Source organism: Chaetodon auriga, chromosome 1 (assembly GCF_051107435.1).
Source record: "Chaetodon auriga isolate fChaAug3 chromosome 1, fChaAug3.hap1, whole genome shotgun sequence".
Classification (NCBI taxonomy): Eukaryota; Metazoa; Chordata; class Actinopteri; order Chaetodontiformes; family Chaetodontidae; genus Chaetodon; species Chaetodon auriga.
In genome coordinates, this window is record NC_135074.1 from 4,495,104 (window position 1) to 4,557,480 (window position 62,377).

General features: G+C 41.3%; 2 protein-coding genes across 3 annotated transcripts; both read right to left on the reverse strand.

The window, feature by feature from the left end:
* Nucleotides 1-10,093: 10,093 nt before the first annotated feature.
* Nucleotides 10,094-37,748, reverse strand: LOC143322104 (CD81 protein-like). Of its 2 annotated transcripts, XR_013077277.1 has the most exons (9): nucleotides 37,481-37,678; nucleotides 27,901-28,015; nucleotides 19,653-19,750; nucleotides 19,127-19,201; nucleotides 18,582-18,701; nucleotides 17,900-17,998; nucleotides 13,929-14,012; nucleotides 10,865-13,117; nucleotides 10,094-10,824 (listed from the first exon to the last, which is right to left on the reverse strand). XR_013077277.1 is itself a non-coding variant. In XM_076733064.1 (8 exons), the coding sequence occupies exons 1-8, from the start codon at nucleotides 37,544-37,546 to the stop codon at nucleotides 13,055-13,057; spliced, it is 720 nt and encodes a 239-aa protein (XP_076589179.1). In that variant the 5' UTR covers nucleotides 37,547-37,748; the 3' UTR covers nucleotides 10,094-13,054. The 2 variants fall into 2 exon arrangements, 1 of the variants encoding a protein (XP_076589179.1); XM_076733064.1 differs by having other exon boundaries at nucleotides 10,094-13,117; nucleotides 37,481-37,748.
* A 6,753-nt stretch (nucleotides 37,749-44,501) lies between these two features.
* On the reverse strand, nucleotides 44,502-53,464 carry LOC143322036 (tryptophan 5-hydroxylase 1-like). The gene is made up of 11 exons (XM_076732939.1): nucleotides 53,212-53,464; nucleotides 50,213-50,359; nucleotides 49,867-50,050; nucleotides 49,563-49,663; nucleotides 49,362-49,429; nucleotides 47,904-48,100; nucleotides 47,461-47,596; nucleotides 47,121-47,247; nucleotides 46,018-46,113; nucleotides 45,231-45,364; nucleotides 44,502-44,770 (listed from the first exon to the last, which is right to left on the reverse strand). Exons 1-11 carry the CDS (start codon nucleotides 53,305-53,307, stop codon nucleotides 44,608-44,610), a joined length of 1,449 nt encoding a protein of 482 aa, XP_076589054.1. The 5' UTR covers nucleotides 53,308-53,464; the 3' UTR covers nucleotides 44,502-44,607.
* Nucleotides 53,465-62,377: the final 8,913 nt, after the last annotated feature.

Consider the following 62,377-nt stretch of genomic DNA (forward strand, 5'->3'; position numbering starts at 1 on the left):
CTGGGTTAAGTTTAGGGGTATCATAGTCTGGTTTCTGACTGAGACCACCATCTTAACCTAAGTGCCTTTGTCATAGTCCTGCGTCCTGTGTGTGTGTGTGTGTGTGTGTGTGTGTGTGTAACTTCAGTGTTACCGCACAAGATATTATTATTATTATTATTATTATTATTATTATTATTATTATTATTATTATTATTATTAACATGTCTGACTGAAAACATTATTACAAGTGTTCATGCTTTGTAACTTGTGTGTCTGCAGGCCATGGATGGAAAGTCAAGGTGTGTGTACTGTCAGAAAAACACACACCTCAAGCTACATATAAAGTTACTGGTCAAGTGACTTCCTTTCTGCTGGATGGTTCATTGTCTGACACACACTTACACTGTGACAAAGGCTGCTGCAGAACAGCACATAGCCAAGAGGCAGGGCTGGTGAATTGTACTGGTTGTCTTCACCTGTGTGGGGACTCGTTATCATCTGTGATCACTGACATGTCCCGATGCTGTGATGTTGACCTTAGGCTGCACCTTAAAGTACTGTACTGAAGCCCCCATGTGTGGGATGTATGACTTTAATGATCAGCAAATACACTGTGGCAGACAGTGCACAATGAGGATGTTGTCATTAGCTGGTACCTGTGTTGACAGCTTAGCTGTCATACAATAATGATCTGATCACTATCATTCACTTTTCACTTTCTGCTTGTAAAGTTGTCCAACAACAGAAACAAAAATATGTCAGTGAGAGTAACTGGATCGTGAAATCAACTATATTACAAGACAATAAAGGTTTACCAGATGACACTTAGCAGCGTAACCTGGTCAGTACCTGTTACTAACCGAGTCTGTCCAACTCTTGAGCAGACAGGCTGTGATGACACAGTTTGTTTGGCGACTGAAGAGGCTTTAGTGGCTTGTTGTTCAGGTGTTTCAGTGTGTTCAGAAATATTTATGGAAACAGCCTAAGACACTTGTGCTGATACACAAAATATTCATATGTACGCAGAGTTTTAGGTCCTTGACCTGATGATGAAGGTAGATGAAACATCATATGACCACCAAAGTCATTAGGAGTCATCCTGTGTGCACCATGGATATCTGAATGTCATGGTAATTATCTAAAGGCTGGCAGACATTTCAATCATAGCAAACATTGGACCGACTGACCAACACTCGCCCACATAAAAACTAGCCAGCTGAGTGTGGACATTTTGGCCTGATGGTGGTGCAAGAGGAAACCTCAAGCCAAAAATGGGGAGAGCTGTGTCTGCTGAGTAAATTGCACCTAAGTCTGTCCAAATCTTTAATGACACAGGCAAACATGACTGAAAATTCTTTTTACAAAATATATATGTCATCAACACGAGTAAACCTTGATCTCATGTTACTGTTGCAAGATCTTGAAAATAATCAGTCTTATGCAAACCTAAATGATGACTGGAGCCAACAGGAGGGGTTGGGAGGGAAGGAGGGTGGAGGCAGGGTCAGATGGTTAACATGTTTAGCTGACACGCTCAGCTGAAACAGATTTCAGAAAAACAGCTTCAACGTCATCTCAAAGCTCTCCCAAAGTTCAGAGAGGTGAAGCAGGACTGGTCAACGGTTTGATGCCTTGGCCTTCACAGTCACCACATCTCAACCCAGCTCAACACTTGCAGGAGATTTTGCAGCAACATGTTAGACAGCACTCTCCTCCCCCACAATCTAAACACCATGAGGGAATCTACTTTGGGAAAATGCTCTTCATCCCCCCAGTATACTCAAATACTACCAGTGAAGTTAAGTAGTTATTCCTCCAATCCAACTTACTGTTCTTTTATCATAAAGAAGAGTAATGAGAGCATTGCTAAATAAGCACACTTTTCCTGTTGATGGGTTGGTTGTTTAAGGGCTCAGGAATGTGGAAATAATCTCATCACCTAAAACTAACATGAGAAATACTTGGGGGAGGTCTGGGAAACTAAGTCTGGGAGAAGTAATATGTCAGGAGCCGAGAGGCTCAGGGGAGGATTTCTGCAGCCTGTCTCAGAGACAGTCCTGCCAGTACTCAGACCATGAGGACTCCACACAGACCTACAGGGAAAGCACTGACTGTCAGTGTGGGTGTGGATGTAATGAGGAATGTGTCATTTTAAGTACCAGCATGCACGCATGCACACACACACACACACACACACACACACACACACACACACACACACACACGGAGGTCATGACCTCCTATGTTTGCCCCATGAGCCCAGAAATGATACCAAAGTGCTTAAATGTGTGGTGTGAAACTGACATCATATTCTTCTCATTTAGTTAACCTGCTGTGAGATTATTTCTACTCTTTGGTTTCATTACACTTAATTCTTTTTCTACTTTGAAAGTCTGTGGCTTCCAATATAGAAATAAAATCATTTAGTCAAATTCAGTTTAAATGAATTTTGTAATGAAAATTCCACTGACAAATTATTTTCAGTGCATCATATCCCAACTGATAATAATAATGGCACTGAACGTGTAATGGACTTGAAAATGAAATCGCAAACTGCTCTTTTGCATTTGAATTGTTCTGACTGGGGCTCATTTTTACGAAAATGAAATGGAAATGGCCTTTTTCATAGTCAGTTTCACAATAGCTTTGACTGGTTTCTAGAGAGGAGGCCTGGGAGAATCCTGCCATTCTGAAAACTGAAAATGAAAAGTCAAATTTGTATTCAATTTAGTATTCATTCAGGCATTGTTATGCTCAGTGGCAGTGAAAAATCTTTGTCATTTGAGTTTCTCGTCTATTAACCAGAACCAAGAGGAGAGAGCACATTAGTCCAGTTTCAGCTGCTCTGCACTGGCTTCCTGTAACATTCAGGATTGATCTGAAGGTCCTCCTCCTCGTATACAAAGCCCTTAATGGACGAGGACCAAGATACATTACTATTTGCCTTCAAGAACACTGTGATCATCTGCTGCTGGTCTACTGGAGGTTTCCAGCAACAGACAAAAGAAAACTGGTGATGCAGCCTTTGTTCATTACGCCCCAAAGCTGTGGAACACACAACCTACAGATATCAGGGAAGCCAGCTCACTGAAACTTTTGTGCTTTGTGTCGGGCTTATACACTTCTTTATGCTACACTTCTTTTAAATGCTGTATTTTACTAGTCTATGCTTCATTTTTTACCTCGATTTTAACGTTTTATTGTGTGGTTTCATGCATTGTCTTTATTTGTGATTTCATCCTTACTATCATTGCCAAGTGGGTTTTATTCTCCATTTTATTTTACATTCATTTGAATCTATTTTTATGTCCATTCTGTCTTTTCTTCGTGAAGCACTCACCATGAGATTTATTCTTGTAAAGCACTTTTTAGCTGCAGTTCCTGCATGAACCAACACTGACTCCAGAGAGCACCATCTGTGTTTTTTCCATTTTTATTGACTGTCATAGTTGAGGGATGCGGCAAGGCGTATTCAGCTGGATACAGTCTGCAACCTCACCACTAGATGCCACTAAATCCTGCACACTGCACACCAGGGCCCCATTTCCACAAAGCATCTGAAGGCTAAGATTATGTTTGCTCCATTGAAAGTCAATAGGCTGAGATCATCTTAGCCTTAATTGGAAAACAAATCCCAGGTCTGACAAATTAAAGGGAAAGTTCACTTTTGTTATATACAGTGTTATGACAGAGTTTTTCAGTGACAGTGATCTGTGGCTCTTAGCTGATGCAGTCCTGTAAATGAGATCCCCTGTCAGCCACAGGGATCTATGAAATGGAATCATATTTGTTTTAAAGCTTGCTGACTAGCTTCCACTGCTGAAGACACAGAGATGGTTTTCATTAGGATGGAGAGTGAGTGTTCAGAGCATCGAGGACTAACGCTGACAGCTATTAATTACACAAACTGGCAGTGAGAAATGATGTGTCGAGATAAACTAGATGCATACAGAGGGTGGGGGAGAGGTAGTGAAACTTGGCTTAAGCAGGCCTGTTGAAGGACAACCAATCACACCAACCAGTGAGAGTGAACATAGCTAAAACAATGACGTGAAAGATGCTAAAAGTCTTCTTGAACTGAGGGGAACTGCAGATCTACGTGATAAGTTTTGTCACTTTCAGTCATTTGATCCATCATTAACATCAACATATTGATTAGTGCAGCTTTAATGAGATGCCAAAGTAGAAGAAGTTTATCTATTAAGAACTAAGAATGGGAACGTAACATAGTTTCATTCACAGTATATTTTGAAAAAAAAACTACATTCTGTATCATAATTCCAACTCATGAAATATAATCAGATAATTAACAAACTCACCTGTTGGGGGAAAAAAGAAGATACATATATATATCGAAATTAAGTGTGAGGAGCAGTGCATGTATAACCTTAGTGCGTTCTCAGTCTTCTCCTGTGTCACTTTCAAATTAACATTGTGCTGGTTCTGATTCCCATCTCATGCCACATGTCTATAAATACAACTTCATTTGACAGAGAACAATACATTGTTGGTCACATCAACTTGTGTTTTTGCATGTAGAAAGACTTAAACGAGGGCAGAATGAAAAGTCCTAACTCTGATTTTCTTATATAAGTCACTCAGCATGTATTTGCATTGTCAGTGCATCCAGCAGAGGGTGGATTCTTGGGTGTGTAACTTCAAAAGCATTCCTACAGCAACGCCAGATGCACCATATGAGCTCATCTGGATCCAATTATCCATGGTTAAAAAAAATCCATGGTTGGTCATGAGAGCCAGACAGGACCATCTGTCTGTCAAAAAAAATTGGATGGTCAACCATATGGACATGTGTTGGGCAGGGTGTGCGTTCAGAAACCTTTTTTGTTTGGTTTTGTATTGTTTGCTAGGACTCACTTTCTGAGCAATTTGGGATGTGTGAATGTGGGGAAGAGGTGCTGAGTAGGGTGTCTAGATACAAGATGCTGATGCAAAACCTAACAACTCTCCCACTGTTTTTACAAACATCATAGCATAATTTATGCTCCTTGTAGTGTCTCATAAGCATTTTAATGACAGATGTCACTGTCACAACCTTTGCTGTGCTTCAGAACAGAAATTTATAATATGTTTATCTTAAAACTCCAAAAACTCCATAACTTCACACCCTGCCAACTCCAAATGGTAGCTGCAAAGGACGACAGTTTCAAAACATCTGTGTGGTGAAGTCAATGAAAAAGTCTTCAGAGGTAATAATCATTGACTGCTGACTGTTTGGGCTGTCAAGGACTTTGTGGAGTTCATGAGATTCCTGATGTAGAGAGGACATTTAAATTATATTTCTATCACACCTGTCCATATCAAAAGGAAAAATTGATTGTTTCAAATCCCTAAATCCACGTTTGTCACCCCAGTTGTAGGAAACTCATGCAGCTTCACTTGAAATGTAATTTTCTGTAACTTTTCTATTTGATTGATGTTTTTCATGAAGGCCTACACCGTTCTAAGCTCACTGTATGGAAACTCAGTATTTATCTGAATCTGTGGAATCATTATTCACATATTCAACTGTTTACCCAACACAGATTAACATGACAAGTTTACAGCTCTGGTGGGGTGGCAAGAACTTTGTTTCTACAAGAGGATAGAAAATGACAAATGAATGGGAAAGCTGAATAAATCAGAGGAAAACCAAAACAAAACGTGTCCAAACAGGCCATGAGAGGTCAATGGTTTGGTGAAAATGATGTGGGGCCTATGGTTTGGCCCTCAAAGTCACCAGATCTCAACCGACTGAGCACTTACAGGACATTTTGGAACACTCTCTTTCACCACCATCCAAGCACCAGAAGCAGTCTGTTATGGGAAAATGCCTGCCTTGTTTTAATTTATCACGTTCTGTGTTAAGACTTATCATTTATCACTTTAACTTTGAGTGAACAGGATGAATCTATAGCAGCTTTATTATTTACAGTTCTGTTAAGACCCCACTTAGTCCAAATCTGATATGGTGCTGCTTTAAATCGTAAGTCAAGCAATGTAACCAGACCCAAGATAAGGACAGGTCATCATCAGGCACTCCATTGTTCTTCTATTTTATGGCTCGGTGATGTTGTGTCAGACATTAAAAGATAAAGATTGTGTTGTAGTAGTTGTTCCACAGGTGTTTCCTTCTCCATGTTTCCTCTGTGCTATTTGTAGGCATGCTAATAGATGCACTGCCATCTGCTAAACTCCTTTCAAACATGCTGCCCATTACAGTTTAACATGCTGGTTTCATGTGTGAATAATAGCCTGGTCCCTTTACATTGAAGTCACAACAGCAGGGTCAGAGCTGGTGACATTCCTTTCTAAAAACAATGTTCCCCTCATGGTGTCACTGCAGCAACATAGGTTAAAAATCCCTGTTCAATAATCATCTGACCCGCAGTATCTCCATGTACTCTCTCTCTGCTCCCTCTTGTGTATCAGGTGCCAAATATCGCACAAGCATGCAGCTCATAGGTCTGTCCTCAGTGTGTGCTGACAACACAAGATTTGAGAGACAAAGTGAGAGAGTTTGACTGGATGTTTTTCCAAAACATACCAATAAAGGTTTTTGAATTTTTAGTCCCTCACCACCACAAAAGCTCCAGTCCAGGTCATCCTCACCTTCATCAGTGGGAGAGGGAAAGATGCATGGGTGTAACCATGCACTCTGTGGGGGGTCCTTCCTCCCAACACTGAGAAAATGCCAGTGATGCCATGTATTACTCACCTTGCGGGGACATGAATATGTTTACATAGTCACAATGTGGGGACTCACTGTACTTGTGGGGACAAAATGCACACAACAGAGGCAAGAGAGACACAGAAAGTAGACTGATGAGATGTGAGTTCGAGGTGAGCACATTGTATTACTCAAACAATACTTGTAATAACAATACTGTTGGCAGCTTGTTCCATCTTGTATTCAAGTCCATTGTTCCAGAGTTTGTCCAGGGTGAGAAAAAGGTTTCTAGATCTTGGCCAGCAGCCATCCTTCATACTGCTTATCCAAGGTTTCTGTCTCTCTTTGGGTTAGTTGCTTCATCAGAGCTGACACTGGAGATCCTGGATAGCTGGTATGATGAAGCTGGTTGTCAGCTGTTTCTGTTAACACTCAGGTTTCCAGCTACAAACAGAAGAGGTGGCTCATTCACTGCTGTGTTACAAACCCATAGAATGTATAAATAAAGGATGGAGCTTCTGGGTCTGAAAATGCTGAAATGCCTTAAACCTGCACTTTTTCCTAATGGCCATCAGGCGACTCCACTGGTTGCAAAAAAGTCTGGTAAATTGAAAGCTTATGAGAAAATGACTCTACTTCTCACCTGATTTATTACTGCAGTGGACAGTTTATGGTCTCAGTCACCAGCTTCAAGTCTCCTTCAACACAGCATGATGTTCATTTAGTAAGTTATGGTCCCGTTTAGAGTAAAATAGACGTTAACAATTTATGCTTTGGGTTTGCGGCTAGCTTGTGACTGACAGGTTACTATTATGGCATGTCCTCAGGTTGTCAGTCTGATCCTATCAGGATAGAGGCATCCCAGTGTGTATCCTCCCCAGCTCCACCTTCTTGTCCAAATATGGTTCACAAACAAGTGAGATGGAGATGGCCATAATACCAAACTCAGAGCTTCAGAATGGTGACGTCATGGTAGATTTACACTTGTACGTAATCCGAACCATGAGGTGAAATGGTCAGGTGAGAGTACACATGGGAAAAAATCAGTCACTGCACCTATTAAAAGGGATATTTAACAAAGTAAAATGTAAACAATATAACCACATAATTACAACATGATAAGCTTTAGAAAGTAATTCATACTATAATAAAATAACAATAATCTGGAAATAATTTAGAACTTTTAAAAGTTAGGCTAAAGTTCAAAATAAGTGTGGATAACTGAGCAGACTGTATGTCCCCCGATGTCTGACTGACGACTCCCCCCACTGGACAGAAGCAAATATCAGAGTTATTACATGGGCTGCAGGCCGCATTGCAACATTAGTGAACCTGTAGGAAAGATGTCTGTCATAACAGTAAATTTCCACGGAAATCATTAAAAAATCCAAATCTTTCTTCAAATTTCACGGATGTGGGATTAATAACAAAGGATGAAAGAATTCTCTTTCTGATGCCTCCATCAAAGAAAACGAAATTTTTGTTTGCCAGTGCAATGAGCCTCATTCCTGAATGCTTCTCTTATCATGCTTCTAATAATTTTCTGTGTTAGAAGAAGTCATAAAATGGAAAAGACAATATAAGAACATCTGCTAACACAAAGTTAACATGGCCTATATGGTACACAGCTGGAAACAACCTTTAAATTTAGCTCAGTTTCACTCAGATGAGCTCAGAAAGTGGGAGCTGAGGATAAAAAGACACCAAAAACTGGTGTTTGTCTCCACCTGGCGGTCAGCAGCGGCACTGCCCCAGCTGTTTGGAGGCAGGGCTTGTATTTTGAAGGCAGGAGGAAGGGTCCAGCAGGATGACCCTTCACTTCCAGGTCAGACTGAAGCGCTGACGCTGCAGAGCTCAGCAGAGGCTCACTGCAGGCAGTGCTCACCAGCAGCGGTGATCGGTCAGCTCCACAGGAGCCCTGATGCTCATCACATGTGCACGCCTCCTCTTATTTCTGCTGTCATCTGTCAACCATTCTTTGCAGACTGAGGAGTGTATTGTGCTTTGTTTTGTGCTCTTCTCATGTCTGATGAATCACTTTCTACCAATGCATCCCTCCAGTGTCTCTAATACCCTCAACATGTGAAAGCCCTGCCAACAGTGAAGACCGCACACCCACTTGAAGTGTGTTTAAGAGGAGGGGCTTCAGTAAGAGAAAAACAGGAAGTCCTGATGTACCATGAAACATCAGAATGGTAAAGATGGTGCTGTGTGGGTTTCTGGACTCAGACTGTCTCCACATCAGAATAAAGTCACTCTGTTCAAGTCATGATGGAAGCACAACTAAAACAGAGCACAAAGGGTGAAAGAAGCCAGCAAATGTAAGACTGTGAGCTAAAGCCTGAATGAAGCCATTTATCTCTTGTATACTAATCTGTTGACTCATTTGAGAACTACATTTCCCAGATTCCATCTATCATTTGTGTTGTGCCATTCATACTTACCACACAGATGACAGGGCTGTACAACAAATTATGTTAAAAAAGATTTAGACAAGCAAATCAAATGGTGGCACACAGCAAGATTGAAACAGAGTAGAATCATAAAAAATAAAGTCAAATCTGAGAGAGAAAAAAGGGAGGAAGGAATTTAGAGATGCAGCTGTTGGATATTTATGTAGCTCCTACTCCAGTTTCAGTTCGTATTTACAAGAAGTTGCCTCACTGTGCTTCTGTCTTATCTGTCGGTACACGCAATGCGCTGGCGTTCAGTTAGCTGAGACAGGAAGTGAATGCAGAGGTGCTAAAATGGGTGATTTGCTTTCTTTAACTTGTTTTGATTTAAACTCTGGCAGCTGCATTTTACACCAGCGGAAGTCTGACTTTTTGGGGAAGGATACTCAAATTAAGAGTCACTAGAATAGAGAAGACATAAGAAAACCAAAGCGTGAATCAGTCTTTGAAGAAAGAGCTGACATTTGCCAACCTTTTAACACATGAGCTTAAAAAGCTTTCTCAAGTTTCAACCTTTGTCTGTGACGACATCCCAACTGTTTGCCTCAGACTGAGCTTGTTTTGACAGACCACTTTGAATTTAGTCTCATTTATCAGCACCAATTAAGAGCATTTCAGCTCCGTCAGCTTTCTGGTTCCATTTCAAATAACTGTCGCACATCCAAACTGTAATTGTGTATCGTCCAGCTTTGAAGGGCCATGGCCGCATAAGCAGGCTGAGTACCTTAACCCTGACAATTCCACTGATAGTTTTAGGGTGCATGCCATTTATCAACAAACAGGAGACATTTTAAAATGAGCTAAACCTCCATAATCATTTCGGACTCAGACTCTCCTATTCTGGTCGTCACCCTGATGTACAAGAACAGTTGTGGTCAGCAGATTGGATGGAAAAATGAAGGGGTTAAAGGTCATCCTGTAGGTTTCTATTTCATATCGTCCCACTCTTCCTATTGGGGTTCTCAAAGAAAAACACAAGACCACCTGACTGTCTTATTTGTAAAATACATTTAATCCCTTTATATTTGGGCAAACCAAAACCAGAGAGGGGTTGAGATTTAAGTGGCAGTGGGTCCTGAGATTCAGTTACCAAATTCAAAAGGCAGCATCATGGACAGCACTGTGAGAGGATCACAGCTCGTGATCATCGGGAACACTGGACTGATGGGTGTTGTCATATTTTTTCAATGATTCTGGGAGGAAACTAGCATTTGTGTTGAAGGTTTGACTTCCTCTCAGTCAGCACTGCCACAAAATCCTCCACCCTTTCTGTCCAGACTCCTTTGACGACGTACCAGACAAAGATATCACAATACAAGCAGAAAAAGGCATACAATTTGTTTCTACAGCCTTCATGATTTTCATTAGTACAATACGTCAGAGCTGTAAATATTACAAGACACTTTTACTGTTTCTCAGTTTGAGTATGAGATGTTAACAAGACAAGGTTTTAGTTTCATGACAAAAGCTGTGATAAAATGTTAGGTTACACAAAATGATATGATTTAATGTGAGGGTGTTTACGACAGTGCTGTGCACTTCTGTGTTAGTGTGAGAGGCAGCTGGATCGAGGAGGAACAGACCTCAGGACTTAACACATGTCAAGACTAAGGTGGAGTAAAAACCCCACTGGACTAAATCAAGGACATGTTCACTTGTCAGGTGGGAGCTTTCTGATTGGCTGAACTTCAGCAGGCAGTTAAGACTGATCTGTGGTCAACACTGTTGTGACTGCGCTGCCCTACGCTAAGACAAATATTACTACCAGCAATCAGCCGGAGACTTTTGAAAAAGGACTTCAAGGGAACAGACACAAAATCATGAGCACAAACCCAAAACCAACAGTCCTGGAAAACATCAGAGATGTGTGAAACTGACAAATGTAACATGTGGGAGCTGAATACGACACAGTTAGGTGTTAATTACGAGATACGACACGTTGTGGTTTTCGGGGGAGCTACATGCTGGAACTATTCCATGGCCAGGTGTACTGACTCATGGCGTCTCCGCTGGTTGTCTGGCTCCAGATGTCACTGCAAAACAGTTCCAGATCAAACTCGGTTTGACTCAACAGCACTGGAGTTCATGATATTGTGTCTGCCTCTGCTCTGCATGTGCACATGAGTACACAAGCTCAAACTGTTTCTGGAGTGCATGCAGGGCCAAATCAACAGCTAAGCAACATGAACAAGAGGGCAAAGAGCTTAGTGCAAACCAGTGGGAGAGCTGCTGTTGTCCTGTTCCTGCCCTGCACTGCGTACAGTTACTACATGGATGGTGACAATGAGGAAGGTTAGTAGGCTGTGAGGCTGGAGGGACAGTACAATGACACGACCAAGGCTGACGAGACGGGACTAGACTCAACCAGATAAGGCACCCCAGATTCACAACACCAAAACCAAGGCTCTTTGTGCTGTTGCACTGGCTGCAGGCTGGAGTTTCACCATGTTTTTCCTCTACCAGCAAGAAAAAGTTAATCATTTCCTACAGAGCTGAGCAGCCAGGGACAGTTGGCTGATGTGTGGACGGTCAACAAGTTTGCTGGAAAGAGCCATCGACCACTACACAGATGCAACAGGAGCGTCTGTCACAGCTGGTGTCGGCCAACTTGCTCTAAGTGTAAATGTTTTGGGTCATATTTCAATTCAATTCCCTGATTAGGGAAAAGATGATGATAGTGTTGAGCAAGTTGCCTCCACAAATGAGTGCACAGTTGTATAAAACATTTTCCAGTTTTTTTCTTTTAGATTTATCTTCATCTTTTTCTCCCATACAATAAAAAGGGGTTTCCAGAAACTTTTCAAACAGACTGAGGTGAAAAAATGACTTCTCAGTGCAGCAAACGCATGATAACTGTCTGGAGAAAACCATACAAAAACATATACAGACTTCCTCCATATGAGAATGAAGGGCATTTCTTCCCCACACCATTCAAACCTTTAGAAAAAAATGAAACTGTAGGGGGTGATACAAAAGGCTGGAACTCGGCCAAACTAGCCAAAAATGAGACTTTATTTGTAGATAAATACGCCAAAATAGGATTTGGAAGCACAACACTTCATACATCTTTGTGTAACTTAAATCCATCAAGGGAAATCTAGTGGCAGCTGCTGAGGAAAACACTGTTCTAAAATGTTTTATGCAACTGAGCACTCAGACAGTTTTGGACAAGTGATGAACAACAGACAGCCACAGACAATTTAACAAATAACCTCGTAGAGCCAAAATGACAGACATCAGGTCACTCTGACTTTGGTTCCAGCTTCCAGCATTAACTGTGATTCCTTCTTTAGTCAGTCCCTGCAGACGTCACACAGCGCTGAGGATGTGAGGACAGGGAAGTGTGTTTGCGTGTGTTCACCGTGATGTGGTGCAGTGAGGCCGGCACTAGTGCTTCACTTGTGCCAGTCAAACACACCATCATCTGGTTCAGTCTAGGACAAGACAAACAAGCAGAGAGAGTGCAGGAAGAATACAGGAGAAGGATCTACTGTAGTACAATATCCATGCTCAGGCAGTCATAAGACACTGTTAATATATATATTTATATACAGTTTATACATAAAACAGTGGAAAAACATCCATTAAACCAAGAATATCATAGCATGTTCATAGGCAAGGAAGCAGTAAACAACGAATGAATCACTAAAGGATTAGAGCACCAGGACTGGTGAGTGTGACTCATGTGTGACAGTGTGATATAATATCTACATATCAGGTTAGGATAGCACTGGTTAAATATGCATAACAGCATCTGTGACTAACAAAAATTCATTGACAGTGTCATTAAAACGCTCAATGGAGGATGATTTACATTGTCTTCTCAAAGAGCTGACTAAATCCAGCAAGCAATATATGTGACGTTTCCTGCTTATAAAAGGAAAGACAAAGAATGAGACAGAGACTGCGAGGTCGCCCTCCTTCATGGCGCGTCGGCTGGAAGCCCGCCGCTTTAGTACACCGGGCTGTTGCGGATCCCGCAGCACAGCACCATGCTGAAGATCATCTCAAAGATCTGGGAGGATGGACACAAACAGCAGTGTTGATTTGATGATACTCACACCTCTACTGGAAACACTCACTAAAGCACAAGCGTGTATCAATGTGCCGCTGAGAACAGTCCCACCCAGTGCACAACCTGCCCCTGTTAAGAGCGACGCTTGCTGAAAGCCACAGAGACCAGCTGTTTGAGGATAATACTGAGCTTTCTGAGAAAGGAAGCTCAATATTTTTGACCCCTCGCAGGAAACACGGGCTGAGTGCCACTGACAGCATAGATGTCAGGAAGTACTGAGACACAGACGAACACATTTGATCTTTTTGTGGGATTAGTATGAATAAAGAATTAGAATGAAAAAAGTCTCATCCTCTAATCTTTGGGGAATATTAACATGTGAATTGTTGTCCAAACACAACCAAACTGCCAAAGCGATGATTGAAATCAAACCCGTTCGGACCAAAAGAATAGAGGAGGTGTGAATATGAGCGAGCGCTCACGGCCATGTGCTCTGGACACGTTCCAGCTGTGAGGGCTGCAGCTCATACAGCCGCAGTGATTCAATAAATACATTTCTATAGAAGCTGTCTATTCCTGTTTAAAAAGCCAAGCACATGCCAGGCACAATTAAAATATCTTCTTTTTCTGCCATGTTTCTTGATGGAAAATGCAATGGAGGATTACACACTGACGACTGCAAGGAAGATTCATTAACTATACTTTTAACACATTATCCCCTTGTCATGGTCTGCATATGATCTTCTGTGGACTTGAAATACCACGTTATTGAAAGCTTTGATATTTGTGATGTGTAATTTCATGTTCTCACCATGATGACTGCAACCACCAGAGCGGCGATACCAATCAGGTAAATCTTATCTGAAAACAATTCCTGGATCCTTTGTTGGCAACTCTGCAGAGGAAAACAATCAACACATAGAATTTATACATGATTCAGGGCACCAATGACATCTCGACCCCCCTGTGAAATGATTGAGAGGTCAAGGGGAAAAAAGTTCCACATTTCACTTTGGCTTATCAGTGTTTAAGTACTATTCCACAGTGACCAGGTTGGCTTCTTCTTCATTCAGGCCTGTATTCAGACTATTGGATAAGCACATGTAAGGAGGAGTTAATGCCAAACTTGTAAACATTTCCAGTATGGCAATATGTGTGTGTGTGTGTGGGCATCATTTATGCAGCAGACATTATGACGCCTGCGACGCACAGTGTGTGTGCAGAACCTCTTGCTTTTCATTTTGGCTGCCACGTTAACAGGTTAAGAGCAGAAAAGAAGTGTTGAGTGTGGGACTCTTCTTCGCTGCTCTCAGGTTTACTTCCAGTGATCAGCACCTCACTAAAAACCCTTGGTGTGCGTTACTTGCCCTGCCGCTCACACGTGGCTGCCTCGGCACGTCATCTAGAGATTCAGAGTCTCACCTATTCCTCCTGTGTGCGCGTCACGCGGTTCACAGCAAAAATAGACTGTGAAAATGATCTGTTGATGGTCAGATCGGTATTATCGAAATCACACCAGCCTTTCACTGCATGTTGCTCCATGTTTCCTGGCATCTGTTGTCAGTTGTCCCAGCGTGTGGTTCCACCTCCTCTTTTTAGTCAAAATTCTACAAACAAGTGCATCTAACAGCACGACTGTGACTGCCGTTGTACAGTAAGATCCCAGAATTAGCTTAGCCTGTTGAGAAAGCAACCTCTGGCTGAATTTAAAATGTCTGGAGCTGACTCATTTCTAAATATGCACTTGATGACTACATACATGGTATTGTGTCAGCATCCTCATCACGATGCTCCACGCAGAGGACATGGAAATGAAGAAATGTTGTTGCATTACAGTGTAAAATGGAAGAATAGACGGAAACTTGACTCATAACTAACATAACATAACTGTGTTTATCTTTCCGTTCTGTTATTCATTCCATCCTTTTTGGTTTTGGAAAGTGTTTCTGTTACAGTTTCAACTATCCTAGGGCTCAATACTATCTAATGCTTGTAGTTTAGTCAGTCTTCAGACAGTAAAGGTTATCAATTAAATTCATCTCATCAAGTTGTTTCAGAACTGACATTAATACAAGAATAATGGTTAATTTTCTACAGAGCCAGCACATTCATTTCTCTGGCTCCAGCAGTACCTGCAGTAATGCTACAATAGTTTAACAGTATTCAGCAAAATATCCTGTTTTGAGATATGGACTATTCATAGGCCTCAATCTAAATATGTTCCAGGCTACTACAGTGGCTGTGTTAGCATCTCGTCTTATTGTCAGGCTTGTGAGTGGTGTGGCTTTTGGGATGATTTGTCACCAAACAAATTCTTACAAAAAATATAAAAAATATTAATATTATCTTGAGCTTCAGCTGTACTGTGTATTCAGTGTTAATTAGCAAGTGTTAACATATGAATATGCTAAGTCAGCATGGTGATTATGAAGCATTACCTGCAAAACACCAATGTGCCAGCACTGTCACTGTGGCCATGCTCGTGTTTTCAGTTCAAAGACTGACTGTGCCTTTGTACCATGTGCAGTCTCAATATTATTATCTTATCAACCTTACTTTACTACTTATTTCAAACCCACTTCTTCTATCACCTGATTTCTTTGGAGTGAAGGACAGTGCTTCTTTTAACCTCCTAAGACCCGAACTCTTGCATGGCATGCATTTTTAATTAATTATCAGTATATTATTATCATTATTATTATTATTATTATTTTCTATCTATCTATCTATCTATCTATCTATCTATCTATCTATCTATATTTAGATTTTAAATATATATTATTATCATTAGCAGTTTAATGTCGTCATATGTGGACGCCAGGTCTAGGAGGTTAAAGGCACTGGTTGGATACACTGGAAAACACCAGTTCTAGAAAACTGAACACAAGACAATCCTGGCAATGCTGGAGGCTCAGATTGGACTGAGGTCATTTCAGTAATGTGAATGTGCTGCCAAGAAATCAAGTTCAGGCCCCTGTGCAGCACACATCTGAACGCAGATAACTTGCTCTGCATATCTTTCGACTGAGATTTTGCACTTAAGCAGCTGCCTTATGTATCAAACCCTGAAAACAGCCCAGAGACTCTCTACATGCCAAATTTTTCTAGAATTAAATACTACATTCATTTTCACAACAGTGTTTCTCAACCTCTTCCAGCACCTGATCCTTAAGACCTTTGTCACAGCAGACATTTTGACTTTGATCAGAAGGTGTAACTGATTAAACATTAAAGGAACAGTCTGACTTCATGAGAAAAACTAAAATATTGACTTTCTTGCTGAGAGTTAGACGAGAAGATTGATATCACTCTCACACCAAAAGTCAGTGGACACCTGGCCATCACACTTATCTGAGCCTGTTGGACATCCCATTCACTGACGAGGACGCCTGACATTCTAATTCCTCCCAAAGGTGTTCAGTGGGTTTGAGGTCAGGGGTCTGTGCAGGCCAATTGCTGCGCACACCAAACTTGTCTAACCATGCCTTTATAGATGTCACTTTGTGCGTAAGGGTGCACTCATGATGCACCAAGGTTCACCACAAGGTTGGAAGTGCCTAACAGCACATGAAGTGAGGCGTGCATGCAGCTGCTCGACCATGAAAACCCATTCTATGAAGCTCCCAAAACACAGTGGGTGTGCTGATGTTGCTTCCAGAGGCAGTTGAGAACTCATAGTGAGTGATGCAATGTGTGGCTGAAACACCTGGAATTACTTCTCAATATGGTTGTCCACTGACTTTTGGCCATATAGTCTATCTGTGCTTTAATTCAGTATGTAGCTGGAGCCAGAAGGTGATAATCTTTGCTTAGCATAAAGACTGGAAGCAAAGGGAAGGAGCTTGGCTCTGTCCAAAGTCCAAAATACATCCAACAGCACATCGAATGCTCACTAATTAACCCTGTATATGTTGTTTGTTTACTCTGTACACAAACTAATGTAAAAACAACAACTTGTGGTTTTACAAAGACTTATGTGCTGTAGCTATTTGTTGGGGATACTAGCCAGGAACATGGAGCTGCAGTCTTGCAGTATGTAACTCCCCATAAAACCACAAATTGCCTTTGTTACATTTCTGTTTGTGTATGGTTTAAACATGAGATACAATGAAATACATGTGAATTAACGAGGAGTGTTGGTAGACATATTTTTGGAGTTCAAACTGAGCCTGTGCCTAAATAATCTACTTCACGCTAAGCTAGGCTAACGGCTTCATGGCTCCAGCTCTGTACCTGACACACACACACAACAGTGGTACCAATCTCCTCATCTAAATGAGCATTTCCAAATTGAGCTGTTGCTTCAAAAATCACTAAATTCCATTCAGCAGACTGACATAACTAATTGGTACAACAAAATGGAACAGAGCCATCATTAACGTTATTTGCTCCAGCTGTGCTTTGAGAAAACAGGATATTTGTCATGTGCAAGGTTTGTTCCTATCAATAACCCTTGAGAGCATTCAAGGTGTCATGTGCATATGGGCATGGTGTACATTGCTGTGCAGTGCTGGTTCCAAAAGTGTAATATAAAGATTTATCTGTATTTCAAGTCAATTTATGTCTTATTAAAATATGTCAGAGAAAGTGTCAAGTTTCTCCCATCTGAATATCAAGTCACTCCAAGGGAGTCACTCCCAATGAAAGGGTTCAGAAACATTACACTGTCCTGATGTGGTATAGTACAACCATCTAACTAATGACAAACGTTAACATAGTTTGCTCTAACTTGAATATTTGCCGTTTATGCATGAAGCTGTTTTGATGAATGATTGCACTTACAATTGTAGTCCCAGAGCTGGGGCAGAGGTCGGTCAGGCCGAGTGTGTCTGTAAAGTGTGTCAGAAAAGTGGTCCCCTGGCCTTTACCACAGCAGCTCAGCTGAAACACAAAAAACACAGTGATTGTCTGTGTCCTCTACTCTGCACTTTAGTAACTTTCAAATGTTCAATGCTGAGCACAAACAGTTTCACTGACAGGTTTGAAAGGATTCATGTTAAATAAGAGGATACTGGATTTAGATGGGATAAAATGCCACTAACCAAAGAATGAGTAGACTCTTTGCTGTTAAGTGATGCATTCATGACACACTATGCCTCCCTGTTCTTTGTTAGGTCCCAAGAACATTTTGTAAACACAGTTAAACACAGTTTAAAAAATGTTTTCATAATCCCTTATTTAAGTCAGTTTACCACTGCACTGTATGCATGCTATATGCTTAATATTAAATGTTTAATGTTTAAAGAGTTATTTAAAAATAGTAATGCCACTACATAGTCCAATTTAAAAATAAACAGAACAGATAGAAATACCTTCCATCTGTTTTCTCTCCACTTTGTGAAGGATAAATGGCCCTTGATAAAGCTACTTTAAAGCTAACACTTGATAAAGCTAACTCCCCTGATTAAAGCTAACACTTCACTTTTCTAACCTCATATCAACATGTACATTTACATGTACATACCGTCTCATGGAAGACCTTGAGCACTGAGGCGGCAGCCCTTGTCTTGTCCTGGTCAGTGAGGCTTTGTGTCATGGCCTTGTCGTACACAGAGTCGTAGTAGTTAATCATCTCCTTCGAAACCTAAAACAGGAACAAAGAGGGTTTGATGGGTTCAGCCTCAAACTTGAAACTTACTGTTGTTACCTGCATTTGAGTGTATTGGCCAGTTTTAAGTGTTAGTAAGAGAACAAATAACTCAGAGTTATATGAACAACAGAGCTCAATTCACCTATAAATCAAAAGCACCCTCTTTAAAAAAGTAAAAGAAAGACATTGGACACCTGATGAGGGAACCTGTAAGTCTAAAGAGGCAATTCAGGCATAATAAATCAGAAGGTATGAAAACAGCATTAACAAATGTGAGTCCTGTCTTTTGTGGCTGGAGATTTATTTCAAATTTCCTTTAAGGACCTTTAAGGACCAAGGACCTGTAGAGGTGTCCACTGTGCTTTCAGACTCAATGCTGCATGGCTGTTTTAACCTGTAGTGTATGTTTGCAGTCTTACAGTGTCTCTGTGCATGAAGCCCCAGATTCCAGCGGCAACCTCGCAGGCAAACAAGATGACCAGGCAAGCGAAGAACTGCAGGACAGAAGAGAAATATCAGATAAGTGGATAAGAGGATTTAGCTCACTGAGACAAAATACATTTTAATAAAATTAAAGGTGCCTTGTGGAGTTTTCTTGTAAACAAACAGAAGTTATGTTGTGCCACCAAATGCTCTGTATATATCGTTAAGTGTCCAGAGTCCATTTCCTTCCTCACAAAACATTTGCAAAGACGATTTTCAAAGTATAGTAAATCAGGCATTGTTTATATCCATGTTGACTACCATGCAGTCTTCTTCTTCCCTGCCTTTGCAGGCACACGCTGCAGCATACCTTGGCGTGTTACTGCCATCTGTTGATCAGCAGCATAGTGTAACACCATTGGTGGTGCTATATCATAGGACACACTCACGGAAGAACAGCTGCTTAGTGCTACTAGATGTCAAAAACTCCACAGGGAACCATTAGATGCAACTGTGACTCACAGTTCCCAAAAGACACTGGGACTCCTGGATGGCGCCATAGCATCCAAGGAAACCAACCACCATCATCACTGCGCCGACTGCAATCAGGATGTGGACACCTGGACAGACAGACAGACAGACAGTATAGACTGAGTCATTTCATATCCATGGCAACACATGTACATTGAAAGGTAAAAAAAATAAGACGACTGACAGAAACGCTGAAGGGACATCTAGCATACTTGACGGCGTACTCATCATGTTTTCAAAGTCAATATGCTTCAGAGAGATAAACAATTAATGTAAACAGTTCCAAGAATTATTACAAGAATGGAAACCACTAAAAGTCTTTAAAACCACTGCGGTCTTGAAGCTTTGCAAGCATCCCCCACCCCATCCCTCCACGCATGCAATAACATCTGCTGGACAGCAGAAGGCACAATCCTGCTTTTATGCCAGCAGAATAAAGTGAGTCATGTTCAAGTTATGTTCACAGGAAGTTGTTTGGTGTTTTCTTATACAAAGTGCCTGCTTCATAATTCAACACATTCATTTTCCTCCACGACATGAAACAGGCTGCTTTCTCTCGCCTCAGACACAGTTTCAGTAGAGACTTCCACGTGTTTCCTGTGTTATGCTGTCATGCTTGCAGGTTAATATTTGACTTAATGGAGGATGGAGGGGGTGCAGCATGGAAAGAAAGACGTGTGTGTGTGTGCTCCACTGTCTTTTCAGAAATGGCCATTTCTTGCTCTTAGTTCTATTAATCTCAGGAGGTGTGTGGATTTAAAGCCAAGCGGTGTGTTGGCCTTTTTAGTCTAACAACTGAGCAAAGGAAGTGAAAAATAGGCTAATAAAAGTTCAGGTCAAAGGTCTGATGCAGGGTGAGCCAAGCAGGCTAACAGCTGGGTGGAAAAATGAGACTTGAGAGGAGGAACATGATTACACTGCAGCAGTTCTGTGGTTTTAAATAGAAACTCAGCAAAGCAGAAGTAGAGAATTTTCTATAAATAATTATTATTTCTGAAATTGTTCAGTATTGATTGTATTGGGAAGCCTGTGAGAAAAGCTTTAAGTTAATCCACAGAATATCACTTCTTGTTTTCCCTTTAAAGACTAATCTGCTCTTTCTGCACATTTTAGTCCGATAAATATAAATTACTGTGCAAGACTTTACAGTGTTTGGGCTGTTAAATGTCTTTCCTGAGAGCAGTTTCGTTTCCATTAAGTGAGGAACATGAAAAAATGTCCTTACAGAGATTTGAATGAGGTGAAAGGAGATAAAAGATTTAGAAATATGAGTTACTAGTATTCTTTTAGCAGGCGATCCATGAACAATATCCCAGCGACAGCTAAAAAACTATGAAGGCCCAAAGTGTTCCATATTTAAGAAACAAGTAATTATGAAATAGTCACAAGAATAAAGTACTTAAAATACAGAAATCAAATAATAATGATATAAGCTTATAGTGTTATCTCACCATTCTTTTATTATTGCAATGGGTTTTTTTGTTTGTTTGTTTCATTTTATGGCTTTTTTCAAAAGTCAAATTTTGTTTCATGTCATAATTTCTCTACCAACAAAATCATTTTTAGGCATACATCATGAGTACAAACATTTAAACACTGAAGTACAGATGGATGGCAGTGGGCAGTGGGCTGGGAGTGCAGCTCTCTGTGTTCAGCCCCAGCATCATTACTCCTGCTTGTCAGCTCAGACATAATTTGATTCTGGACCACTAACGATTCTGGTCCCATACCTCGTACATCCCATCCCCCACATCTTTTCTACCCACAGAGCCTCAGCCACTCTCAAACACTAAGGCTAATTTATAAATCGATATCTTGGAGACTGCCCAAGTGCTCCCTCCATCTCTTGCATTGTGGTTCTCCACTCTGACACGTCTTTTCCTGTCTGTCTTGATTTAATCTACTCATGGATCTTCTTTCATTATGCTCTATGCCTGCTTCATCTCACCAGGCCTTCTGCATCTCCCTTGTACAGTCTGAAGAGAATCTCATGGATTACATGACTCTCAACATTGCAGCATTGCCATGACGTGTCAAGATCATCTCATTTCAAGGCTACAAATTAACAGGCTGCCCAATGTGCTATAAGGTGGTAATAAGAAACCAAACCTAGACTTCAATTTCTTTAAATTCTTCTTCAAATTTCAAAAATCTAGTATTAAACTTGGTCCTTAAGGCATATGCTTCTACTAAAAGTGTTTGTCAGAAATCAACAATCCAACATTTACAAGCACTTTGTGCAGAGACTGGCCAAGTGTGTGGAAGTGAGTAAATAGGTAGGGTATGTGAGGCAAGTGGGCGCAGCACCATCAACGCCTCAGAGGAAGGACTGTGCAAAGGTGCATAGCATTATCCCCTAATATTGCATCTAGTTGTTCAGAACAGCAATGCAGCTAACACTTTGCCGTCAGACCTAATCGGATGCACATCATACAACTTAATTTGTTTGGAGCTTACCCTGACCTGCATGGACATTTTCTGAGGGAAGTTTACAGCTATGCTAGCAACGAGTGACAATGCAAACATGCTGTTGTTTTGTAAGTAAAATTTTAAATGTCCACCATCTTAGTTTAGTGTGTCAACATTTGCTAAATAGCACTAAAGACAAAGCACAGCTAAGGCTGACAGGAATGTCAATGGTTTTGCAGGTATTTGGTCATAAATCCAAGTGACAAATGGAAAATTTACCTGATGGTGGCACTAAAACGAGTCAGGGCATCAACTAACTATCTATGCAATGAATAATATATAATGTGTAACGAGGCAAAACTTAATTGCATCGTCTTGTGAAAAATGCTCTTTGTAGAGCTTTTAACACCATTTCAGAGTGTTCAAACGGGGATGGAGTTTGATCACTTGTCATGGATATGACATGGTTTTCACCGCTGACTGAAGTATAGCACAAACATAAAGTAACTGCTTTCACCTATGTTTCTGAAATTCAGCCTATTGTGTTGGTTCATCCGCTCACTGCTGCAAATAACATATAGCGCAGGTGATATTTCCCTAAGATAATCAAGCTAATCCAACAGCGCACCTCCAAACATTTTATCCAGATGCGTTATGATGCTTTGATGAAGTCATCCGACTATTGTTTATTATACAATGAAAGCCTTCCTTTCTGCTGCTTCCTGTTCCCTGTTATATTTTGGTAGTTTATTATTAATACTCCAGTCCAGCCATGGAAGGACATCAGTAATTCCAACCTCAGACTGGGACAGATGTGGTGGAAAGACCTTTAAGATGGAATTTCATGAAGAACCTCTCAACCCGCACACAGTGTGCCAACACTGTAGAAAAACTAAAAATGCTACAAGGAATAACTTCATGTTAATGCCCACATAGGCCGCTTTAATTATCTTTATTTTTCAGCCCCAGCAGGCAGCTGTTCGCAGATAAAAAGCTGTGATAAACTCACTGCACGCTACCTGCCTGGCACCAAATGACTGACAGCATAGATAGTAACTCATGGTTATCTAGTAGCTAAAGCTAGTTTCTAGAGATGAAACTATAAGACAGAGGCCAACATAAGAATCAATTCAAAGTGAACACTAATATTGCTGTATGTCTACTTGAACAGGCAACTGTTTGCTAACATGTCTGCCATAAAGCCTTTACAAGGTGATGAAGTTTTCTGCTGCCCTAGTGGACAAAAAAACATTCACACGTGTGTCACTGTATTTCATGTTCTGCTATGTAATGCTCTATCAGGAAACACGATCCAGCAGCTGTCTGACAATGTCTGTCAAATGCTACACTATAACTCTTCACTACAGCTTAGAGATCAATATCATATATAGGCGCATGAGTGTCTTCTTCTTCCATTAAAACCTTTGGTTTTGACTCATCAATAATTCCAGCTGTGGTTTGTTATGTTCTCCATCAATACCTTACACCATAACAAGACCACTACAGACAGTTCTAACAGGCCTAGCTGCAGTCCCACAAAAGTGAATCTGTGATTTCATGTTGGAAGCTCTAGTCCAGTTTGAAGAGTGGTATTAGACAATGTATGTGGATCAAGGGCAGAATTGAATTTGTACATGTAAATTTTCAATCTCTTTCTGGACAAGTCCATTAGATTCCAAACTATTCAAGAACTCTGAGAGGGAATACTGGTCTGACTCTAATTCTTTTTTGTGAGCTGCTACTGTACACCACTGGATGTGTATAAAACCCCTGTCGGTCTGGTGCAGCTATGAGACTGACAAATAGTACAGTGTGTCATGTTGGTTTCACTCTTCTGGGAGTCACCTTCGTTGTCCCAGTATCGTGGCAACAGCCTTCTTAGTAAGTGCATGAATATGTGAGTGAGTCAAGTAGTTTAAGTAATAACTTCCTGAAGCTCCAACAGCCTTCGTCATTTACTGTGTGTGAAAGATAGCGCTATGAAAATGGGTGCCAGGAGTATTTTAAATTTGCCCTGCTTGGATTACCCTTTCTCTGCCTAAACATTAACACGTCCATGTTCTCTGTAGTTGCATGTTTGGCCGGAGTAACTGTTGAAGCATTTGGTGTCGTCTGCAATATGAAGAATCACACCCATTTCATAGCTTTAATTCTAAAGCACTGCAATACAGACAGGTTTTCATTGATCATCTATCATTGACTCTATAAGCATTTGTTAGCTTTAATTCAAATGATCTTTAAATTTGTAGTTACCACAGTTGTAACCATGTTAGAATTTACAATCACAAGTTCCAGTCTTGTGACTTATTTAAATTAGGGAATTAGATTACTTGATTTGTTGAATCAATGTCCTATTGATAGGACACTAGCACAACTAAGGCGAGTATCACAGGCTGAAGCTGAACTAAGGAGTCATCTGTCTACTGTAAGACTTCCACTTCCGCAAAAAAAAAAAAAAGTATTTCAACTAAGAATTTGTTTTAAAAAAAAATGTGACCCATGTGCCTAATCTAAAATATGTTGTGAAATGTTGCAGTTTGGAGAACATTTCTTTAGTTAACAATTAAGTTTACAATGAAACATGAGCACACTTTGAACTGATTATTCAGCTGCAGTTGAATCAACTGTTGTTTGAATGTTTGAAGTAGTTCAGAGAACAGACTTCAGATATAACCAGCGTAGTAAAAAGTGATCTTGAATGATTAACCGAATAACTCACTGTGTCTAATTCTATAGATTGTAATTCTGTAGAAAGGCGAGAGGCAGGTCGCCATTGGGTAATTGTGTCTGTGAGCGAGTAGGGTGAGAAAAAGGAGAGAAGCAGATGTAGGACTCCATACTGAAAAGTTCCTGGCAGCAGGGGATGAAGACAGAAGGGGAGGGGAGGAAAAAAAAGGGCAGACAGAGATAGAGGGAGGGAGGGCAGGACTAGGGGAAAAATAAGGGTAAGTGAGACAGTGAACACTAACCACAACCAGATGGGGAAGTAAAGGGGAGCGACAGTGGAAAGAAACCGACGGGAGTGAAGAAGAGGAAAACTTTCACGGAGGAGGGAGGAAGAGGGGTGGGGCCGGTGAGGAGGAGGAGAGGGGAGGGCCAGTGAGGAATTTTTTCCTGTACCGACGAGGCTTTTTCTCCCCTCCTCGGAATGAGAGGGAGGCTTTATGTAATGGGTAGGATGCAATCACTGAGGCTGTTCAAGAGAAAGCCCCTGAGTAGTTCCTCCTAGACTAGTGAGGCTTTTTCGTTGAACAACCACAGCTATGTTGCCTCAGAGGATGGCAAAAACAATGATCCAAACACCCCCAACATTTTTTTCGGTAGCTGTAGTGTAGAGACAGGAGAGCTTCTCACATTTACTTTGTAGCAATTCTGCATTTGCCTGTCATCTTCCCTTTCATCTGTCTGACGAGGCAGATGACGCAAGTTGTTCGCTCAAACAGGAAGAACTGACAAGACTAATGTGAACTTTATTGCTGGTTGCAGAGTTGGAGAGATGACAGTGACTAACTTCATGTGGGAGTGCAAACTTTTGACCGAGTCATATGATGAGCTGTGCGTCCTCTTTTAGTCCCGGTCACAAGTTGCTGTTGATCTGGGAGATGCTGGGCTGCACCACTTCATCGTAGCGTATTTCACACCAGTTTGATATTCTCACGTCCAGGTTACTGAGGGTCAGCTCTGTACGACCTGTCCTGTGCTGTACTTGCAAGTGTGTGAAACGATGCTATGACTGACTGGATACTGTAAAGCAGAGTTTGAGTGAAGCAAAGACACCAAGTGGTCTGACTTCTCGGGTCCTGTACCAGAGATCTGGGAGTTTGAGGGTTCTACACAGTCTCTTAGCTGATCGTAGGACTGAGCTCTCCTGGACAGAGACCTCAGATGTTGTACCTGGAATCTGCTGGAATCTGCTTCCAGTCTGGGGGTCACAGCCTCTCACGCTCCTGTTTCCACTGGGACCACTTTGGACTTCACCTTCCACATCTGTCCCAGCTGTTCCTTCAGCCCCTGGTGCTTCTCAATCTTCTCATGCTCCTTCTCTCTGATGTTACTGTCAGCTGCCACATCCATCACAACAGCCCTCTTCTGTTCCTTCTAAACCACTACAATGTTTGGTTAGTCAGACAGCAGCAGCTAGACAGTCTGGAACTTGAAGTCCCACTGGACTCTACCATGTTCAATGATGGGACCATTGGGACTTGGGGACTTCTAATCCATACTTGGCACAGATGTTCTTGTACACTATCTCAGCCACTTGGATATGTCTCTCAGTGTATTCTGTGCCAGCTTGTATCTTACATCCTCCTTTTATGTGCTGAACTGTCTCAGGGGCATCTTTGCACAGCCTGCACCTTGGGTCCTGTCTGCTGTGGATCTGGTGCTTAGGTCTTCTTCCTGTGCTTGGTGTCAGCCACTCTCTCTATCTGCCAATGGTACATCCCATGGAGGCGCTACTGTGTCTTCCACAGCATTTTCTCTTCCTCCTCATCACTCTTCTTCTGCTGCCTGAGGCTCTCTCTTAGTTCATCTTCCTGATGTATTCATCGATGCTCCTTGTTTCATCCTAGATTGTGGCTCTGACAATCACTACCCTCCCCCCCCCCCCCGCCCATTTCAGTGCTCACAGAGTCTCAGAATGCTGACTTTGGGTGGAACTCTCCATGCATTGTGAGGACTTTTTGTGTCTTGCCATCAGTGACATCTATCTCCTGCTGTGGCCAGCTTACTATTCCAGCTGTGTATTTGGTGACTGGCAGGGCATACATGTTGATGGCTTGGCTCTCACTCCTACTGGCTTCTCAGCAACTGCCTTACCCTCTAGAGGTATCTGGCTGTGGCTGAAGTCTGGCTTTAAGGGAAGTTGGGATCCTACTACCAATCTCATCTTAACAATATAATACAATTGGTGTTTCACTTTGGCCCATGACCCACCATTAAGTTTCAGTTTTGGCCCTCCAAGGGCCATTATATATGTCATATTACAATCTGAATATTGACCAAAATAAGTGTGATTATGATTTTTGATGTAATCAAGCAGTCCTAGGCTGTACTGATTTTTGCCCAAATCACTTAAATGATCTTCCTTAAGAGGCTGTAAGAGTGTGGAAACAGAACCACATCACATGCTTTCAGCTGAGCAGACACAGTTCCATTAGTGGTTACGATTCTATGTTGCTATCATATAGCCCATTACTTGATGATGTGAGTGTACTGTATGAAGTGTATTTAATTAATCCCTAAAAGATGTCTACCAAAATACATTTATACCAAAAAATAAGAAAAAAAATAAAAACAACCCCTATAAAACTCTTTAGGTACAGATGGTTTATAACTATTAATTAGGTTTTATAAAAGTCACCTTTTCGTTTTAACTTATTAATAATAAATACCACATTCATCTTAATCGATAGGGCCTCAGGCTAAAGGTAATCCACTTACCCTGGTCCTTAATAGTTAATATGGATCTATCATTATATCACTTCACAGTCACTGCAGCACATCTAAGAAACATCACTGTCATACTGGATATAATAACATTAAAGGAAAGGATATGTCAATACTGTTATCAGAGTATTTCTTTATGGTAGCTTTCATCAATGAAGTCTCTCCACTGAGGAATACAGTGTAGCAGGTAAACCTGCTTGAACTCTGTTTATTTCATGGCATGTCTGGTTACAGTCAGCAAATAACATGCCAACATATATTATATGTAAACTTGTATTCTGAAATTCAGGCCAATGCCAGATCTTGAGCAAAATTGGTCTATAAACCCAAAGAATAATTAAAATAAGAAGTAACAATAAGGAAAGCAGTTACAGATACATACTGATGTAGAAGGTGCTGGGGGCATGGGCTCCATCGAACTCGAGCTCCAGCAGGTTGCTGGTCTTTGGGTCATGCCTCAACCACAGGGCCACACCCAGGATTACACCTCCTGCAAGCTGTAACATACAACACATGTAGTTCCTTCAGTACATTTCATCTTATTCAGAACGTTGCACTACATTTTGCTGGTAACATTACACACAGTTCCACATTTTGGGATATATGCTCATTCACTTTCTTACTGGAAGTTAGCTAGGCTACTGCCGGCAGCTGGCTTTTTACAACATAAAACCTGAGTGACAGTTAGGCTAAAAACAGCAGAGGTGGTATTTGATACAGCAAATGCAACACATTTAATGAATGAGCCAATGCCATAGCTTGTTGTTGAAGCTGTCAGGATACGTCAGATCCAGCACAACAGATGCCAATAATAACTTGTTGGGCCTTTATGGTAATTCATGCGACATCTAAGCGAAAGCAGACAGAAGTTAAAAGCAAACGGGCTGTTCAATTACAATTAGTTTAAGGACATGTAATCAGACATACCACTGCACTGCTAAATTAAGTTAGTTTGAGGTTCAATATTCACCAGCTCAAATAGCCGTGTGGATAACATCAGTAATTCTCATAACAGGGCTCCAGCTTGTCTCTCTGTGTTGTAGTGGTGCAGAATGAGTAGGACGCACAGGAAGAGAAAATGATGCAATGTGAACACTTTGTGTCGACATTTTGTGAAATACTTTTCTTTCTGATAGGTATATGGGGTTAGAGGAGAATGGGAGGAGGTAGTTAGCTTAGCTTAGCATAAAGACTGGAACAGGGAAGTAGCTAGCCTGGCTCTCATCAATGTTAAAACGCCCACCCACCAACACCTCTAAGGTTCACATTTGAGCTCACATCAGAATCAGAATCAGAAAAAGCTTTATTGCCATGTACGCTTTTACACATACTAGGAATTTTTTCTGGTGAAATTTTTGCATGACACATCTATCAAAGTAAGAGCATAAGAATATAACAATTTAAATAACGTAACATAACGAATACAGCACATTTATCTGCTATCTGTACATAAACAGTGACATAAAGACAACTTGATGTTTTAGGGAGGATTAAGTGCTTTAACTACTTCCTCCTCAGCCAGGCAGCAGAGATGTTCCACATAAATACTGGGGGGATAAACTGTTGGTTCATTTTTACATTTCTGTTTATGTGCAAATCAAAGAAACTTAAAAAAGCTTAAAAGTGCTGCTACGCATATTTAAACCTTGGATTGAACCAGACTAGCTGTTCCCAAGATAATCGGCCTCTAGCTATACCTCTAACATTAAAGTTGCTTTTCATCTAACCCTGTCAATAAGTGTATTTCCCAAAATGCTGAGCTATTAGTTGAAGTCAAATTACTCAAAGGCAGCTAGCCTGGCTCTCTTCATGACCCCCCATTAAGCAGCAAACTGACCTGACTGACTGACTTGACATTGCAAGTCTGAGAGAACCTTTGTTCAGTTTTTCCTCAGACTTCCTCCTCTAACCAATTTCCTGGGGGAAACTCCAAACATACTGAGTACTTTTCTCACTGAAATGCATTGTTCTTTGAGGTGGTTTACATTGACTTGAGCCTTCCTGAGCCCGTTTGTTTGGCCCAGTACAAAGAATTTCTAAATATAACAAGAGTTAGCATATACCTCAGCGGGCACACAGGAACAAGCACCACAACACATGGCAGCAGTGAAATAAACCACTGATGGACACAACAGACACCTTCCGCTCCCCATGGGGTTGGACATTTTAGAAATGTCACACTGAATTCAAACGTGGCCAAAGAATATATCTGAGCTAACTTAGTAGCTAACAGCTAAATTAGCTCATGCGAATAGTTTTTAACCAGCAGGCTCAGCCACCCCTTCTCCCTCCTTATCCTCCTTCTCCTTTAGTGAGGTCCATTCCAGAGCTGAGGCCTGCTGCTGCCTAGCAACCAGATCAACACCATAACTGGCGAGACTGCCAAAATTCAACACACACACACACACACACACTGACAACAACACCACAGAATGACTTGCTGACTAGAAGTGAACTCCTCCTCCACCTCCTTACCACGTGAATTACGATTGAGACGAGTCACTGAAACGCAAGAAGCTTAAACCTGATTAAAAGAGATTTGAGAGGCTTTAGTTGACACCATTTGTAGAAATGATGAGCCGAGACTGAACCCTGACAGAACATAGTTGAAATCCATGATTTTTTTACTTTGTCTGAGAGGTGACCGAGGCTGGAGCAGCACAGCTGCAACTAGCAGGAGCTGAGCCTTGGTTAGCTACAGCCTCAGGGACACGGGTGTGACTCACAAACAGAGCCACCAGCCAGTGGTTTCTATGGGAAATACATTTGTTAATCACAAATCCATAAGACATGCTTTGAGCCATAATTATGGTATCTGGGATGTCTGAGTCAGAGGGACTGGCAGCTTTTAGAAAAGGATCTACCACAGATCTTGAACTATTTCTGAGAAGCCACAAAGATCAAAATTTGAAGTAGAGTAGCGCCTGATGATTTTTACACGCTGCAGAAAACACAGACTGACCAAAAAACACAGAATATCCCAGAAATTTCAAAAACGTGGATACACATAATAAACATCAGGGTTTTATCAGGGTTATCCCTAAAATCTGTACTGTTTTTTCACAGCGCTTAAGCTGAATGAACAGATTAAAAAACCATGCTGCTGTGTTTTGTTGCCCCATACACACACCCACACCCACACACACACACACACACACACCAACACCCACACCCACACACACACACACAGAGGAAGAGGTCCTCAGAGAGAGAGAGGCAGCGTACTGCAAGAGCTCATCACTTCAACAAACTCTCAGAAGTGCAAGACATCAGCAGATGCAAGACGCGTGTCAGATATTCTGTTGGAAAAAATGAAAAGGCGTTTGTACGCCCGTTTCTAGTCAAAAACCCGACTGGTCATCAAGCACGTTCAATACTGATTGAGCTGAATGAGAAAACTCAGATGTATTATGCTGCTAGAAGTGAATGAAAGGACACAGGCCATGGTGTGTGAGCTGTGATTCACCTGTCTCTCTGCTCATTCTGCAGGTGCTTGTTAGTGTAACCTGGTAGATCTGAGAGCGGCTCTGTGTGATTGGCTGCCTCTGTTGCCTTCTCCCTCCCACCACCCGTGTGCTTATGTTTTCTTAGGTGGCCTTGTTTAATGTTGTGTTTGGCACTTAACACACACCCACTCATCACTCATGTGCATTTCAGGTGCAGACGCACAGAATCCGGCGAGGATGCATCCGAACGCAGCGGACCACTGAACGTTCAGGCTGGAGGGTGACGTAGTGCGAGTTGGCAGTGCTTAGATTTAGCCTGTCCGTTATAACATGGACACAAACTTTCTCATATCATAGTGAAACAGTGACTAAAATATGTCTATGAAAACATCTTAGGCAATAAATAGACAATGCAGTGACAGAATCTTGATCCATATTTTATCAGCGTGGCCTATTTTGACAGTTTGATCTGTTTTTCGTGAGCCTCGTGCTGGGCGGACTCATTTGGATAAAGTTAAGGACAGTCATGAGTCATGACTATGCAAATTCAGAAACGGTGAGTCACTCGACTCGCCATCCTGTATCCATCAAGCCTGACCACTTTGGTGCATTAGTTGGTAGAATTAATAAGTATTAAGGCAAAGGATTTATCTTAATCAATGGACCTAATATAATATAAACTCGCATGCAGTTTGAACTTCACTGTAGCTGCGAAGAATATGGAAGTTCATGTCTGTGATGTGTCTGCTGAGAACAGCCTCATGGAAGCAATATTTGACTTTATCATATAACGAAACAAAATTCGCTGAAGAAAGCAATTTGCTGTTTTCAAAGCTATTCTATCAAAATGAGATGGATTCCATGCAGAGGTTCTGCTGGGCAAAGAAATTGGAGCCAGTTTGTGTGTCTCAAGTGATTAATCAGGAAAGCAATTTTTGAAACTGGTCCAGTGTTGAGTGAGAGTGCAGCAACTGGCAGACGATTCACTGAGGTTTTAACCGTCACTTTCAATATGTCAACAGCGGTATGCTAACGTTAGCCTCAAGGGCACCATTCACCATTCATGTTCACTGTTGCTTGGCAAAACTGATGATGTGTCCTGGAAGACATGTTTTTGCCTTGTTCTTGCCACATATTGGCACGCCTGTCCTCCACCTCATCTGTCCAATGCACCCGTACAGTAGCTTGTTGTGGGTTAGCGGTGCCATTTCAAGCGTCCTCTCATCCACTTCTTGTAGATTTGTCTCTCTCATTGCCGACTGTGGCCCTGCTCAGAAAGCACTGACATTTTGATTTTTGATATAGTTTACAAGCACTTTGAGGTTTAAGACTGGATCTGTGAACCCTTCACATCACCAGATAATCTGGGCTGAACACCAATAGTGACCAAGGTCCCACACCAGACTTCTTCTGTGCTGTGTTGTTGGGAGGAGACAAATCAGCAGAAAACACCAGTAGTCTGATCCCCGCTAAAAGCAGCCATCAGATGTGGATGACACTGGAAGTAGAGGTCAATCAGGCCAATTACTTGGTGATGATAACACATCTTATAAACTTTTGTTCTCAGTGGAACTTATGGAGGCTGATGGCTGTACAGCTTGCAGTCATGCAAGGACATACATGACCGATTTCCAAGGAGGCCCCACACATGAAGTGAAGGTAACCATTGTGTACCTGAGATAATTAAATGACAGTTAATTTTATATATGACAGCTTTATTCATAAATTATGAGCACGTTCAGGTTGTTGGTTATAGTATTCCATTATTAATGCATTAGACTGAAGATAACTGCTGCTCTGCCAAATGCATGCAGTCTCTGTTTTGCTAGCAAGCCGGGTCATTAGAATTTGGCAAAACCTTTGTGGTCCTGGGGAAGAGCTGATTTCACAGCATGGCTCCACAAACTTCGACTGATGCTGAGGGTGGGGGAGATGTTGGCCGATTAATGCTGCAAACTGTCATTGTTATACTCCCCTTTCAAAAATCCACTGTCAATCGACCTCTGATTGGCCCATTTCATAATTTAAAAAAAGAACAGAACAAAGAATGACCTATTCAAAACAAAGCAAAAAAAAAGGGAAACAGACCCAAATAACCACATAATCGAAAGTGAAAGTGGACATGCTACAATTATGGAATACACCAGAACTCTGGCCTCAGATGACCGAGACATTATATAATCATTTGTTCCTCATTCAGTCACTGTTTTCACACCAAGAAAAATCTCCAAGCATTGGGCCCAGCATCATCGTGTTTACTACAGCCTGCTGTCACCACAGACCAACTGGTACTGACCGGTGTAGGCGTGTCAAGGTCTTTTGAGCAAAACCTACAACTTCATAAAAACATTAATCAAGTTTAAACGTGTTGTTAGACACAGTTCTAGCAGTTTTGACTCAGTGCTGATACTAAATGACACACAAGATGGAGGTGCAACACAGACATGAGGGTGAAATTCAAAAACTGCTTCAAATATCATCTGGTGTGAGATCAGCACAGCCCAAGTTTGTCTGTCTATTTCTGCCTGTTGCCCAGAGTACAGGGGGTTGTAGAATGCCGGGCATGCTGGGGGGAAGGGTAGTGGGGGGTGGGGGTGTTGTCTGCAGTTCCCATAAGACTCTTATACCACCACAGAGCCCCCCACCCCCACCCCACCAAACCCCATAGCCTCTTAACCCTCTCAGTGTCCAGTGTGATTTATGGAAACAGGAGGTCTCCTTTTTAAAGAGCCAGCCTTCTCCGCCTGCTGCTCCATAATGGACCATTGCAGTCAAAGCGAGACGGACTGAACTTTCCCGATCTGACAGGTCCTTTCACAGAGCTCTTCAGAGCAGCCAATAAAACTAAAAAGGAATAAAGTGGAATATGTGTAATAAGCAAAAAAGGGGCTGGAGGGATGCTGTAATGGAACAATCGCAATCAAGTCACTTCTCAGGAATATTACTAACACTTACCTTCTAAAATATATGGACATATTGTACGTATGTGAAAAGAGCCGAAAAGCTAATTACAACAATGGAGCCTTTTCAACATGGCGCTGTTAGTTTTATGGCCCTGATCCAAGTCCTTTAACACTGGGTACCTACTGATAGAGTCTGAACTGAAACTGATTAGAGCTGCAATGATTAGTCAATTCATCCATTAGTCCAAAAAAAGAAAAATAATCTGCAACTGTTTTTTTTTATAACCAATTAATTGTTTCAGTCATATTTCATTACATATTTTGTGTCAAATGTTTGCTGGCTCCAGCTTCTCAAATGTAATTTAATCAAATCAGTAAATGAAGGGTCTTTGGGTTTTGGACCATTGGTTGGACAAGAGAAGCTGTCTGAAGACGTCACTTTGGGCTCTGGGAAATTGTGATGAGTCATATCTACATTTTTTTGACATTTTATAGACTTAACGATTCATCGATGAATCATGAAAATGCTCAGATAGTGAAAATAAACCCTAACTTATCTTTACCTAAATGCTGATTAAACATGAATCTGGCACATCGCAGCCCTCATAATGTGACATCTTTGTGGGGTTTTTCTCTCACAAAAGATGAGACACCAGCTTGCAGAGAGCACTGTGACCAGACAAGTTTAATTTTGGCCAGTCACCATGTTACTCACAGAATCAGCATTAATTAGTGATGGCTGATTTGACCCACCACAGGCGATGTTTGTTTTTTTTTCTCTGACGAAAGTGACAGTTAGCACTGGCTAAAGATGAGAAGCTGCTAGCCTACATTGATGTTTTGTACGATGCTTTATTTCTCATGATTATTTAAGCCTCAGTTCCTTGTTCTGGTAAAGGAGAACCATGCTGGAGCAGGTGGACGAAACACAGTAAAGAAAGGCTTGGATTGTGATTAGCTTTATTTGAACTAATAATAATCTGTTAAAATAAGCCCAGATCAGCCCCTATACTGATCCTGAGGGTCAGCGTGGGACGTCTCTAATATTTTCCACATTTTACAAGTCCAACCAATATCTCAACACAGCCGATTAACAAGATCACCGTCCAACTAAAACAGCAATCTGAAAACACATTTTTTCAAACAGCTTCTTAGAGCTTCATGAACACACTGTTTTCACAATTTTGGCTATTTCACCACAGAGACTTATGAGACAGGATGTGTTTTGGCCTGTTTTTCCCAACTGGTTTGAAATGGGCATGGCTCAGCAGACAAAACCAAGATGGCAACCCATGGTAAGAAACATCAAGGATCAAGGAAAAATGACCAAATCAGCAAAATCTGAGCAAGTCAACAAAATCAGGCAGGTAAAATGCTCTGCTTTCCGTGGGTTATGAAGCTGTGCAGACAACGGAACGATTTTGCAGCCGAACGTGTTGCAGCCGTGCCCTCTAGAATCAAGTTTGTTTGCACACCGTCAATGTACGTCCACTAAAAGTGTCTGTTTTTGTCACTGACAGGCTCAGATTGTTATAATAAGTCTCTGACAACATTCAAACAAACTCGGCAGAAACACAGTACAACTCACCCAAACCTTTTTGGTTTGTCCTTTCAACAATCACCCCAAACTCTGGTTTGGTCACCATAAACCCTTAATTCGCCAAATTGGGAGAGGAGCGAGAGAGAGGGCGGACATCAGAGAAACAGCGTGTAGAGCCAGGACAAACAGAACAATTATGGACATTATGACTAGAGTGATTTAAATATGTCGGATTTTTCCACAAATGAAAAAGAAGAAGGAAAAGCTAATTACCAGATAATGGAAACTCTGGTTGTGTGACTCTTGTCCATCATGTGGTGCATTCAGTGCAGTGGCCTCAGGCCCCTCGAGAACAGCCGCCACCAGTTCATACAACGCTGACATCCAGAGACACAAGCTTTTAAAAGGGCGTTAAAACTAAAAACTGAAAGCAACTGAAGCGATCAAGTAACAGGTCACATGATAGGACATGATGAATCAGAGAAGGACACGTCATGACTGATAAGACAGTCAGGAAGTGAATGTATGTGTCTGTTTTCCAAAAGTCTCTAAGGCTAAAACGCAGTCCCGGAGTTTTCAGTCGCAGGTCACATGCACAGACATTTTAGAAAACAAACATTGTCCTCTGTGTTTCAGCGTCTCCTTCACAAGCAAATGGCGTTTTAGGTCACTACAAGGAAGATTTATTGTGTGTCTGTACATATAAAAAGGAGAGAAATGACGATGTCGTCATTTCAATTCACATGTGCCCATTGTTGCTTGATGTAGTGAGCAGACGTCTAAAACTACAACAATGGTGGACTGCTGGTTCGTTCACGTTTGGTTAGCGCTGCTAGGCTGTGTGCCGGAAAGGTATTAAATAGCTACAAACAAATAAACAATTAGCTTATGTTGTTTGTGTTTTTAAATGACTACCCCCAAAGGAAAATAAGATGACTACGAACTCTCAGAACGTTCTTCTCTGGTATTTGATAGTTGATGTAGATCTTATTGCTGCCTACTGGCCCGGCAGGCTTGTTTGAGTGTTTGGGGTCATTGTTTCATTCTGTTTGAGTTTGAGAACAGGTAGTGTGGATGATTCGTGTAAACGTAGCTAAAGGTGAAGCTTCTTCGAGTGGACGTAGCCTGAATTCTGGCTTACGCTTGTCTTCTTCTCTGTTTTTCCACCAGTTCTACCTCAACTCCACACAAAATAGAGTCCCACTTTTTGATTTCGGCTACAAATGGTGCATTTTCAAGAACCAAAAAAGAAAAATACCAAAGTCAGTGGGAGAACAGCGCAAGAGCTTCCAGAGAACAAACTATGCAGCAGCTCTTGCACAAGGAGAGTAAAAACTAAACACCCATAAATGTTTCCATGATCCATCACCCAACACTGGGCCTTGACTCACCAAATGGAAACCACCATGGGTCCCCCCTCCACACACACACACACACACACACACAAACACAAACTGGGCGGAGGATGTAATCCAAACAAAGCCGTTATCCAAGCCCCAGCGAGCCAGTCTCCAATGCCGCCGACAGCTCGGACTTCTCAGCACACTTCACGTCGCTCGCTTCTGTCAGTGACCTCCAACTTTCCCACACAGTTCAACCGTGTGGTTTAAGTCCCGATAAACTAAACCATCGAGTGGGCTCGGCGCTGTGCGGCTAAAGGCGCCTTTTTCTCCTTCTCTGCTGCCTCCACACCTGAGGTGACTCCGGCATGTTGCTTTGCCGTGGAAAACTCGAATAATTGCCTGGCGCGTGAACGTGTGTGCTGTAGTTACGTAAATGAACGTTAAGCACACGCGCCTTTCCATCAACCGATCTGGTTAACGTTCCCCTGAATCCGCCACAGCCTCATCACCCCTAGTGGCGGGATAGCTGACACACGGTTAATACGAAAGTAGGACATTAACATTAAAAGCAGCAAATGTGAGATGTACGGTGGATGTGGCGGGCTGAGGCAGCAGCGTTCATTCATCACGGGATGGCTGAACAAAACAAACCAAAGCAGGGACCGACACAGAGGAGGCGGCACCACGCACCGAAGTGAACACACGGCGTGTAACGAACAAGGCTGCTTACCCAGAAGATGAAGTTGAAGAAGAAGAGCATGTACTTGATGCATTTGGTGCAGCCTTCGACTCCCATGGTGATCTGTCAGACGGATGTGTTCGGCGCAGAGTTCAGAGGACGGGCCAGCGACAGCGGCGAGTAACGGACTGAACCTCGACTCAACGGGGAATCCTGACTTCAGCTCGGAGACTGAGGCAACACCCAACTCCTCCTCCCTCCCTCCCTCCTCCCTCATGGTGAGAGCACGCCATCAATAATCCGGGGCCAGCAACACGGCGGACTTCCTGTGTGCGCCTTCAACATAAAACACTGTGGAGAGGGCTGCAGCGGGCCAGCCGCTCCTGTGCATGTTCACATTGCCCTTGAATCTCCAGCTATTATAAAGCGTCTCTCTCACCAGATACAATAAAAATGAAAGCAGCGATAAATTAAATAAATGATAATGATAAATTACTACTGATATATCACTATCGTAAACACAATATTGACATGGAGTACAGACTGGTGGACTTTCTATGAGGTGGTTATTTTCTTTAATTCACATATAGCAGCATGTGTATTAATTTTAATATGTTTATTGTGTAATAACTACTATATTGTAATTGATTCTTTTCCATAAAAGTCCATGTGAACGGATGTGGTTGACTTTAGCCCCCATGTCAACATAAGCAGGCAAAGAGGCAGGTGGACAGCTGTACTGGCCCTGATAGATAGATAGATAGATAGATAGATACTTAATTCATCCCCAAGGGAAATTCACAACTATTTTGACCATTTCAACATCACATCTAAAATCGGATGTATGGGGATAAACGGCGTCAAAGAGGAAGCAGCAAGATGGAACGAATGAGCACTTTCAGTGGTCAGTAGGACTCTTGTAATGGGATTTCTTATTATTCATCTTCTCTGTTCCTCAATCGTGAACCGAATGATTTCATCTTCTCTTTACTCAGTCGTAAGCATTCACTACCTTAAAGCCAAATGGTTAACTGTCATTTTATTAGGTGTATGTATGTGTTAATCTGCTAACCATGACACCATGTATGTACTCATCTACTGATTAAGGGAATATCCAGCATGATCGAAGCTGCTGATTGACCATTGTCCTGACTGAACAACACATTATGATGTGCCTACTGTGCTGACATTGTTCTGATGATAATGTCATCCTGTTTACAACATAATGTATTGTCTTCCTGTTTCACTCGAGGCGGCAAGGAGGAGTCCGTCTGCAGGCGTAAGAATAAACTCCCAGAAAGACAATGAATGACTTTGTGCTTTTTAACACAATACCCTTGTTTCACTGCCAGCACAGTGGTTCAATAAGACAGACAAGGGAAGAGTGGCCTGGGAGCAGAAGAATGGAGAGCTGGACTGGGATGGAGCAGGAGACCTCAGGTGGATTACCCAGAAGCTGGAGAGCTGGTGAACAATGAACTTCCAGTGGATGGCCTGCTGGAGAAGCAGAGTTGCTTGGGAGGGCAACAGATGGCCAGTGTTGCTCCGAAGAGCAGCCAGGAGGCAGACAGATGGGTGATGAGGGGACAGAGCCGACGGATGGAGCAGGTCTGGATGAATTCATGGATGCTGGTGACGCAATGCACAAGTGAGCCCAGCAGGAAAGTTGGGGCCTCTGTAAGGGCAAGGCAGGAGGTCAGCAGGGAAGACAGAAACTCTGTGGAGACCAGGTAGGAGGCTGAATGTGAAGGTGGAAACCCTCCAAAGGAAGCCAGGTCAGACAGCCAGGAACCAGGGTTTGCTGCAGCTCAGCCAGAACTGGGGGCAACTACATCACAAGAACCAGTGGCTGTTACAGCTCAACAGGCTGCTGCAGCAAAGAAGCAGGTGATGCTGGACCACAAATGGGGAACCAGAAGCTGGTAATGGCCAGAGCACTGATGGGGAACCAGGAGTGGGTGTCGAACGTACCAGTAGCGGATCTGCCATGTTGCTGGGCAGCAGGAACTCAACAGCATTTGGCAGCAGCGAAGACAATGAGCTGGGCAACACTGAGGACAAGGAGCTGGACAACTAAGAGGCATGACATCAGCAGGAGACACGCTCCCATCTGGAGAGTTTCCCAGAAGGTGGTGTCGGAGCAGGATCAGGCAGGGACTGGCTGGTTCCATGATCATGGTTGCTCATCTGGCTGGAAGCTAGCAGCCTGGATGCTGTTTGACTCTAGAGCAGAGTCCAGCTGACTCAGGAACTGGAGCTGGTAAGTGGCTAGCAGGCTGGTGGCTAGCTGACAGGAGGTTAGCGGACTGGTTAGCACGCTCCATATTAATTCCAGCAAGGGAGCCACTGCAGAAATCCAGAATGGTCAGCACGATCTTTTTAAGATTATTAGTATCAACCATGCCTGAAACTTTGAAAAACCGGGGCTTAGAATTAATAGTTCTTTCAAAAGAGGTTAGAGTCCTCAGCTTGTCCTTCATGTCCATAGTGCTGATAATGCAAACATAGAATTTATAGATGGCGTATCTCACCTCCTCCACATCCTAACTGGTGATAAGCTGGTGTCCTCTGGGTCCATGTCTTGCCGGATCATTCTCTTGCATCCATGTTTCCCTCACTTGTGCTTTTTTCTTTGGGTCGTAGTCCTTCCCACAAGGATGTATGAAGAAACCGTGTGAAGAGAGATGAAACATCTAAATATGGTTTTAGAGAAATGAGACATCGTTTCCTCTGAAGCATCAGATGAAATGACATCTGATGACAGCTGCAGCAGATCACAGCTGGTTTAGCGGTCAGTAGGCTTTGATGAATTTGCATCTGCACACATGAGCACTGTGCTAATAGTAATAAAGGCACACAGTTATAAATTACAACTTCTGCATTCCAGAAAATTTCTGTCTCACATTTACAGATGCATGTCCAGGATAAGGGGCGGCACGATTGCGCAGCTGGTAGTGCACATGCCTCACAGCAAGAAGGTCGCAAGTTTGCATGTGTGAAGTTTGCATGTTCTTCCCGTGCATGCGTGGGTTCTCTCCGGGCACTCCGGCTTCCCCCCACAGACCAAAAACATGCTCATTAGGTTAATTGGTGACTCTAAAAATTGTCTTTAGGTGTGAGTGTGAGCGTGAATGGTTGTCTGTCTCTATATGTTGCCCTGCAGTCGACTGGCGACCGGTTCAGGGTGTACCCCGCCTCTCGCCCGTTGACAGCTGAGATAGGCTCCAGCCCCCCCGCAACCCCAAAAGGGATAGATATAGAAAATGGATGGATGGATGGATGTCCAGGATAAATTCCTCCATTGTAATACAGACTAACAAATGGACAACAGACTATCTGGACAACAATATGAACATCATTTCTTTACATTTTATATATCAAGCAATAGCAAAAATCACAAATTCTGTATGAGATCTTATATACAATTCATTTAATGACAGACAAACTACAGCTTGTGGGACACACAGAATCAGATGAATGCAGGCCATGCTCAAATAACTAATCAGACAACTTCTATCGTTTTAGCACTGCACATCCATATAGTTTTTTGTTGGATGGGGATCATTAAACAGCTCTCCTACATTCTAGATCTCAGCATTTCAACACCCTATCAACAACTATTAGCATTACCAGATAAAGTCATCTTATTACACTGGAAAGACCAAAGTAAAATTACCCCTGAACAGTGACTCAATTTACTGTCTATTAGTTGGCTCATTTCCTTCCTGTTTTAAGAATTGTCTTCTAAATTATTTTCATTGTGATGACACAAGCTGCATGGTTGAGTAGGACTCAGATCTGTGGTGTATCAGGGTAAAAAATGATCTGATGGCCCAGAGAGAAGCCCATCACATCACATATGGAAATCCACATGGTTACTGACTTAGTCTTATCTATTTCAGTTTCACTTTTTAAATGAGTTTTACTTTCTGTACTTCAGGACTTCATTTGACTTTCAGTTTAGTTTTCTGAATTACAGCCCATTTTTGTGATTTACTTCTCCTGCCTCGTGAGGAAAATCATGGAACACAGTTGGTGCATATTGGTGCTTGGTGCATTCATTTGAACTAATGGCTTTGAAGTGATCCCTGTAGACCACAAGGGGCGGTGTTATTAAACAGCTACTAAGAACAAAATTCATATTATCTACTATTCTACATCAGTTTTGCTAGAAGAATTGAGTATTAAATGAGGTAACATCTCACTGTCAGCTTGAAGATGACTAGCTTTGTCTGTCTTATCTCAATAAAGACATTTAAACACGTAAACTGGGCAGTGATGAAGGGAAAATCTGATCATGTATGTCACATTATTTAACCACCATCATTTTAAAATAATGGTACACTCTTGCTTGACAAATGGTAATGGTTTATTTTTTACCGGGGTCCCCATTAGCTTCCACAAAGTGGTCGCTAATCTACACAACAAGAACAATAGTCACATAGTATCAACAAAAAAGCACAATAAAAGCCAAATACAAAAAGAAAACAAGTAACTTCACACAAGAATCTACAACCTGTAGCAACCGACAGTGAAACTAAATTGCCCCACTGTCACATGGCATCAAAAAGGAAACAAAAACAATCTGATCTGTTTTTAAAGTGTCTGATGTTGTCAGAGAGCATATTCCAGACAGGACAGGACAGGTCTCATCCTGCAGTGTGTTCGTGGAGTCGGTGCCACCAGATGAACAGCACCCACTTGACGCGTCATATGACAAAACCAGTGTGTGCTGGCTTATCACTAAAGAAGTGTGGCGTACCATTCCACCCACAGTCTGCATGAATAACAGAACACTTGATTCCCCCACAGACAGACAAGACGCTTTTTTGTGCATATCACACACATTGGAATGGAGAGAACGATGAAGAGCTAATCTGGCTGCTCTGCTCTCTACAGTTTGTAGGGTCTTCTTTAGATATCTTCAGCAGCACCTGACCAGATGACTGGGCAGCACTCCAAGTGTGACAGAACAAGTGACCTAACAGCATAAATCACAACAGAAGATGGAACAATGCAGAACATTCCCTTGAAATAGCCCTTTCCCATCTTGGAGGCAATATAATCAATGTGCTCAATCAGGCCAAGACACCAGGTTAACTAATTTAACAGACAGTGAATCTGGTTTTAGTGACCTGCTCAAGTTGTCTCGCATCTAGAGACAGTCTTGATCCAATCTGATCCAATCTTAAGCACATTTCACACATGGAAGGACTGGACTGAGCTGTACAAATGTTGTTCATTTCTATTTTGAGTTCTGTTCTTTCTTTCTGTAGTTAAAAATGTGTGCTGTGTTGATATGCTCCATTTCACATAAACTCTCATACATCAAAACTGATTTAAGCTACTTTTACCAGATTTGGTGGAGATCTTCAAATGTTAGCTCCGAGCTTGTTTATATCTAATAATTGATTTTTTAAATTACGATGACATGATCTATGGTCGTGTGTCAGTCATGAGGTGAAATCTGGTTTTGACTGATCAACGTGGACAGGTTTCATAACCGAGTAAGAAAAATCTTTGTGCTAAAAGACTTCAAAACTATCCAACAATCAGCAGGTCATAGAGGCTTCAATCTTTTGTGCATACGGTCTGCATAAACAATTAACTTCAAGAACTCTGTTTGTTTCTATCCACCATAACACAGTGAACTGGCAGCATTCATATTCAATTTATGGTCACAAAGTTTGAACTTTATCATACAGTTATTAAAATTCAGTCACATTAATTTACAAATTAAATAACAACAATAGTGAGTTACTCATGTAGCCAAGACATTATTACTGCACATGTTATATGACTTGCAGTCATATGTGACAGGAGAAATCAATCACTATCACACTACTTTTATGATTGTTCCCAGGCTACATCATACAGCCCAGCTTTAAGCTTCTGGTGGTAAGGCCACCCAACATGATCTAGTCTCAGGCCACATGTCAAGACAAAAAAAAAAAAAAAAAAAGTCATGATGCATGACACAGGACAAGTGTTCACTGCTGCTGCAGACTAAACCAATGTTTGCACTGTTGTGACGAACACCGTTGTGAAGTGGGCAGCAGCAGCAGCTGCATTAGGGGTCACCACACCTCTGAAGGTGGTCTTGGTTGAAAAGATCTTGTGAACTTAAAGGCCTGACATAACCATGGTGCACCAGCGCAGGAGTTTTCCCTTATTTTGCCTGATTTGACCATTTCTTAGAACAAGCTGGGCATGTACATCTCCCTTTTTGCGCAGTGACATTTCTGACAAAAAAAAAAATGTATTTTACAGTTTGTAGATTTGCTTGCAGAGTTTGCGTGCTGCTTTTCAACTTGTATATTTAACACATAAATGTAATGCGCTGTTGATCAATTCCAAACTAACTGCCCGAGGAAACAGAGAAGCTGAGACTCCAAAATAGATGCGATCATATTAGCTGTATCCCATCTTTTATTTTGTATAGAAATAATAGAACTTTCCTCTTCTTTTGCATGACCTGGATGTACGTCCCATTTTTATCAAGTTTTGTGAGGACATGAAAATGAATTTGACTCTGTCACTTCCTGTGGTGACTGGGTATGTGTGCCACATAGAATGGATGGGAAAACTCGGGAAGATTCGACATCTTTGCGACATCATGGGATAACTCAAGACAGTTTGGTGGTGTGAGTATTAATAATACAATAATTTGCACTGACATTTGACATGGGACTGTATCCATTTAAACCATTGGAGTTGATTTGGATTTCAGGCACTTCTGTATTAAGCTCAAAATAGTCAAATATACTGGCTCTTTCAGAAAATCTGGAGTTTACATTCATAATTGCTGTAATTATGTGGATTGGTGACTTCAGTAAACTCTCCGCACAGCTTCATCCAAATCATGTCCCAACTTTCTCGCCACATCAAGCCTAACGTGAGGCCCAGTGCCCTCTGCAGCCGTACACAGCACTGACAGACCTGTCACATAACAGAGGCACTAAGTACTGTATGATTAGAACTCAGCAGCTCAGCCTAACCACCATCTTTATTCAGGTCAGTATTCTTATTTGCCTGAAACCTTCCCCACTTCCAATCCCCATCCAACCTCACACATTCCCACCTTTTTATACTCAGGCTATCCAACCAACTAATCCTCACCCAAACCTTTCCAACTCCGGCTCGCCTCTACTGACCCTCCTGACAGCCCCCTCAGACTCTCAGGCATTGAGTCGGTTCAGGGCGTCCTCTACAATGTCCAGATCATGCCGGATGTCTTTCACCATGCTCTTGATACTGCTGGTGTCCTTCAGGATGTCCACACTCTGGGTGTAAGAGTTGTAGCGTACTGTGAATGGACGCTGAATGGTCTTGGCAAACTCCCTGTGGACACAGCAAAGTCATTAATATCAATAAATATAGTATAGTATCAACATACTACAACAACAACACTGAGTTACCTCCTTGAGCAAAGCATTATTAGAGCAAAGGTGTTTGGGAATGGGAATGTCACAGCATGGAGACCACTACTGTTCTGATACAGTAGATGCCCTTAGAAAAGAAATAGCTTGACTGGGGAATGCACTCATTCATTTTGTTTCCAAAAGTAAGATGAGAAGATTGATACCACTCTTACGTCAATGTTACATTGGGACTTTGATCACCTCTTTATTGCTCTATACTTTATGCATGGACGCGAGAGTAATATCGATCCTCTCATGCATCTCTTGGAAAGAAAGCAAATGATATCTCCCAATGAAGATGCTGTAAAAACTTGATAGAGAATGGATTATAGCTCCGTAATTAAGGAAGGACTGCACTTACAAAGGAAGATTCCACTGACCTCATTTTGTTCTTGGCTTCCTCAAAACTCTCGGAAACAAAGTAAACTTCTTGGAATGTAGTTATTTTGCAGTCCTGGTTAAAGGTCGCTGTGGGGTCAAATGGAAGGATATTGGCCTTGCCGGACAAAGCATGCTACAGAAGAAAGAGACAGAATGTGGTGAGATTTACATTTGAGTCATTAGACACATTTACATTGTGAGATAATGCCTGTGTTCATCTACTTCGTCAAGTAACATGTTTTTGACCCACTACATGTGAGTACTATAACTGGGCCACAGTAACCTGGATTAGTGCGTGTGCACACACACACACACACACACACACACACACACACACACACACACACACACACACAGACACACAGACACACACAAAGGAAAAATGTGAGGAGTTTTGTCTTTCCAAGAAAAACCCTCATAAGTGGTGGTAAAGATAGCTAAGATTTTCCTCTTAACACAGCAGTAACCCAGTCAGAATGGGTTCATTCATTGAAATCAGGATCATCAGAATGTACAAATACTTATATTTACACTAAGTGGTTTGATTTTAGCACAGCAAATATAATATAACAAGAAAATGCTTTTCAGGCCAGGAGTTACAGTATGATCCCAAATCTGACGCCATTTATAAATGACCACATTTTCACCAAACTTTGTTGAAATTTTTGAATTTTTGAATGCATGGTTAAGAACCTCAGGCTTTCTCATATGGAAATACAGACTGTAGGCAAGAAGTGCAGCAGACGCATTTGCACTATATAAAATAGACAGAGGATCATACGTCACCTTGAGCTCACTGACGGAGGACAGGAGTCCAGCTCCATAGGCCTTTAGCTTGCCATCCTGCTTACATAGACCAAACTCCACTGTGAAGAAATAGCACTAGAACAAAACAGGTTGCAACTTTGAAATCATCTCATTCGTACACAGCATGAGACTGCAAGTAATAGATGTCACTGCATAAGTTGTGTGTGTGTTTGTGCATGTGGTAGAAATGTTCCAAAATATAAATATATAATCGACTAATATCCTTGTTTGTCCTGTCTCCATTTATTCTTAACACTTGAAATACTCTCACTGTGCCTTGTTGGTTTAAGGGTGGTTTATGGTGCTACACTACATTAATTAATCAGAAATGCAAAGTACTTTCTATTGCTATACTGACAATGCACGCTGAAACCCAGTGGCGTTGCTAGGGTCTCTTGGGGCTCCAAGCAAGAAATCCCTGGGGCCCCCAACCCACCCATGCATGCTGCAAAAATTTGGTTTTTGCACACATAACTGCACAATTTCTGGGACATTTGAGATGAATACTGAAAAAATAGATTAGTGGATCTCAAAGTGAGGTCCAGGGACCAACAGAGGTCCCTAAAGCCCAGGCCTATCAGTAATCGTTGTTGTAAGTAAGTGGCCACGGGCTCCAAGCAACTGCCTGGCTTGCCTGTCCGCGAGCCCCGCCCCTGCTGAAACCCTGAAGGCCTGGTCACACCAACATTCAAAACGGTAACATTTTGTGCCAGAATAACTTCTGTCCAGGGGAAAAAGCCAACTAGTGGATTCATTTGTGGGGCAAAGTACATCCACAAAAAAATGAACACACATCTGTGCCGTTGACCAATAGCAAGCTGTCTTGCAATATGACAGCTGCTAAAGAGCGTAGCACCTCATAACCTAGGAGACACACAAGCAGTCAAAATATGTTTTTATAGAGTTACACTGTGCTACATCATTACAGCAACTGATCGATGTTCATGTAGAAGAGTCAATGACAAAAAAACATATCCACCTTTTTAGGTTTAGTCTGTATGTTTGTGTGTGTGTGTGTGTGTGTGTGTGTGTGTGTGTGTGTGTGTGTCTGTGTGTGTCTGTGTGTGTATGTATTTTCTCACTGTGGCCAGTTTCTGTACAGCATCATCTGAAGCTCCTAGTGATGCTAAACCAATCTCTTGTGAGAACTGGGCGAAGCTGGGCTCAGCAAGCAGAGGGACGTGACCCAGCAGCTCATGGCATGTGTCTCTGCATCAAACACACGCACACGCACACACACACACCCACACACACACACACACACATTTGAAAAGGTAAACACAGCTAGTGCTTCATAAAAGAATTCATAATCAAAGTCTGGTGTGACTTTGGAAGTCCTAAGCAAAAGTGCTATGTTCTTGTGTGTGTGTGTGTGTGTGTGTGTGTGTGTGTGTGTGTGCGTGCGTGTGTGTGTCTACTCACGGTTCAGGTGTATACAAAGGCTTGGAGCTGTGACGGACATACTGAGTGCAGTGGAATACTCTGAAGGCCAGACCTGCTAGAAAGTCCCTGGGCGAAAGATACCCTGCTACCGGCCGAATGGTGAAGCCTGAGCGCTCTAGGCACACACACACACACACACATACACACACACACACACACACACACACACACAAAGATAAGTTTTTATGAGAAAAAAAAACAAAAAAAAACTATAAGTCACTCAGTCAACATGAGTGTTTATTGAGGGAGAAGTTGAAGATTTTGTGGCACTGACATCTTGTTAGTGACAAACTGCTGCAGAGGGCACTTCAGCTTTGGTTTGAGCACTCAATCATGGTATTTGCTGTTTCACACGTTGCTCTCTCAGATTATTTACTCAGACACTCGACATTAGCAAAGCTGGCTTAGGTTTGAACAGTTACCCTTGAGGAAGCGTGAGACGTCCTCCAGCTGGGGGATGTTGTCTTCACTGTAGTTACAGTATTTGGTCAGCAGAGGGAGGTTCTTCAGATATTCTTTGCAGGCATGGCTTTGGTACAGCTTGTTGAGCTCCCTGTACACCACGCCCCATGTACACACCTCCTCTGCTGTGAAGTCTATACGAAGAATAGGATCGCCGCTGACCAACAGAAAGAGGGAGAAACACCAGGACAATTAAATCAAATTGAAGGTGAAAAAGACGAGTTCAGCACACACATACACACACAAAAACAACGAAAATAGGCAGTTTATACACAGTTAGACTTTCTTGTACAAGAACAAATGGACTGCACCTTTAAAATAATACAATGATATATATAAGAAAACAACTCCAAAATACATCTTCAGAAATGTAGAGTAAGGAAGCAAGATGTAACAGGCAAAATAGAGTAAGCAAAGTAATACTAGGCAGTTATAGATCATATAAATCGTATGAAAAAAATTAAATACAAGACTCAAATCAATTGTCAGTGACCCTGCTTATTCTACTTGCTCTGTTTTCATTGCAGTGTACCTTTAACAGTCCGCTCCCCCTGCTGTCCATGTGTCACCTCTGCAGCCTAGCTATTTCAAACCCTCCCTCCAGCCTTTAGGCGCCTCCTCATTTTGGCTTGAAATTTAAAATGGTAAATGACAAAAAGCTTTAGGCCATTTACGCTTTTGCATATCACATTTCGAGTTTCATATTTGATGTTTCCCTTTTCTTATTTTCATCACCGTTGAGCATTTCCTTCTGAGCTTTGCATTTTAAATGTAACTTTTTTCATTGTCACTTTAGGGTCTCAGGCCTGACCGTCAATGTTAGAGGGAAGGGAATCCAACCACAGCAGTTAGACCTTCTCTCTCAGACTACAAAGATAATCAGTCTGGAACATGAGGCATCACTTTGCTATTTTTTAAAATTTATTATATTATTCATTACAGTTGCTGTCTCTTAATTGGACAACAGAACACTTGAACATTGATGGCACGGAGAAAGGGTGGCATCATATCAACTAACCTCATCAACAGAATGTGAAGAAGTAACAGTTCTGACATTATGTCAAAGACATATTGCGTTGCAGACTTATCTACTGGAGTTAGCATGCTAACCAGCTAGCCCCAGCCCAGCCTGTTGTCTAATACCACTTTGTGCCTCAAGAGGTGATAGTTTGATAGCTGTATGGGAGATATATGCAAGCTTTTGCAGTTGTCCAATAACTTCATATCCACAGAACACTGAAACGGATGTTACTTCGATAACACTTTTTTTTTTTTTTTTTTCTTACAAAAACAATGATCCCCTCCAAAATGAGACAATACATCTCATTTTGAAATATGTCCTCTAAGCCAAGTTTATGCATCACAGTAAAATTAAATAATTTCAAATGCGTCACAGTGGAAGAAAGAGTGGGACTTACTGTTTGTAGTTCATCGCCAAATCAGAAAAATATTTTCTTCTTTTACGGTAAATGTTGTCCTTAAATCCCTGCAAATACAGTACACTCACTCTTCAGAAAGATGTCTCATAAAGTAAAGAAAAGACGTGGAAGTTGTCTTTCTAGCATTTTAGACAAGAAGCATCAGAGCTACTCCGTAACATCTGTGTCTGTCCGACATACCGGATGATCTGCATCTAATTCAGAGCCGTACATCAAAACCCTGTTCACACACAAATCCAAATCAGAGATCTTCCTCGGGAACCAGGGTACACCAGCCATATCTGAAATGCAATTCAATGCAATTCAGGTTCAATCATGATATAACAGTGACAGAACAGCTGTATGAATTAGATTTGAGACATCTCTCCACTACTAATGTTGATGCTTGAGATGATAGAATTTACTGCTATGCATCTTTTTAAACACAAATAAAGAAATGCTCTTATCATACATCAGTTTAGTCAGAAGTCAAAATGCTGCCTACCTTCATCAGGTTGAGCGGAGTTGTCCGATGGAGTAATGTCAATGATATCAGTATGCTTCCTCAGCAGCTGAGTCAGCTCCTTGAGCTGTTCATGGTCAGTGTCACAGTCCACAAAGATCTCAAATTCTGAATCCCTTCGTTTGGACTTGCGAGACTCGATATGAACGAGGTTGACATGTTTTTCCTGCACACGCATAACATGCAAGATGAACCAAACGTGTGCGAACAAACAGAATCAAACGCAACATCCAGAGGAGAACATTTCAACCAAGAAACATTCAGCAATTTATGTAATGGATTTAAGGGTAACAAAGCATCTTTTTACAACTTGAAATGAAACACCCACCTGAAAAAGCTTCAGCACCTTGACAAGACCACCGACTTCATTTTTCAGTGAGAATATGATGGTTGCAAAGCCTTTCTCAGACCGGGTGGGCCTTCCAGTGGAGATGCTCCTGTTGTCCTGGTTCTCATCAATTTTACTGAATGTAACCTGATTCATTGAGGGTAAAAATAAATAGAAAATTAAAAAATATATACACATTGTATGCATCAGTGATTTCCCCATGACCTGAAATAAATAAACTTGTCATGCTTATTGACATACAGACCCACTGAGCAGCAAGATAGAAGTACTGTGAATGTATGCTGGCCAAGAGAAGTGAGGTGTGACTTAAACCTTCATGGATTTAGTTTTAGCTCTCTTTTTTCGATAATAATATTATCTTAATAAATGATCCATTTTACTTCACATGCCTCACATAAAACGACATGTGATCATACTTATATTTCCTATGCTCTGTGCAAATCAACTAATAGCTGCTGACGTAACATTGCTAACATACATCATGTACATTTTATTTAACACTTTTAAATGCAGTCAAGTTCAGGATTTTGAAGGAGAGTTTTCAACTTCAGTTTCGTATGTGAACAGTGTTAACATAACGTCTCTCATTTGTGCTGCGTGCAGTTTTCAGGGTTCTGTTGATTTTGTTATTTTATTTCCTTTTTCTTATGGCACTAGTTTGCTGAGCAGGAACAGCTAAATATAAGCAGATTAAAAAAAAGAAAACAAAATGCAATAAATTGTAAAATCATATTGCAATACTTGTATAATTGGAATACTTAAGAGCATCAATACATGTTGAATCAGATCGAATATTGTGATAGCGTCTGACTGAAGTTAAGTATATAATCTCAGCCATAATAAACTGATGTGGTCATTGCACTTACAAATCAGCGACGGTGATGTTGCAACCTTCCAAACTCTGCTCAGTGTATGATTCAATCTAATCAATCTACAAATTGAATCAAAGCGATGCTGAGCCCTCTGCCAGCTGAAGGTGACTACGGTTACTTTAATAAATTGAAGGCTTTTTATATCGTTTCCGGTGTCTCTATAAACAACATCCTCTATCAGATTACTGACGGTTACAAGGGTGTCGGGTGGAGCAACAGATGGTGTGAGTGGCCTCTCCAGGTGACAGCGTGACACAAAAATCCCCATTTCTTATGTTACCAATTTAAAGCATATCCTGAACCTATGTTTCCCTAATTGTTGCAATGCAAACTTTCTAATCTGATCAAGGTACTTCCTCTTTCAGAGTCGTCTGTGTCTGCTCGAGTTCCTTGGAACCTTCCATCACTTCCCCTTTTACTTGTTACAGCCACTCTTAAAGGTAAAGGTTAAAGATTACCTTTGCTTGAAAATCAATGTTCATATAACTATTTTCATTAACTTCCTTCAAACATTTATCATTTATAATTATGTCCAATCTTTATAATAAGTCCATAACAGAAATCAGACAAATTAACAAATATTTCGAGTTGGGGCAAATATTTTCCACAGCTTTTTAAATCACTGTTTACATCATCCCTGCCCTCATACTGATGTGTCTTTCTGTTGCTTCCTCTGTGCATCCTGGAATCCTCTTCAGTAGACAGATACTGGAGACCAATTAACAGTGAGCATTAGAAATAGGCCTGTTGCATCTCTAGGGCTTTAGGGGCCTATTCAGCCTCTGATGTGGGTTTGATGTCATCAGGCCTGATGTCTTTATGGCCTCATCAACATTTGTGACCACCTGGTAAACATAGTTGAACATTTAGATGGACATTCTTTCTCAGGAGGGCGTGGAGACCAAGCCAGAGCTAAATTGATGAATATTTGCCAGGTGGTCAGAAATGCCTTGTATGAATCAATGAATGAATGCTTATGTCTGCTGAATGTGTAACGCAACTTTAAAAAGATGATGGCATGTATGTTTACAGCTTATTTTTGCTGTTCCCAAGTGCCTAAAAGAATTAGCAAAAGGTGTGGTCAGGTGTGATGTTTTCGGAATGATGCAATCTGCATGTTAAAGGTTCCCTGCAGAGTTTTCAGACTCTAGTACCACTATGGTTTTTTTCTCTGATGCAAGCGCACCAGGATGCACATTCCTGCCAATGGTTTTACACAGCTCGTCCTCACCAGACAGACCCATTTTTACTTTGACTGTTTTACTGATTTCCAATCAAGGAGGTTTGTTGCCTGAGCAAACAGTTTGCTAACAGTTAACAGTTTGTTAACAATGTGAGGATGAAGGTTCAGTACAACCTGTCGCTGGTGTTCTCCAGCGGTGATATATGATATTTTAGGCCACAGACGAGAGAGCCACAACAACCCATACGTATATGCTGTCCTGCTAAGTCTCCTTCATACTATATCTAACTTGAGGACACGTCTTGTCCTGGACCTTGTTGAAGAAGTGACCAAACAAATGCTCACTGGGAAAAAGTGCCCTGCCAACATCAGTTTGCAGGTTAGCTAATAAGCTGCTCAGCTGCAGCACATTAAACAGCATGTAAATGTACTTGTCTTGCAAATGTAAGTTTGGTCCATTTCAATGCTGGTGCGGTCCTTACTCTTCATTCTCACACACTGCCTGCCAATGATATGTAGACTACAGTGTCAGTCAGACAAGACACAGACACACCCATCCAGCTAGCTGAGATAAAAAAAAGAGCAGATATTTCTGATATTTCCCCAAGACCGTTTCCTTTCTTCTAACAACACAAAACTTTTGACAACATTTAAAAACATGTCGTATTTTGTTACTGCAAAAAGGGAATAGTATGATTTCATTTGGACTTTAAATAATGTTTTGCTAAACTTAAATATATTTAACAGAAATAATTTGACAGCTTTAATGGGCCACAACAGATCCATATCTGCTCTTAGTGGTCAAACAACTTTCCAATGAAGAGGTTACGTCAACTTGAAACTGCAGTGAAAAACAAGCCATTCTTCTTTTAGCTGAGGCTTTTCACAGAGACACAGAACACATCATCATTAGTGCTACTTACATCATTGTTGAGCTGTTTCTCCTCATAAGCAGAGTTTACCGAGTCAAAAGACCTTCCTCTGCGTGGCCCCTGTTCATTGGACTTCTTGGCGTACATGCCTGTCTCTAGATCAGTGGAAGAAATGGACTATATAATTATTGCTCAGTAAAGTTGTTTGTGCTGCGCTGGCTACAGCTAAGCATGAAACTAAATGAGAGTGAGATCTCTGAAAGGAAGACAGCCTCTCAGCAGTACAAGACTTTGAGATCAGCTACAGTAAGAGCTGCCATCTGTACTGTCGCCCAGAGCAAAATGCTGTGGTATTTATGAAGCTGTAGTGGAGGGGAGGGTGCAAGGAGAGAGGGAGCATTTCGTTCAGCAGGAGGGAGATGATTAACATCATCATGATTAACATCACGGCTGACACATCACATGGCCTGGTACTTCATACAGCACCACAGAGGAGGCACCAAAATATTGTAACTGATTCACAAGTGGCCATGAAGGACTTATTCAATTATTTATTGAAGGATGAAGCTACAGACTTCAGAACAATGGCACAGTGACATTTACGGGATTTATTCAACCGTGTGACCAAAGGGGATCATCTGTCAGGAATATGCTCTCTCACTATGGAGAGATTTCAGGTACACAAGGGCTCGCTGAGACAAGGCCACGAGGGAGACGGCCTGCTGGCTGCAGAGATGAGCTCTCCATTCTCTAAAACAAGTCAACAGCTGTTGGTCAATGGAGCAAATTCGTGTGTCAAAGTTTGTCAAGGTTGAACTTGACACGAAACATTCAAGCAGATTTATTGACAGATAAAGTTAATCCTCTGATTGTGGTGATGTCATTGGAATGAATCGATTAGATGGAAAGTTGGTGCAGTCTTTAAATGAGGCTCGAGCTGCACAGCCTGCAGGATTTATCACTACAGGTGTCACCTGGCCAGGGATCCTGGAGATTTGAAACCTTTGGTACCACTTTACAATAAGGCTCTTTTTAAGGCTTTCTGTGTTTTTGGCTTGCTTATTCATTTGTTACTAAATCATTGTTCGGCGCATCAGGGCCCAGAAAGTCACACAGGAAGAAAATATATGAAAAATTAAATGAGCGCCATACATAGTAAAAACAGTTGGGAATTGGGAATTAATTGGAATATATTTATATATTTTTCTATATTTATTGATTTCTTCATATCTTTTCATCTATTGAGATTTTTTCCTTAATTTATTTATATATTTATTTCCATGTTTTATTATTATGTATTTAACTTACACATATGTAATTACATATTTTCTAAATAATTTAGCAGCATTTCTGTTTATACATTTATTCCTTAATTTCTTAATCTATTTATTTCCACACCTGTTTATTCCACATGTATTTCTCCTGTGTGATAATAAGTCATGTCCCGGCTCTCATTGCCTGATCACTCTGGGCTGGCAGCAGTGGACTTGTGAGACTCTTGGTTAACATGGCTGAAAAGCAATGCTCCAACATTTTGGGAAATATGCCTCTATGGAGCTAGAAGAGTGATTTTAAATTCTGGCACTGAAAAACAAAATCTGAACTGACAAAGAAAACACTGGCATTGAAACATTTGTTGAGGAAAAGCAGGGTTGACAGTGAAGAAAGTTCCACATTCAGGCATTGATGTTTTTTATTCGTGTCAATCTGTTTTCAGTTCGTTTGTTTTATTTCAGGTTCAACTATCTGTCACTGTTATGCTCTACAGAGGAGGGCTTTGAGGGGAGGGGTCAGGTAGAGTGTGATTTACATATTATCTGCATATATACAGTACACTGAGGAAAAACAGCACTCCTCTGGACCTCCAAACCCCCTGACATGAGCACACACCTGACATACAACAATGGATTCAGTTCTTTTTCCATTTTCAATTCTGGTTTTGTTTTCAGTGCCAATTTTTGTTTTTCATGAAAAAAAAAAATATATATCTCAGACTTGCTGTTTTATTTTAAAGGGATAATTAATGATTCTGATTATAACATTATTTATTGTGAACAATCTGGCAACCTTACAGATGCTTTTGTTAATGGTTTATAAATGGTCCATAAAGTATTAGTACATACAAACCATTAAGAAAGCATTAGTCACAGCTTATGAACCCTTTCTAAAGGATGACTTATTAGACAGTTGTTCCATACACTTTTTCATCAGAACAGTGTTTTTTATGTGTGGCATAATTTCAGGTTGCTGTTTATTCATTCCAGTCTCCATATGCACCAAGCTGGAAGGCTGACACACTGACCCTTGCTGGCACTTGATCAGTTACAATCACACTCTCACTTTTTGCCATCAAAGCAATGCTGTGAAGTTGCAGGCAGCACTGAGGACTGTTGAGGACTGTCGTGCAGTGTGATCGGATATTGTGCTACATCGGTAATGCTGGTTGATTCCTTATAGAGAGCTAAATGGATAGTAAAACAAATGATGCATTTCAAACTGTGCAATTTTTTTTCAGGAAAGTTGTCCAACAGCTTTAGTGGGTGACTCATAAATGTACTAAAGACTGCATGGTGTGTTAATGATGTAGCTGTTATGAGCAACCAGCGTGTTTACAAGCTCTCACCATCAGTAGCAACATTAGGGATGAAACTAATGAGGTTTCCCATATTGGAAAAACGGACTAATGAGTGAATCAGACATTTACACAGAATAGCTTGGAGCTTGTGGTTGCTTTCATCTATTGTCTTCACATGTCAGAGGTGCTAATGAAGAGCACTGTTTTAAGTTTGCACATCTTGGCTCATATTAATAATTTGTAATCAATTTGAATCAAATAGAATGTTGATTCCTAATACAGAGAAGTAAAGTCATGTGCATCCTTAGTATGTTCCCAGCAGAATCAGAGCATGACTAAGACTGATGATATGGCTTCATGATTTTCTCTCACGCAATGAATGTGGTTTTGGATGCTGGTTGTGAGGAAGCACAGCAATGACGTACGTTCTGCATCACTGGCAGAGGGGGTAGGCCACACGAATTCTGTTGGTTTAATCGTCACAGCATGTATCACAGATGCATGCTGGAACTGGAATTACCAACAAGAAGAAGCACTTTCTAAATGCAGGCTTACATAGATGTAGCTGTATCTGAAATCAGTCACTCATTCACGACTCCCAGCTCGCTATCTTTGGATCACCAACATAAACACACCTGACATCACAGCAATAGGGTGGCGCACACAGGGAGCAGTAAGCAGAATTACCTTTCCCTCAATAGTGTAGTGTTTGTGTTGTGAAATGTGATGTAAAAACTTTGTAGTTGCCATTTCCATTTTCATCCATTTGATTTGTGCTTCATAGTAATCTTGGTGAGCCTTCTCCTCTCCTCTTGTAAAGTTCACAGACTTGCCACAGAAACATCAGTTTACTGTGAATGTTTTCCTGAGCAGATGCACTGGGACGTTTAAACTGGAAGCAGGGAATAACAACTCAGGGCTTCTGACTATTGAGATCAAGGGCAAATGAAAAAAACAAAAACAAAAAACATTTGACATCTGATTGTCCCATTCCCTGAGTTTAGAAGTTATTCTTCTGACTTCGGTGTGTTCATGAACTTAAAGTCATATTGATCAACCAACATGGATGCTACAAAGAAGTTGTCTTGTATTCGAGCTTTTCTAACTAATTTAGATCACTCTGCATAGTCAGTGGTTACAACCTAATACCAAATTACAAATTACAGTACATGCGAGTAAAAATTGAAATGCTATATGTAAATTCATAAAAAGTTTCTTACTGTCATCCAAACATTTCCATTTGTCCACCATCTGTCTGCATATATGACGTCAAAGATTTTCAGTTGTTGTTCTGACTTGAGGGGGCATTCATGTGGACACCTTTTTCCCATTTTATTAAAGCCTCATGTCATTATTAGAAGTTGGTTCATTAGTATAAGCATTAGGTGGCAGCAATTGTTGAGTCAGAAAACCATCAGACGTAATCATACGAGCACCAGTTAAACATCAGATGGTGGAAATAAATGTGGAAAACAATGGAAATATGACATTTCTGTTTGTTTCCTGCATTGATGTGAGGAAGGTAACATCAGATCTCTGTGAAGCGATGAGGAGATGTTTTAATCTGCAGAATCAGCTTCTTTTTCTTCATCGTCTTCATCTTTCGAACCAGAAACTGCTGATCAGTCAAGTGAGATAAATGTTCTCTCAGTCAGAATGGTGTTTCCATCTCCCACCTCAAGCCAGCATGAAAACTTCAAAATGTGCATAAAGATATGTTCATGGAAACACGACTATAGGTTTTTCTGACATATTTCATTTCATGAGACTCTGTTATCACTTTCGATACCTTTATTTACTGCAGGAACAACCGTCAAAGTATTGTGATCTGAACAACCAAGTTCCTGCCTTGGTCTCATACATGGATGGCCAAAGTGACCTGCAACCAGACGTCCACCTCTCCAAACCCACAGTAGCCCACAGTAAGCTACAGTGTCACAATGCATCATGGGATACTTCACACTGTAAGTTATTCAGTTCATGTAAGCCACTGAGGTGTGTATGTTTCTATATCTATGGAAGGCAAGTTAGAATATTTGATATTGTTTCCACAAATATGTCTGTATACATCAAAGTATATGAACAATAGATCCAATATCATCATAGTTTGTATTCCCTTTATGTTTCCTTACACAGAAAATTGTTGTGGAATAAATATTTCAAAGTTAAGTTCAGTTTTCAGGTGATTGCTTGTTAAATACTAGATCTTACTTAGCTTGAAGTTTTGCCACTTTTTGTTGTTTATGGTTGGTGGGATCCAGGAATTTAGTGGAGCAGAGGGAATAATTCTTGAATGCAATACCATTAAGACTAAATGAGTCCTTCTGCTGAGGGATTCTGTCAACACACCGACTTTAACAACATTTTTTAAAATATCAGCATGTTGCAAAAACAGAGGGATACTGTCGACATTTTCTTTATCTGAGCTGGTTTCAATTAAGATGTATCCTTGAGGTCTAACATGTCCTTCCTCATAAAACATTTTTAAATCTGAACACTCCACAGGGTCCCTTTAAATAATCACTCAACTTCTGCCTCATTCATTAAGAGCATGGTTCACTCTTATTTTATCTTGTTATCCTTATTTTTGCCTTATAGTTTGTTAGTCTGTTGGAGAGAATCATACTTAAACTAGGAGACAATTCAGCAACTGTGATTTACTGAGCACACTTTTAGCACAAACCCAGACTCCACAGCTCTTGTAATCCAAGGCTAGAGCAGATTTTAGCAGTTTGCACTGGAGGAGGCCACCTCAGCCTGCCCAGCATACAAACAAACACATTTAAGCAGCTATTTAAAGCCTTATTCATTCCCCTAGTTACCCTGAGACAGTGTACCTTTTGCAGGACCAGGTCTTTTAAAGATTTTGCTTGGCTGACCCACTACAAGTGTGGGTGTGTGTTGAAATTGAGTAAATGTGCGCATTAATTAATTTCCATTCAGTAAATTACTTCACTGACTACTTTATATCACACCTACACAAGCACAACTGTATACCACATTCTAATTTACATATATGCCCACTCAGTTCTTATACACATACTCTCCTGAACAAAAAGACAGAAGCCCACCCTCCTCCAGGGCGCTGGGCACGTTCCCACTTTGCCCGTGCAGTAATCCATCTGTGATGAGTTGTAATTATAGCAAGAGACAGGAAGTCTCTATCTGGTTCTTTAATTCTGTATGAAACAGCAGCCTGTTTCTAGGAGGCCTAACATGAGACCTGGCATATTTAAATGCATTTGGAACCAGATCTGACTTCAACGACCCTCTGAGAAGGAAATCACTGATGCAGGTTCACGATGTAACAACTTATCTGCAGCCAGGATTTTCTGAGAGGTTAATCTGACCTTGGTGCAGCTCTGCTCCTTAGAGCAGCTTAATGAACACCAACCTGTGCGTGTGATCCATCTGCTCTCTGTTAATAAAGTTAGAGAGCACAGGCCTTTAGGTAGCATTCACGAGGACCGTTTAATGCCTTGCACCGCTGTATCATCTCTGTGCAGCATCATCCTGCACACACACACGTGTTTATTTTTGTTGCTTTGTTTTATTATTCTGTGACCTTCCAGCACTGGAGCATTTTGAAATGATTCACATGGATGATAGATGTAGATGTTTTACACCCAGCTTGTTTGGAATCAGGGTTGTAAAAAATCCACTAAGACTCATTTATTAAAAGACACGTAGCACCTTAGAAATGATGAATATGTATTTTCAGGAGCCACAGAGGGCAAAAATGAAGGATGGGTTTCTTCTAATTATCATAACTCACTGCACCTGATTTACTAAAAGAAAAGCTGCTTATTCAATCACACGATGTTCTGCCCGGTGAAAGTATGTCATTTTGGTCAAACATAAATTATTTTCAAATCTACTGGGCCGCAACCACCTTAGTTAATCAGTGGTGAGTCTTTATTTGTATCTCAAAACTGAGGATTAAAATGTACCTACAGAGCAAACTCACCTGCTCTCTCTGAGGATTCTAAAGTGCAAAAAGATGTGAGTTAACTCCTAAGCAACTGATTCAAGGAGATTTGCCACTATCACTGATCAATATCTGCTCAAATCCACTGGGCTGACTGCCTTTTTTTTTTTAATTCACTTGTACATTCTGCAGTTGCATGGGCTCAAATGTGCAAAAAATCGAAATGATCATTTATAACCAGCATACATACGTATAAAAACTATAGGTAAAATACATTATCAGTGTCCATGGCAATGTTTCACTGTGGACATCATCACATGTGGACACCAGTTTGGTAGACACTGCCAAACCTAGTGAGAACCCCACCATAAAATGTGTCAACTGGGTGCTTGAGCAAATTTATATTAGTGTGATTCATACAGTGTATGGAAATGATGTTGATCTTTGTTTAAAGTCAGTGTGTCCTGTGATGAGCTGGGTTGGATGTGGCTTAAAGATGGTCTGTCTATATATGAGCTGAACCTGAGTCCACTGTGTGTTCCTGTTAGACCTTATTAAAATATTGCTGCATTAGTGGTAAGTTCTGTGCCGGGTCAGTACAGTCTAAGGTGGCTCACATTTTGTCAGTCTTTAAAGATGCTGATCTTAGAGAGGGGTCAGGTTTCACACACATTTTAAGAGCTTTCTGTTTGTACTGTAGCTGGTTCCCCTGAGTTTCTTCCAGAGACCCTCAATAAGCAGATTCCCCTGTGCTGTTTTGCCTGCCATGTGTGTTCATGGGCTCTAGCTGAGCCAGTGGAAAGCTTTGGCAGTTTCAGCATCTCAGATTATAGTGTTCATCAGGTACCCAGAGCTATAAATGCTGCCTTTTGGACTGGTGATAAGGAAGCATACAACACCACCTGAGCAAGCTGACAACAAGGAGGCAAAGCCGAGTTTCAGGAGAGACCTCAACACCAACAGCACCAAAGACATGGCAGGCGATCCAGACCATCACAGGCTATAGAAGCAGGAGAACCTCATCATGTGTAAGGCCACATTTCCAGATGAGACTTCTATGGTTGCTTTCATCTCCTCAACAAAGAGTCAGCTGTCAAGTCTACTCCACCTCCAGATGACCTGCCACTCTCAGTATCCACAGTGATCCACTGAAGAAGAACCCTGCTGACAGTGAATGTGAGTGATGCTGCTGGGTCTGATAACACCCCTAGCTGGAGGTGTACTAAGAACATGAGGCAACCAGTTGGTTGATGTGTTCAGACCTGCTTCAGGACAGCCGTTATCGTGTTTGTTCCTAAAAAATCTGCAGTGTCTGAACAGCTACCACCCTTTGGCACTCACCAGTATTTTGATGAAGTGCTTTGAGAAACTGATTCTCCAACAAATCAAAGACCAAAGCCCAGCCAGCCCGGACCCTTCACACACCTTGAAAATAACAACACCGACATCAGAATGATGTAGAATCAGAATCAGATAAGCATTCAGAACAAGCTACTTCATGAAACTGAAACAGCTCTCTGAGGTGAGTAGCACAGTATGCAACTGGATATTGGACACAAACAGACCAAAGGCAGTTGGGACTAGCTGATTTTGTCTACTGTAGTGCTCAACACTGGAGCCCCCCAGGGGTATCATGCTGGTATGTATTATGAGACTATTGGTTGTCTCAAGTATGGTATATACATATACATATACATATACATATTGTACATATGGCGTCCTGAAGCGTCCTGTTCCATCCTCCACCAACAGCCTCCTGCAGTCACTTACAGATCTCAACAATGCATGCAGAAGCCATCTGCTGTCCTTGCCTCCGCCTACAGGCAGCCGACAGCTGCAGACACATCCTCCACCTAAAACCTCTTTTTGCCAAGTTCCGCTGTCTTTACTGTCTCTAACAGCTGAAAACCTTATTCCATCTGCAACTTCTGCTGCCTCCTTCACCTGCAGATTCTGGCAAAGAGCTGCAACTCTAACCTCCACCTCCACCTGTAGCATAAAAAACTCATGACATACAGCAGAAGCCTTTGTCAGAAAACTGCAGCCTCTTACACCTACCAAATTCTGCCAACCCAAACCTTCACCTACAAACACAGTCAGCAACCTGCAGCTTCTACCTCCACAGAGCATTCTGTCAGACAGCTGCTGTCACTTCACTTCAACTTTCAAGTTACTTAATCATCTCTCATAATCTTAGAGATGTGTTGATGTGTGTGTTTTAATTTTTGCATTTCAGAATAAATCTCTGTACAAGCTGACAACAATGTTCTCCACTGCTCCACAGCTTGTTTGCTGCTGGCCCAGGTTCCCTTAGGCCTGAGACCGGCAACACTAACCACCTCTGAGGATCAACTCTTCTACCAAAACCCTGAAAATGTTTGTCTCTCAACAAGAAAACTTTGTCTTTGAAGTAGCTTTTATTTGTTATTATCATTTATTATTATCAATATTCTTTGCAGAAAGAAAGAGTGTGCATAGTTTTCTTTTCTTTTCTGTTATGGACCTCCTAACAGTATTTGGATCAGCTGATCAGAATGCTTTGTCATAAAGTTCCACACTATGCAGTGTTGATATTTACCTTCACAAAATCTGTTTAGGAAAATGAATGAAAAGCACTATGTTATGTTAGAAGAATTGTCACAATGTCAGAGTTTGTAAAAAAAAAAAAAAAAAAAAAAAAAAGTTTATCAAATAGTTGTTGAATATAGTTTATA

What these genes read in the sequence shown, in the direction of transcription:
- LOC143322036 (XM_076732939.1), bottom strand. Translation starts at nt 53,307, where the DNA reads ATGTACGCCAAGAAGTCCAATGAACAGGGGCCACGCAGAGGAAGGTCT. An exon ending in CGTCTCACGCTTCCTCAAGG is followed by an intron (nt 47,597 to 47,903) that starts GTAACTGTTCAA and finishes GTGTGTGCCTAG; the next exon opens with AGCGCTCAGGCTTCACCATT. An exon ending in CTGTACAGAAACTGGCCACA is followed by an intron (nt 46,114 to 47,120) that starts GTGAGAAAATAC and finishes GTTTTGTTCTAG; the next exon opens with TGCTATTTCTTCACAGTGGA.
- LOC143322104 (XM_076733064.1), bottom strand. Translation starts at nt 37,546, where the DNA reads ATGGGAGTCGAAGGCTGCACCAAATGCATCAAGTACATGCTCTTCTTC. An exon ending in GCTTCATGCACAGAGACACT is followed by an intron (nt 18,702 to 19,126) that starts GTAAGACTGCAA and finishes TTCCTGTTTTAG; the next exon opens with GTTTCGAAGGAGATGATTAA. An exon ending in CCAGCTCTGGGACTACAATT is followed by an intron (nt 14,013 to 17,899) that starts GTAAGTGCAATC and finishes TTTCCTCTGCAG; the next exon opens with AGTTGCCAACAAAGGATCCA.